This window comes from Scomber scombrus, chromosome 1, assembly GCF_963691925.1.
Source record: "Scomber scombrus chromosome 1, fScoSco1.1, whole genome shotgun sequence".
Lineage (NCBI taxonomy): Eukaryota > Metazoa > Chordata > Actinopteri > Scombriformes > Scombridae > Scomber > Scomber scombrus.
The window spans coordinates 35163458-35228076 of NC_084970.1; the positions used below are offsets into that span (position 1 = coordinate 35163458).

Genomic DNA, 64619 nt, shown 5'->3' on the forward strand with positions numbered 1-64619 from the left:
CATTTACCATTTATTCAGCTTTTATTCAGCAGCTCAGACAAAAAACATAATTTAAGCTTTTTAAAAAAGGCATTTAAACCAAAAAAAGCACTAAATATACTTATTTTAATGTTTTTTTTAAACTTAATCTAATCATATTCGATCTCTATATTGATTTTTATCCTTCTTAATATTACTGTGCCCTCTTATTATTTATCTTGTGGAGCGTATTTGGTGTTTTAAAAAAGTTCTGTACAATAATTTCTTATATTTCGACCTTAAAAATCAGGATTATTTAAATGTGGCATTTCCTTTTTAAGTGTTTCTGATAACGCAGCAGCAGCAGGTTATCCTTTCATTTGATATGAGTTGTGAATTTCTGACTGTATACCCTCACAGATTTTTCATGATGCATATTAAACAGCACAACAAGTGATGATCGCTGGCTTCTCACCCACTTACTGTGTTCTGTTTCTATTCCTGTAGAGCAACTCTGAGTCAAAAAAAAAAAAAGTCCTTCAGGAATCAGAAAACTGAGAAAACACACAGCTTGTACATGCAACACAACAGTCGTGATGATTCAGCTGACAGCACACACACACACACACACACACACACACATATATATATATATACACACACACACAGAGTAGAAACACGAGAGAGGACCTGCAGCAGCTACAGGCCCATTATCCTGCTACACAGAGCATGTTCATCCACTCAGCACCCACATGCAGCTCTTTGGCCTCCTCTGAGCGCACACAAAAAAAAACAGCTTTCAGAAAATATAACTATCCCACCACCGACAAAACTCTCAGCAACTCAAAAATCCATTAAACACACACACGAGCAAAACTCAAAACAGGCAAAGAGTTGAGAGGGAAACTATGAACACTTCATATTCCTCAACAGTCGTCATCTTGCTTATGTAGCAGAAGGAAGGAAAAGGATGACAACTGAAAGAAAGAAAGTAAGAAAGAAAAAGATGAAACTGAAAGAAAGAAAAGGATGAAAGTGAAAGAAAGAAAGAAAGAAAGAAAGAAAAGGATGAAACTGAAAGAAAGAAAGAAAGAAAAGGATGAAACTGAAAGAAAGAAAGAGAAAGAAATGTCAGAAAAGGATGACAACAGAAAGAAAGGTGGAAAATAGAAAGAAACAAACAAAAAAGAAAGAAAGAAAAAAAGAAAAAGAAAGAAAAGGATGACAACTGAAAGAAAGAAAAGGATGACAACTGAAAGAAAGAAAAGGATGACAACTGAAAGAAAGAAAAGGATGACAACTGAAAGAAAAAAAGAAAAGGATGACAACTGAAAGAAAAAAAGAAAAGGATGACAACTGAAAGAAAAAAAGAAAAGGATGACAACTGAAAGAAAAAAAGAAAAGGATGACAACTGAAAGAAACAAACAAACAAACAAAAAAAGAAACAAACAAAAGAAAGAAAAGGATGACAACTGAAAGAAAAAGAAGAAGTGATTTGAGACACAGCACATGATGATGATGATGATGAAGAAGCTTGAAGCCTCCTGCGGACTTCACAGTGAAGCCGGAGCCGCGTCGCATCCAACAGTCAAACAGGAATATTTGCATATTCATACATTTTTCAGCGAAGGAGAATGAGTAGAGGTAATTTTAAAGCCGCCCTCCGGTCAAGAATCCATTTTTCTTCTTCTGCTTCTTTTCACTTTGATGTTTGCAGAATGATTGATGTGCGGATGTTTGACACCAGAGGGCTGAAGGGGGAAAGTTTCTCTGCGCTCACCTTGAATATGACCTCACAATTAAACTTTATTTTCAGAAAGAAAGAAAGAAAGAAAGAAAGGAAGAAAAGGATGTCAACTGAAAGAAAGAAAGAAAGGAAGGAAGGAAGGAAGGAAGAAAGAAAAAGAAAGAAAGAAAGAAAGGCAAATGGAAGGAAGAAAGGGAGGAAGGAAAGAAAGATGGAAAGAAGGAAGGAAGGAAATATTGAAGGGAGGAAGGAAGGATGGAAGGAAGAGAAGACAGGAAGTAACGAAAGAAAGAAAGAAAGAAAGAAAGAAAGAAAGAAAGAAAGAAAGGCAAATGGAAGGAAGGAAGGGAGGAATGAAAGATGGAAGGAATTCCTTCTTAAGAAAGAAAGAAAGAAAAAAGAAAGGAAGAAAGGGTGGATGGAAAGATGGAAAGATGGAAGGAAAAGAAGACAGGAAGGAAAGTGGGCTGGACTGGACTCCTCGGCGGGCCGGTTCTGGCCCGTAGGCCGCATGTTTGCATGGAAGGAAGAAAGAAAGAAAGAAAAAAAAGGATGACAACTGAAAGAAAAGAAAGAATGACAGAAAGAAAGAAAGAGAAAGAAAGAGAGGAAGAAAGAAAGAAAGAAGAAAGAAAGAAAAGGATGACAACAGAAACAAAGAAACAAAAAAGAAACAAACAAACAAAAAGAAAGAGAAAGAAAGAAAAGGATGACAACCAACTGAAAGAAAGAAAGAAAAAAAGAAAGAAAAGGATGACAACTGAAAGAAAAAGAAAAAAGGATGACATCTGAAAGAACGAAAGAAAAAGAAAGAAAGAGAGAAAGAAATAAAAGGATGACAACTGAAAGAAAAGAAAAGGATGACAACAGAAAGAAAGAAAGAAAGAAATAAAGAAAGAAAGAAAAGGATGACAACTGAAAGAAAAATAAAAGGATGACAACTGAAAGAAAGAAAAGGATGAAAGTTATTATTTTATTTATTTATTCAGATCACTTCAGTGATGTGGAGAGTTAAAACCTGCAGAGCTCAAACACTGAGAATAGACTTTACAATGAAAGAGGAGACTCGTGTTCCTGCTATTAAACTTCTAAAATGAATATATTTGCATAACTATTCATAGAAACTGGAGTTTTTAATGAGAAGGAGGAAGAGGAGGAAGAGGAGGAGGAGGAGGAGGAGGAAGAGTAGGAGGAGGAAGAGGAGGAGGAAGAGTAGGAGGAGGAAGAGGAGGAGGAGATGCAATTTTAAGGATTTTTGGGGAAGTAATTGAAAGCAGATACTTTTTATATGTCTTCAAATTAATTAAGCAGATTTTTGTTGTGATAGAAAACATCAAACACCAATTATTATTCAACGCTGAATATTTCTATATATCTTTAAATGTCTGGAGGGGATCTTTGAAGCTGCACTGAAGCATACTTTCATTTAAACAACACGTCAAATTATGATATTATGTTGTCCTCGAGTCAAGGAAGGAAGGAAAGATGGAAGGATGGAAGGAAGGAAGGAAGGGAGGAAGGGAGGAAGAAGGAAGGAAAGGAGGAAGGAAGGATGGAAGGGAGGAAGAAAGAAGGAAAGGAGGAAGGAAGGATGGAAGGGAGGAAGAAAGAAGGAAAGGAGGGAAGGAAAGAAGGACAGAGGAAAGAAGGAAGGCAGGAGGAAAGGACAGAAGGACAGAGGAAAGAAGGAAGGGAGGAGGAAAGGAAGGAAGGACGGTGGAAAGAAGGAAGGTAGGAGGGAAGGAAAGAAGGAACGAAGGTGGAAGGAAAGAAGGAAGGAAGGTAGGAGGGAAGGAAAGAAGGACAGAGGAAAGAAGGAACGAAGGTGGAAGGAAAGAAGGAAGGGAGGAGGAGGAAAGAAAGAGAGAAGGAGGAAGGAAGGAGGGACGGAAAGAAGGAAGTAAGGAGGGAGGGAGAGAGGAAGGAAAGAAAGAAAGAGAGAAGGAGGGGTTAAAGGTTAAATGCTGATTTTGGAATTTCTTTTAATCAATACAGGTCAAAAATATGTAAAAGCTGCACAAAGATCTAAAAAAATGATGAATTTTATTTCCATTGTTGTAAACTGTGCATCACATTTAGGAAAAGTCAGGCTAAAATAAATGTGTATAAGATGTTTTTACAGCTCTCAAATGTAAAAAGGGGTCAAATATGGGTCATAAATATGAATTTGAGGTGTTGTAGCTGCTGCTGTGAGATATTCTTACCAGAGGTGAGATGATGATGCTACTGGGTGTCGATCCTCTTGCTTCGTGGCTGTGATGATGGAGCACGCAGAGTTTACTCACACGCCCTTACAATTATATTCACTGTCAGGTCGTTGTGATTTACCGGATTAACCTTCCTGTTGTCCTTGAGGAAAGGAGGGAAGGAAGGAAGGAAGGAAGGAAGGAAGGAAAGGAGGAAGGAAAGGAGGGAAGGAGGGAATGATGGAAGGGAGGAAGGAAAGGAGGAAGAAGGAAGGAAAGGAAAGGAGGAAGGAGGGAAGGAAGGGAGGAAGAAGGAAGGAAAGAAGGAAGGAAGGAAAGGAGGAAGGAGGGAAGGAAGGAAGGAAGAAGGAAGGAAATGAGGAAGGAGGGAAGGAAGGAAGGAAAGGAGGAAGAAGGAAGGAAAGGAAGGGAGGAAGAAGGAAGAAAAAATGAAGGAGGAAGAAGGAAGGAAAGTAGGGAAGGAAAGAAGAAGGAAGGAAAGGAGGGAAGGAAGGAAGGAGGGAATGATGGAAGGGAGGAATGAAAGGAGGAAGGAAGGAGGGAAGGAAAGGAGGAAGGGAGAAGGAAGGAAAGGAGGAAGGAAGGAAGAAGGAAGGAAAGGAGGGAGGAAGGAAGCAGGGAGGAAAGAAAAGAAGGAAGGAGGGAAGGAAAAAAGGAGGGAGGAAAAAGAAGGAAGGAGCGAGGGAGGGAGAAAGGAAAAGAGGAATGTAGGAAAGAAGGACAGAGGAAAGAAGGAGGGAGGACGGAAGGAATGAGTTAAGGAAAGAAGGAGGGAGGAATGAAGGAATGAGGACAGGAAAGAAGGAACAGTCAAAACAGACGGAGTCAATTTGACCCGGTAGGCCGACACGAAGGTTAATAACCAAAAGGTTGACTTATGGTTTACTTACCTTCATCATTTTTAATAGTGGAGATTGGAAAACATTGAATATTCCTGAGTTCATGGTTGTTTGATCAATAAAGTTTTGGTTCCTCTGTTCTGTTTAAAACATTTCTGACAGGTCTTCTTTGCATTGATGTGTTGTATTATCCCTCAGGCACGGAGCCGCTGCATGAATCACCTCGCTGACCGTGCTGAGCGATGGAGCGGTCGCCCTCTCCTTGAATTATTTTTGCAAGGCCTCTACAGAGCTGCAGATTGATGTTTGCAGTGTTTTATCAACCCTGAACTCTGTGAGGTCAGCGGTCCGCACATTGAGACACAGTGGGATCGTTGGACGGCTGGTTTCCAGAAGCTTCGGCTGCTTTGGTGGATCCATTGTCATCGTAGTGTGTCAGTCTGTATTATCATTCCTAGACATTATTATAACAACAATAACTGTATATTATCATTATTCATTAACCCTGCAACACCAAGTGAATCATATTTAATGCATGAGTTTTAGAGAGCTCTACATCACCAGTATTAAAACCTGATGTATACAATCAGATACATGTAGTACACAGATAAACCACCAGGGGGCCTTTTAGTTGAACAACGTCAATCAGTGAGACACAATTTAGAGGCCTGGATATCTTTTTTTTTTATGATAGTTTGGTCTTAATTTAAGTGTCACTGTGCCTACCTTCTGCTTTCAAATAGAGAAAGCAGCACAGACTCTGAGGCGCTCCTTTACAGGTTCTTCTTCTTTTCTTATAAAATTAAAATGACTATAATATACTGTAACCATTTAACCTTCGTATCGTCCTCCCAGGTCAAATTGACCCCGTCTGTTCCTTCTTTCCTCCCTTCTTTCCTTCCGTATGTCCTTCCTTCCTCCCTCCTTCTCTCCCTCTTTCCTTCCTCCATCCCCCTTTCTTCCTTCCTTCTGTCCTTCCTTCCTCCCTCCCTCCCTCCTTCTTTACGTCCCTCCTTCCTTCCTTCATTCCTTCATTCCTCCCTTCCTTCTTTCCTCCCTCCCTCCTTCTGTCTTTCTTTCCTCCCCATTACCTTCCTTCTTTACTCTGTCCTTCTTTCCTTCCTTCCTCCCTTCCTCTTTTCCTTTCTCCCTCCCTCTCTCCTGCCTTCCTTCCTCCCTCCCTTCCATCCTCCCTTCCTCCCTCCCATCCTTCCTTCCTCCCTCCCTTCCTTCCTCCCTTCTTTCCTTCCTTCTTCCTCCCTTCCTTCCTTGACTCGAGGACAACAGGAGCGTTAAACTTCTACTGTAAATATCGTTACTGATCTACTTTAACTAATTGCTATATTAATGAATTATTATGTTTTATCCCTCGGTAACACACCTAATCACATTATTGTTTACAGCTTATATTACATGATGCATAATACGAAGTGATGACAATTAATACAGTATTACAAAGAAAAGTAAAGTATGAAATAAACAGGAAAGGACCAGAGAGAAGTGTTGCAGCTGGTTTACTGATGGAGGACACACACCTGTCCTGCCGTCTCGCCTCCTTCCTGTTTCGTGTGATTAACGTCAGGGTCAGACAGTGACATTGAACACAGTCGCCTCCTGTGGCTCCTGTGATGTGTGATGTTGTAAAGTGAGACAGAAAAAGGTCACCCGAAGCATTAAAGTGACTATTATTTAAAGGAGAGAGGGAGGAGGGGGAAAAAAGCATGTGCACTTGACCTTTTATCTGCTATTCGAATCATTACGCTCTGTATTCAGAAAGCAATTCATCTTATCACAGAGCTCTCTGAAGTCACACATCACAAAGTTGCTTATACTGAAGTTGTGAGAAAAATTATACTAAAAAGAAGAAGGACGGTGTTGTACGATGTCAGCTTTTATGAAAGAGTTTACTGCTCATGCTCACAGAGGACGGACTTCATGTTTATATAAAGATTAATAAAACATTGGCTGTGTGTCACTGATTTCATATTAAACCAAAAGACTGAAAAGGTAAAGATTGATGACTGAATCAAAAGAGACATGTGTACATTTATTTAGATGGATGGATGGATGGATGGATAGATGGATAGAGAGAGAGAGAGAGAGAGGGGGATGGATGGATGGACGGACGGAAAGACAGACAGACAGACAGATAGATAGATAGATAGATAGATGGATGGATGGATGGATGGATGGATGGATGGATGGATGGATGGATGGATGGATGGATGGATAGATAGATAGATAGATAGATAGATAGATAGATAGATAGATAGATAGATTACAGCAGCTACATCCACACTTAAGACAGTCACACGTAACATCACATAGAAACACATCTCTAACTATCCAATGGAAAAACTAAAGAAAAAAACTACTATTACTAAAAATAACTAAAGGTTGTACTAATAAATCAAATATATGTGTATGTATGTAATACATCATTATAAAATACTCAGTGTGCAAAAAGAAAAGTGCTTCACAGATTAAAACTGGAAAAAAACATGCAAAGATTAAAAAAACAAGGCAATAAAAACAATAAAAGACCATTTAAAAACATGCAAAGATAATTTTAGAAAGGCAATAAAAACATTAGAGACTAAATAAAAAAAAAAAATAAAAGACCATAAAAAAAATGCAAAGATGAAAAAAAAAACAAAGGCAATAAAAACTAAATATAAAAGCAAAACACACACAGGTACAAATAGAGGACCTCAAAAAGGAAATACAGTGAGAGAAAGGTTCATTTAAACAAGTGTCAAACATCTATAGCATCAATTACAGCTGCAGTCATGAAGTCGACGATAATATAATGAATTGTGGGGAGGTGTGGGGCGTGGAGAGGATATTTATTGATTAATATAATATTATAATGATAGATGATTGCAGTAATATCACTTTAAAAGCTGGTTGAAATCGTCCAGAATGATGCCGGTACAACTTTTCATAGATTTATAGATTTAGCATCAGGTTTTAATGCTGTTATACTTTGTGTAATAATGTTAATCTAAAAGTGAATGATGTGCTTTTAACCTTTGTGTCGTCCTCCCGGGTCAAATTGACCCCGTCTGTTTTGACTGTTCCTTCTTTCCTTCCTTCCTTCCTTCCTTCCTTCCGTCTGTCCTTCCTCCCTCCATCCTTCTCTCTTTCTTTCCTTCCTTCCTTCCTCCAACCCCCTTTCTTCATTCCTTCTGTCCTTCATTCCTTCCTCCCTCCTTTCCTTCCTTTTTCCTTCCTCCCTTCCATCCTTCCCTCCTTCCTTCCTTCCCTCCTTCCTCCCTCCTTTCCTTCCTTCTTCCTCCCTTCCATCCTTCCTTCCTCCCTTCCATCCTTCCTTCCTCCCTCCTTTCTTTCCTTCCTTCCTCCTTCCCTCCTTTCCTTCCTTCTTCCTCAATTCCTTCCTTCCTCCTTTCCTTCCTTCCTCATCCCTTCCTTCTTCCTCCCTTCCTTCCTCCTTTCCCTCCTTCCTCCCTCCCTCCTTTCCTTCCTTCTTCCTCCCTTCTTTCCTTCCTTCTTCCTCCCTTCCTTCCTTCTTTCCTTCCTTCTTCCTTTCTTCCATCATTCCTTCCTCCCTCCTTTCCTTCCTCCCTTCCTTCCTTGACTCGAGGACAACACAAGGGTTAATGCTGTTATACTTTGTGTAATAATGTTAATCTAAAAGTGTATGACGTACATTAAAAGTTGCTCCTAAATCAGCAAACTACTAGGAAGCTATTTTTAGTCTCAAGAGTTTTGAGAGTGACGTTTCCAAATAGACGTTTCTTTACACTGACTGAGTGCATGAATGACTTTATTATGTAGATTAATTATACAAAGACTATATATGGCTCATCCCTAATGGCACAGCTGTAACAGATTAATGACGGCCCTTTCATCCATCCATCCATCCATCCGTTTTCTGTTCTCCCTCCTTTATAATGAGGGTCGGGGGGGAACTGTAATCTATCCCGCCTTAAAGTTTAGGCCAATGAAGTTTTTATTACTTTATTTTTAATACTATTGTTTATATTACTTGTATACTTACCTATTATTTATTATTCTTTATTCTTTTTATTGATGCTGTTTTCTATTTTGCTGTCCACTTTGTCTATTGAGGGACTAATAAAGAATAATATTTTCTTACATTAACTTGTAACTCAACGTAAATTACCTTATCTTTACTTATATTATCTTAACTTATCTTAACGTAGTGTAACTTAATATAACTTAACTTATCTTGAATAAACGTAACTTAACTTGACCTAAATTATCTTAACTAATTTTATCTTAACTTAATATAGTGTTACGTAGCACAACTTATCTTTAATTTATCTTAACTTATCTTAACTTAACTTAACAGCGTAACTTAGCATAATATAAGGTAATGTCTTATCTTAACCTATCTTAACTAATCTTACCTTAATTTATCTTAATTTAATAGGCTATAGCATAACGTAGCATAATTTAACGTAATATCTTATCTTAACTAATCTAATCTTAATTTAAAGTAGTGTAATTTAACGCAACATATAATAATCCTAACTTAACTTAACGTAGCGTAAAGTAGTGTAACTTAACATAACTTATCTTATATAAACTTAAAGTAGTGTAACATTTCTTATCTTTATATTATTTTAACTTAACGTAGCGTAACGTAACTTATCTTAACTTATCTTAACTTAACTTAACGTAGCGTAACGTAACTTATCTTAACTTAACGTAGTGTAACTTAATGTAACATATATTATCATTATTATCATCATATCATTTATCATATTATTTATATAATCTTAACTAATCCAATCGTAACATAGCGTAACGTAGCGTAAATTAACCTAATATTTTATTTTAACTAATCTTAACTTAACTTAACGTGTCATTTTGTAACGTAGCGTAACTTAACATAACTTATCTTATCTAAACTTAAAGTAGTGTAACATTTCTTATCTTTATATTATTTTAACTTAACGTAGCGTAACGTAACTTATCTTAACTTAACTTAACATAGCGTAACGTAACTTATCTTAACTTAACTTAACGTAGTGTAACTTAATATAACATATATTATCATTATTATCATCATATCATTTATCATATTATTTATATAATCTTAACTAATCCAATCGTAACATAGCGTAATGTAGCGTAAATTAACCTAATATTTTATTTTAACTAATCTTATCTTAACTTAACGTGTCATTTTGTAACGTAGCGTAACTTAATGTAACTTATCTTAACATAAAAACATAACATACATTTAATTGCTTCAAGTGTGAGTTTGAATACACTAGAAGAATATTTGCATCACTTTATATTCAATAAAATAAGTTTCATGATGAGAGATGTGTACTAATGCTCCTGTAGTCTGACGTTCAGGCATCACAACAACAATTTGACATTTGTGACAAATAATTTGAATATATGCAAATATTGTTTTAGCTTGTGCACGCACCGATGTCTGAATTGATGCACATTTACATAAACGTCTCCACTCCGGTTGTCTCGGCCCGTTCATCCATTACGTGACTGCAGGGAGTCTTTATCTCAGTATTACTATCGGACCAATTGCCATGAAATTAGGTGAGCAGGGTTCATAGTCTCACCATGATGAACTGCGCTCCGCTAAGTCACCTGTCAATTTTTTGGTGATTAAATTATCCTTGTCACGGTCATGGAGGCAAAATGCAGAACGAATGCAGAAACGACAAGCAGGCGGGAAGAAGACAGGAAGTGAAGAAAAAATAATTGTTTGATTATCAGACTCTGGTTTACTGGCAGGCGAAGACAGAACGGGCTGAGTCGACACACGAGGAGAAAAAACAACAGCTGAAAACACAAAGATACACTCGGGACGAGGGACTGACAGAGAAAAAGACAGGAATGAAAAACAACAAGGAAGTAATCACAGAGTAAGACACAGCTGGAATAAAGAGGGAAACTAAAGGATTGGTTAGCAATTAAGACAACGAGGGTGTGACAGGAAACAAACACGGGGGCTAACGAGGCGAAACACTGAACATGTATTTCAAAAAACAGCCGGAGCAGGACTACGGCAGCACATGAGGGACACAACTGTAAGATGGAGATAAAACTGAAGAAAATAAGCAAGGAAATCAATACAAAGTGACTTTCTTAGTGTTATTCCTCCGTCTCACAGCTCATCGTTTCCTTGTTGTCATTTCCTGTGGCATCAATTAACCCTCCTGTTGTCCTCAGGGCAAGGAAGGACAGGAGGAAGGAAGGACAGGAGGAAGGAAGGACAGGAGGAAGGAAAGGAGTAAGGAGGGAGGGAGGGAGGAAAAGAGGAAGGAAGTAAGGAGAGAAGGAAGGGAGGAAGGAAATGAGGAAGGAACGAAGGAGAGAAGGAAGGGAGGAAGGAAATTAGGAAGGAAGGTAGGAAGGAAGGAAGTGAGGAAAGAAGGAAGGGAGGAAGGAAATTGGAAGGAGGGACAGGAGGAAGGAAGGAAGGAAGGAAAGAAAGAAGGGAGGAAAGAAGGAAGGAATGAAGGAGGGAAGGCAGGGAAAGGAGTAAGGAGGGAGGGAGGCAGGAAAAGAGGAAGGAAGTAAGGAAAGAAGGAAGGGAGGAAGGAAGGACGTGAGGAAAGAAGTATGGAAGGAGGAGGGAGCAAAGAAAGAGGGAAGGAGGGGAAGAACGAAGGAAAAGTCAAAAGAGATGGGGTCAATTTGACCCGGGAGGACGACAGCAGGGTTAAGACGTCAGCTGTTCAAATCATCTGTTCACATCTAAATAATAGCACAGTGACACACCTTTATTGTCAGCCTATCATAGTGCAGCTGTCCTTTTTAACCCTCCTGTTGTCCTCAGGTCAAGGAAGGACAGGAGGAAGGAAGGAAGGAAGGAAGGAAGGAAGGAAGAAGGAAGGAAGGAAAGAAGGAAGGAAGGAATGAGGGAGGAAAGGAGTAAGGAGGGAAGGAGGAAGGAAAGGAGGAAGAAGGAAGGAAAGAAGGAAGGAAGGAATGAGGAAGGAAAGAATTAAGGAGGGAGGAAGGAAGGAAGTGAGGAAAGAAGGAAGGGAGGAAGGAAAGGTGGAAGGAGGGACAAGAGGAAGTAAGGAAGGAAAGAAGGAAGGAAGAAGGGAGGGAGGGAGGGAGGGAGGAAAAGAGGAAGTAAGTAAGGAGAGAAGGAAGGGAGGAAGGAAAGGAGGAAGGAAGGAAGGGAGGAAAGAAGGAAGGAAGGAAGGAAAGGAGTAAGGAGGGAGGGAGGGAGGAAGGAAGGAAAGAAGGAAGGAAGGAAAGAAGGAACAGTCAAAAGAGATGGTGTCAATTTGACCCGGGAGGACGACAGGAGGGTTAAATATGTTTTCTCTCTCTCTCTCTCTCTCTCCCTCTCTCTCTCCCTCTCTCTCTCCCTCTCTCTGCTTCAGTGCTTTCTTGGTGCTTTTACCCGTTCCCCATCATCACCACTCAGTCTCTGCAGATTCATCAGTGCATCAGCAGTTTCAGCAGAAGTCATCAGCACCACCATTAGTGTCTGGACACCACAGGGACGGTTTATCCTGCTGCTGCTCAGGACCGAAGTCCCTTGATTCAAAATCTCCCTGCGGAGTCCAAGTGCTTCACGAGGCAGCAGAAAGTTCAACAATACAGGATGAAACTACACCATAGCACAGACTTACAACCGAAGATAGATAAAAGAAAAATAGATAGAGAGATATGTATAGACACCATAGACTGTATATAAGAAATGGACGTAACATCCGTGACGTCACCCATTGGTTTGTGGACTGCTGCTCGGAGGCCAATAGTATCGGATCTGAGCAGCGCCATCTTGAAAATTTCAGGTGCATGCTGGGTAAAATAAAAACACGTATTCTACTTATATGGGCATCAGGAGGAGCATGAGGACGGAGCGGGGGAGGTTGCGAGTTGGAAGGAAGGAAGGAAGGATGGAAGGAAGGAAGAAAAGACAGATGGAAGAGAAGGAAGGAAGGAAATATTTAAGGGAGGAAGGAAGTAAGGATGGAAGGAAGGAAGAGAAGACAGGAAGTAACAAAAGAAAGAAAGGCAAATGGAAGGAAGAAAGGGAGGAAGGAAAGATGGAAGGAAGGACGGAAGGAAGGAAGGAAATATTGAAGGAAGGAAGGGAGGAAGGAAGAGAAGACAGGAAGTAACGAAAGAAAGAAAGAAAGAAAAAGAAAGAAAAAGAAAGAAAGGCAAATGGAAGGAAGAAAGGGAGGAAGGAAAGATGGAAGGAATTCCTTCTTAAGAAAGAAAGAAGGAAAGAAAGAAAGAAAAAGAAAGGAAGAAAGGGTGGATGGAAGGAAAAGAAGACAGGAATGAGTGTGGGCTGGATTGGACTCCTCGGTGGGCCGGTTCTGGCCCACGGGCCGCATGTTTGACACCCTGCAGAGGGTCACAGACTTCTGGTTTAGAGGGTGACCGTGAGCTGGAGCATCAACACCACTGCTATCATCAAGAAGGCAGATTCTATCGTCAGAGAGAGATTTCACTTCCTGATAATACTCAGGAATAACAAACTCTCACAGAAACTGCTTGTGTCCTTTTATCGTTGCTCCATTGAGAACATTTTGACCTGCTGCATCTGTGTGTGGTCAGGATATCGCTCCAGAGGTTCATCACCACAGCCAAGAGGATTATCGGCTGCCTTCTCCCCTCCCTGGAAGATCTGTACAGTTCCCGCTGTTTCAGGAAAGCTCTCCGCGTGTCGTAAGGTGTTGGGTACCACTTTAAATGACCTCCCTCAGCTCTACACGGCGAGAGCTTTAAGCAAGGCTCGGACAATCCTTGCTGAGCTGTCTCACCATCTGGATGTGGACTTTAAGTTGCTCCCGTCTGGCCGCAGATATACAGATTACCTCGGTGCAGGACAAATAGACTTAACCCTTACATACTGTTCATATTCTGACTCATATTTCATAAGTTCCTCATCAGTCATTAATTAATGTTTGATTAATTTAAAGGATTTCATAATCCAGGAGAACATTTTATAGAATATGATGAATAAAACAACATGCCTGAATGCTGATTTTTGATTATTTTTTAATAAACAGCGGTCAAATTCGAACATTTACATATATAAAAAAATGTGTATCAGCTGCACAAAAATAGAAAATGATGCATTTTATTCCCATTTTGTGCATTGTGGGTCACATTAGGAAAAGGCTGGCTAAAGGAAATGTGTTTAAGGTGTTTTTACAGCTCTCAAAATGTAAAGAATGGGTCGAATTTGCCCCTGAACCGTGTGTAAGGGTTAAGAACTCTTTTGTTACTGCTGCCATCAAGATCCTCAATGAGTGACCTGTGTGATTTGTCTATAATATGTGGAAGTCTTCATTGTTTATTGTTTGTTATATGTGATTGCTGCTGGCTGGATAATAAGGTTGACCATGACATATCCTCAGGGAGTCATCTCATCCAGGACACTCTGCCGCCCTCAGGTAAACGCTACAGGACACTAAAAGTACACACTAACAGATTAAAAAACAGCTTTTAAGCTAAAGCTGCAGTAAATAATGGCTTTTTTTTTTAGAAGTAATTATTTATTTATCTAGTTTCTGCACTTTTAATGACGGCATCTCAATTTCTTTGTGCTTTGTACAATGACAATAAAAACTTTATATTCTATTCTATTCTATTCAAAATTAAATAATCTAATTTGGTAACGTAAGAATCAATAAGTCTGATAAATGCATTAATGCACACCACACAGAGTGAACTCAGTTAATTTGGGTGACCTCATGACTTTTCCTCTTACTCCACCCTGTGGCCAAAATATCACATCTGCACATGACTAAATCTGGATAGTGGATTTATGTGATATTTTATAAGTATAATCACAGTTTACATTCAGCGTCACACCTACATCAAAAATGTCCAATTTGATATCTTGAGCTATTATTTGGTGTTTTTTATTTATTGCCATGAAAGGACTTTGGTGACCTCATGACCTTTTCTGTTTCACCACCACTGTTTATCTTCTTATTCAACACCAGTATAACTATTTCACATAATGTTACTGTTTCTTAACTATATTCTTTTACAACTGTTGTCTTTTTATTGCTTGTGTACTTCATTATTTATTGTTATTTATTCTTTTTATTGACACTCTTTCTATTTTTTGCCATCCACTTTGCTGGTGCAATACTGTACTAATAAAGGATTATTATCTTACCCAACATGCTGTCATATCAGTGTTTTGGTGCTGGAAATTATCCCAAAGTGTTTTGTGGGCGATGAATTTTCCATCACTGTTTGGAAGATGAGAAGTGGCCGGACTCTTTCAAACCTCCCACAAAAGTCACGACATACCATTTTATAGTTTTAAAATCCAAAGTTTTAGAAATTACATCAGCAATTTCAACATCATTTAGTTGTTTTTAACCAGTTTTAACAGACGACATCACATCACCCCGATCCTGGCGTCTCTCCACCGGCTCCCTGTTTCACTTTAGAATTGATTTTAAGATTTTGCGGATCACTTTTTAAAGTATGTCTGGGTCTGGCTCCAAGCTAATATAGTAGATATGTTGACCTCGTATGAGCCTGCAACCTTCAAAAGTCGAAGCTGAAATCTTTAAAGGTGACCCCTGCACTTTCGCAATCAGGGTATTTTTTTTTTTTTTGTATAGTATAGTATAGTTTTATTTTATATCATTTTATTTTTATAGTATTATTTTATATAGCATTATTTTATATAGCTTTATTTTATATAGCATTATTTTATATAGCTTTATTTTATATAGTATTATTTTACAGTTTCATTTTCTTTCTTTTTTTCCGATTGTATTATTTTATATAGTTTTATTTTCTATAGTATTATTTGCTATAGTTTTATTGTAAATAGTATTTTTTTAATATAGTTTTGTTTGTACAGTTTTATTTTATATCGTTTTATTTTCTATATTATTATTTTGTATAGATTTATTTTATATCGTTTTATTTTCTATATTATTATTTTGTATAGATTTATTTTATATAGTTTTATTTTGTATAGTTTTATTTTCTATATTATTATTCTGTATAGGTTTATTTTATAAAGATTTATTTTGTATACTTTTATTTTCTATAGTATTATTTTGTATAGTTTTATTTTATATAGTGTTATTTTATACCTTGAATGTATTTTGCTGTGTTCATGTATATCTCTTTTTTTATTACGTCACGAGTGTCCACCTCTCGCGATACTTGCCGCTTATATAAACCCCTCCGCGACACAGCAAGGCCTCTTTTTCTTCCCTTAACGGTGAAGGTGCAACAGTAATCGGTCGTCCCGAGCCCGGGTTCATCCGACACCCTCACCAACCAAGCTGAGCTCAACCTCTACAGCAGCATCATGCCTCCCAAATTCGACCCCACCGAGGTTAAAGTTGGTATGTTTTCACTATCAAGTGGTTAAAAAAACAGAAAGCTTTGAAGGAGCTTTTTGACAGCTTCAGAGCCAAGATGGCGACGGTCTGTGCCGAAGAGAAGACACGGTAACTAAAGACTGGGCACGAACAGAGGGATAAAATGTCTTAAATCATGTTTGAAGGGCTGCAATGTGTTTGCCTCTCGCATGTGAAATTTGATGTTTGTTTTATTTAGTGGTGTAATGAGAAATCTGGTGACTGGAGCGTAAACGGTCGATTCCACGTGGTCTAACTCAGCTAGCTGCAAATGTAGCATCATGAGTGCTAACAGATGCTGAGACATGACTCTGCTTTAATGTGTTTTAAGGCAGTTAGCTGTCCATATGAACAGTGAAAGAGGTTGGCTTTACTGTAGTCAATCCTCTTCATACTGACATTTAAATTATGTTTTAAATGTATTTTAAAGCAAGTGATGGAGGACAATCTCAAGTCATTTAGTACTGAAATGCATTTAAAAGTAGACTCAGCTTCAGCAGTCTGAATTAGTCATCAAGTAAATCTGTCACATTTAGTCTTGTTAGCATCAAATTCCCTCTACGTTGAAACAGACTTGTATCAGCTCTGAATCAACCAATACGTCTTAATATCCTGGTTCCACACTTTAGGTGCAGGTAAATGTTGTGAATTGGTGCATAAATGCAGAATTTGCACCACATGTTGAGTAATTTGACATCACAAGAAAACTGAAATGTAGTTTATGGCTTTCTTCTTTAAAGGACATAATGAAGAAAGTTGAGCTGTATAATAGACAGAACTACAGCACTGACCTTAAGTTTATTTTAAATGTTCATCAGTTATATGAATTGTTATAACTCTAAAAGTACAAACACCTGTAAACTGTGCTCAAGTCCAGGATTGTGTTTTTAAATGGTGAAACATAATCTGCAGAAGATGTGATTCCTACAGCACTGCTAAATTATTAGCATTTATGTTAACGTGTCATTTCTCAGCTCTTAAACAAGCGCACTTAACTTCTCAAACAGCGTCCTTTCTGAAATCCTGGCATTGTGCCAAACACAAACATCCTGCAGTTAATAGTTTGATTAGTATTCATACTCAGCCGCCCTCTGGTTTCAGTATTAAAAGTAGTGATCCTGTCGCCTAAAATTAAGAAATTTAATTTTCTGCAGGCCAAGGTTTCTTTAAAAAGACAAGGGGAAAATGGTAGAAAGGTGCAGACGCTGTTCAGCTGATTTAAGTCCATCTCTGCTCTTGTCTCGCAGTGTACATGAGATGCACAGGAGGAGAAGTCGGTGCCACCTCAGCTCTGGCCCCCAAAATTGGACCTCTGGGTCTGGTGAGTATTACAATGCATATATTTCTCTTTGTAAGTCAGAAAAGCCTCCCCGCCATTATGCCAGTCTGCTTTAGTGACTGAGAAATAGTCCAGTGGAGGCTGAGATGAACCCTGCTATATGGAAGCAGGTTTGCCCGAACTCGTGGGCAACTCTGTGCCGAAAAGCTAGGAACAAATCCTGAAGTAGTTTTACTGTAAAATTTACAATGAGATTTATGGTAATAAATCTGAACAGTAGCTGATTTTAAGCTCATCACTTTGTTTCTTTTTTCCTCATCAGTCTCCCAAGAAAGTTGGTGATGACATTGCCAAGGCCACCGGTGACTGGAAGGGTCTGAGGATCACCGTGAAGCTGACCATCCAGAACAGACAGGCAACGGTACGTACTCACCAAAAACACCTACATGGCTTCATTAACTCCTCACTGCCTGCTGTTGAATATATGAACACCAGGCTTAAAGTCAGGTGAACATTCTGATGGATCAATCTTTTTAAGTCAAGAATGAGAATTAATTTGATGGTCCTAGCTTGTAAAGTTTCCAAATCATGTAGTTGTGGTTTTGTCCTAAGTCATGTAATTCACACGGCATAAACATGAAGCAGAAATGTGTAATTGGAAGCATTTTACCTGTAGTCATTTACAGTGTTAGAGCAACAAAGTGGATAGTAAAAAATAGGAGCATCATCAATTAAAGAGTAAAACAAGCAATATGAATAATGGTAACAGTATTTTGAGAGGAATATTGGTGTAATATGAGTGGTATTGATAGTGCATGCTGAACTGAGAGATTACACCTGAAATAGAGATTTTATAATAGTACTGGCTCATTGCACTAAATACCTGTATAATACAAATTTACTATGAACAGTTGAGCCTCCCCGCCATAATGACAGTCTGTTGAAGTGACTGAATCATATTCCAGTGGTGGCTCAGATTGACCCGGCAATAGGAAGCAGCTTTGTCCGAACTAGTGGACAATTCTGTGCCAAAAACCCGGAACAAACTTCCCTATCTTGATAGATCTAGACGTCAATTAATTATCCAGAATTAGCTTCAAGATGTGTATAACAAAGCTTAATTTTTATTTTGAATGATATAAAAGTGAAGTGTTCTATTTAAATATAAACTAAAAGGTCATCATTGTTCAGTATTTATATCTTCTAGTGTCTGTTATTATTAATAATAGTGAATAAGTTTTGGGAAGGTTAAGAACTGAATGATAAAATAACTGACTACATTTCCCAGAATGCATTGCAAACCCTGTCGATGGAGCATTCTTTTAAAACAAATTGACTAAATACCTGTATAATACAAATTTACAATGTGGCTCTGACAGGTTTTCGGCCTTTTTATCGGTCAAAACAAGCAAACTAAGAACATGACTGGATTATTTAAACATTTTATAGACTGAATGATGGAGGGAAATAATGAGCAGGTTGCACTATAATTAAAATTGGTTGCAGCCTTAATAACGAGTCTTTGTTCCTTGTTCAGGTCGATGTTGTTCCCTCTGCATCTGCTCTGATCATCAAAGCTCTGAAGGAGCCTCCTCGTGACAGGAAGAAGGTCAAGAACAGTAAGTCACTTTGATGTTCTTTAGAAACAATCTTTTTTTCTTTTTTTTTAAAGAAATGAGAGGAACTGGAATGATTGGATTTTGTTTATTTTCCCAGTCAAGCACAGCGGAAGCGTGACATTCGACGAGATTGTTGGCATCGCCCGCCAGATGAGGCATCGCTCCATCGCCAGGGAGCTGTCCGGTAAGAACGACCACCAAGTGTTTAATGAATCTATGAACAGTTGAGCCTCCCCGCCATAATGACAGTCTGTTGAAGTGACTGAATCATATTCCAGTGGTGGCTCAGATTGACCCGGCAATAGGAAGCAGCTTTGTCCGAACTAGTGGACAATTCTGTGCCAAAAACCCGGAACAAACTCACCTTAAATAGTCTCTCATTACCCCAAATTAACTTTCACCTCATCTGACTTTCACAACACTGACTCATCTTTATTTATTTGTTCTTCAGGTACCATCAAGGAGATCCTGGGTACCGCTCAGTCTGTCGGCTGCACCATCGATGGTCGTGGTCCCCACGATGTCATCGATGACATCAACAGCGGCAAAGTCGAGTGCCCAACTGAGTAAATGATGTGAATAAAACATTGATAAAAAATTAGATCATCTTGTGTGTGCCTCCATTATTTTGGTTTATTTAATAGAAACAAACTGAAAAGGACAATCAGCCGAACTGTTAGTTTCATGCTGCTGGTGTTTTAAAAGTAACCTGTGAACATTAAGTGTTTGAAGTTCAGCTTTTTTAAAACAATCGCAATTGAAACTCACAAGCTTATTGCTTTGTTTAGTATTTGACTAATCAGCTGACATGTAAGTATTAATACGGGTGTTAATAACATGAGAATTGGCTTTATGCATGTAAGATACAATACTTTGTGGCATTCACATCCCAGCAGCATATGTGAAAAATGTGTGTATATAAGTGCATTAGACAAAATATAGAAGTTTAGTGAATTACTATCAATGTAAAATCAGAATTCCTCAATGCTGATTCTTTTAAACTTAAACTGCAGTTCTTTTTGCTATAAATTGTTCATTTTACTTGTGTATTCATATTAAAGGTAGCTAATAATTAGTGGAATATGAATATTTACTCAACTGTTGTACTTTGGGTTAACATTTTAAGCATGTCCAATTTGTGTGGAGCTGCAACAATTAAATGGAAAACTCATTATTTTCAACTAAACAGGCCAAATATCCAGTTTTTGCTTCTCAAATCTGTTTTTCTAAGTAACAGTAAATTAAAAAGCTTGAGGTTTTTGACACTGGTGGTGGAATAGAAATTGATTGAAAGATCTCACTGTAAACTGACAGTTTTTCACAATTTTGCAGACAAATCAACCAGTGGAGTAACCGACAATAGTCAAGGATTAGTACAACAGGGTTTGTGTTGACGTTTTATTCAGATTAAGGAGGAAAACTACCCCAAAAAACCTGCAACACAAGGACAGTACTAATTTATTTGCTAAAGAGTCCTACATAGTGTTGCTGTTAGTCATCAGGTAAGTGTTTAATAATTATCACATTAATCATGGCTTATTTGTGACACATACACACTTGAGTTTAATGCAGCCATGATTAATAGATTAATTACACCTGCTAGAAGTAAAAAAAAAAATTCTTAAATTCAAGCTTCACTTCACACATTACCTTCCATTAAGTCTCCTGATCTCATGATGACAGCTGCTTAATCAGATAGTGAATCATCTCAATTACATGTTTGCAATTTGTTGGCTGCTACTGACTTTTAAAAAAATGTGATGTTTACTCTATGAATGGTCAGAAAATAGTGAAAAATGTTATAATTTCCTGCAGCCAAAGATGAATTAATGTCTAGTTTTGTACAGCCAACAGCACCAAAGCTCTAAACTACTATAATGATAGATCTAGACTTCAATTAATTATACAGAATTAGCTTCAAGATGTGTATAACAAAGCTTACATTTTTATCTGGAATTAAATAAAAATGAAGTCTTCTATTTAAATATAATAAACTAAAAAGGTCATCATTGTTCAGTATGTATATCTTCTAGCGTCTGTTATTATTAATAATAGTGAATAAGGTTTGGGAATGTTAAGAACTGAATGATAAAATAACTGACTACATTTCCCAGAATGCATTGCAAACCCTGTCGATGGAGCGTTCAGTGTTTTTTTTGTGTGTAGTCAGCAGTCACGACTCAACAATTTTTGCTTTTTTTGTACAAAATATTTATTGGAAAAATCTCAGCCAGTCATTTACAACTCTACAAAATGTATAAATGGTTCAAAAACTCAGCATAAAGTAACAAAAAGGATCGACTATCTTTATTTTTTTCTTCTTTTAAAACTTTTTTTTTTTTTCACACAGTAGTTAATCATCACAGCTTTTAGAAACATTTATAATTACTTTTTCTGATCTCATTTGATTAAATGCAGTTTTTATTTCAACACATTATTTCTCACATTTTGCTAGTTTTTAAAAGTCAAAACTAGGGCCAAATTTTTTAATCAAATATTTCCCGAGTTAAATCAAAAGTATTGCTAGTTTTAGACAGTACTGCTTTTGTAGAAAAAGACGTTCATATTTCTCAAAGTCCGAGATTGTGTTTTAAAAGGTTGCGATATCGTGATGGTAAATTGTGAATATTTGATTTTAAACAAACTGCTGGTGTTCTCCGAAGAATCGATCTTTAGGAGCTGATTTTACCGACAGCGTGTTTTTTGTTCGTTGAGGACAGATGAGAGCCAGAATGAGTCAATGTACACACACAATATGTTTTTTTTTTACTGTCAATAAAATCCAGTTACCGTGGAAACAAAACAGCATTTGTATCAAAAGCTGACGCAGATCTATAAAATTATGAAAAATACAAAATGGACTACGACAAAAAAAAAAATCGGGACGTATTTTAAAGTTGTGGTTTCGTTGTGCTTTTTGATTGAACTCTCGGGTTTTAGTCGGACGTCTGATTGGAAGACTAGACTCTACTTAACGTCACATCACGCAATGTAACGTAACATAATGTAACGCAACATAACGTAACGCAGCATAACGTAACGCAGCATAACGTAATGTCACATCACGTAATCTAACATCACGTAACGCAACATAACGTACCGTCACATCACGCAAAGTAACGTAACATCACGCAACGTAATGTAACGTCACATCACGTAACTTAATGTAACGTAACATCCTCTCCGATGAACACGTTGGCTCTGTTAACGTTTCTCGTCCAGACAGCGATAACCTCAGAGAGGTGAACATCATCAGTTCTCCACCTCCTCCTCCTCCGCTTCGTTCTCCGCTTCGGGTTCCTCCTCCATGCGCTCCTCCTCCTCCTCTTCCTCCTCCCTGCTCTTGTCGTTCTCGGAGTCGTTCTTCTTCTCTTTGTCTTTGCGCTTCTGCTCCGACACTTCCTTCTTTCCCTTCTGGCCCTTCTTGTACACTGTTGAACACAAAAATGCCCACAAAGCATCGTTAGAAACTTAATAAGAGTCGTTAAATTTCACATTTTTAATCTGTTTTTTAATCATTTGCTCCTTCAGTCGTAGCTCAGCAACCATAACAAGAAGATCATGATATAATGATATTTTTGCCTTACCCACCCCTAGGAGGAATACTAACAAAAAAAGGGGAAATTTGTGCTAAAAAAAGAGTTTAGAAGAAAACTACTTTATTTTACTAAGGAGGATAAATGTTGTCATTTTTGCAGACTGTGGATTTTGTCCTCCATCACTTCTATTGAAAGCACATTTAAAGGAGATATTTTAATAGTCAGTATGAACAGGAGGAATGATTACAGCAGGGAAAAACTCTCACTGCTCATACAGGTGTCTCATTATTGTTTTAGGACTTTAAAAAGAGTCACTGACCCTCCAAAGCTTCTCTCAGAGGCTCCATGAATCGTTCAAACTCCATTTCCTCCATCGCAGCCAAGACGTCTCCGGCGTACAGAGTTTTTCTCTTTGCTTTCATCGCAAAGTTGTTCGCACTGAAACGACACACAAAGAGAAAAAAACATATTATTCTAAAATGGAAAGTCTCACAAATCATATTCAGTGGTCCAGTTTGATAATGACTGATGGAAACGCATTAAACACCATTTTATGTTAATTTTGTGAATCAGTCCTCTAGGTTCAGACTCTCTAAATGTCTTTTTTATTATTATTTTATTATAAATTATTCTTACCAGGACGTTGCATACAGCACAAACACGCTGGCAGCTTGGGAAATGGCCCTTCTTGCTTCTTTTGACACGTTCACCCCATCTGGGAGCTGTTGGAAACAAGCGGTGCGGAGGAGTTAGCTCAAAGCTACGTTCACACATCAGACAACACACAAGCAGGCTGAGAGATATTTATTTATTTTACTCAAGGACGAGAACTAAAACAACAGGGAGCAATAATTAAGTTACAAAAAATGAATAAATAACATCAAGCTGCCTACGTCTGTTTTTCTCTCTATTAAATGTATTTTGTAACTTGTATTTTCAGTAATTTATTTATTTATTAAGTATTTTATAATTCAGTTTCTGTTTAATTCTTGTTTTTGTGTTCTGTTTTATGTATCCTGGGAGGTTTTTAATCTCAATGAGGCTCCTCTGGTTAAAAAAAGTGGGTCTTACCATATATGCAACATTTGCTCTTAAAAGTTTTCCTCTCTGTAATCATTCCTCCTGTTCATACTGACCATTAAAATATCTTCTTCAAATCCACATTCAGTGTAAAAAATGCATTTAAAAGTAGATGATCAGCTTCTATTGAGCTTCATCAGTGTGAGTTAGTCATATCAAGTGATATCTGACACATTTACAGTCTTTTTAGCATCAAATTCCCTCTTAGTGTTTCCCTGTTGAGCTGTGGTGGAAGTATAGTAACTAAAAGACTTTGGCACTAAAAACACTGTAACGTTGAAACATAGAAGATGAAGATTTGACTCATTTGGACGACTGAAGCTTCATATTAGCTTCAGATCAACTTTTAAATACATGTTTACACAAAAGGAGGACTATGGATTTAGTCCTCCATCACTTCCATTGTAAGAGTATTATGAAGGGATTTTCTAATGGTCAGTATGAACAGGAGGAATGATTACAGCAAGAAAAACAGCTTTAAGGTTCATTTGACTTTTGGTTTAAAGGTGCAGTCTGTATAATTTAACGGCTAGTGGAACAAACTATATTATAATATTAATAAATAAGAATTGTTGTGTTTTCGTTACCTTTGATTGAGCCCTTTATATCTACAGAGGGAGTTGGTACTCTTTCATACATGCCTGCCAAGTTGCATCACTATGTTTCTACTAGGGCTGAGTAATAAATCGATATCGTGATATTTTATAGATATTGTCTTAGATTTTTAATATGGTGCTATGGAATAAGTGTCTTTTCCTGCTTGTAAAGGCTGCATTACATTATAAATGTTTTTTTTTTTTAAAGCTTAACAGGCTGTTCTATTATCTCCCTTTATCCACTTAGTCCTTATAACCACATTACTGATGATTACTTATGTAAAAAATCGCATATATCTTATGAAAGCACCGATAGTCAGCCCTACAATATTACAATATAAAAACACACTTGGAAGATGAGGATGACGGGAGGGAGGTGTTCACCGACTCACCACTAGATGCCACTAAATCCTACAAACTGGTCCTTTAAGAAATGGTGAACTCCTTTAACCTCTGGGGAATGTATTTATCCTTAAAATGTCCCCTCACGTTTTATTATAAAAGGATTAAATGATCATTACTGAAAATAATATTGGATTATAGAAGTATTTTATAATTCAGTTTCTGTTTAATTGCTATTTTTGTTATTCTTTCTTATGTGTCCTAAAAAAAAGACTGATGCTGTCCTTACTGTGTAAATACCAGGATGAATGCACACATATGTATATAATATCAGGAACTTCTGCATATTGCACATTTATAAACCGCAGATTGTTTAATGTCCTAAGATGTTTTTTTTTATCGTAATGAGGCTCCTCTGGAAAAGTCGAGGGCAAAACCCACTTTTGCCCTCGATTAGAAAATAAATATGGCACTTGTGAGTAGAGCCAGACCGATGGCTGTTGATACCGATATTAAGGAGTTGAAAATATACCGATATCGATATATTGGCTGATAATCTTATATATACAGAATATGTACATAAACTGCACTTTTGTTTGCAATGATGTTATCCAACACTTGTGACAAAGATATGTAATGGAAGCATGGTATTTTACTGTATTACTACATTTATTGTAGAAAAATGACTTAAGGATAAATATGTATCCCAAAGGTTAAAAGATGAATTCATAAATACAACCAATATATCAGTTAACCCATATTATTGCCTGATATTGGTCTATCACAGATATATTGGTATTGGCATATATGTTGTCTGATATGTATATGTATCCTTCAAATAGCTTTAAAGTTAAAATGTAAATAAAAGTCCCATTCTGTGTGCCATAATAACCTGCTCCTATAATGTTAACTTATTGTTGCAACACTAAAATCAGTGGATTAAATAAAAAATTAACAGAAAAATAACTCAAATATCAAATAAATGCTTGTAGTTGCCAATAGTAGAAAGTAAAGTAGGACATCCAATAGTTTCTGTTACTCCTCTACAGTTATTTTAATCATTTTATATATGTTATATTAGTTAACATATCACTGTATAGATGTTATATTAGTTAACATATCACTGTGTATATGTTATATTAGTTAGCATAGCACTGTTTATATGTTATATTAGTTCATATATCACTGTATATATGTTATATTAGTTAACATATCACTGTATATATAATATATTAGTTAATACATCACTGTATATGTTATATTAGTTAACATATCACTGTATATATGTTATATTAGTTAACATATCACTGTATATATAATATATTAGTTAACATATCACTGTATAAATGTTATATTAGTTAACATATCACTGTATAGATGTTATATTAGTTCATATATCACTGTATATATAATATATTAGTTAACATATCACTGTATAGATGTTATATTAGTTCATATATCACTGTTTATATGTTATATTAGTTAACATATCACTGTTTATATGTTATATTAGTTAACATATCACTGTATACATGTTATATTAGTTAACATATCACTGTATATATATTATATTAGTTAACATATCACTGTATAAATGTTATATTAGTTAACATATCACTGTATAGATGTTATATTAGTTAACATATCACTGTATATATGTTATATTAGTTCATATATCACTGTATATATGTTATATTAGTTAACATATCACTGTTTATATGTTATATTAGTTAACATATCACTGTATATATGTTATATTAGTTAACATATCACTGTATAGATGTTATATTAGTTAACATATCACTGTATAGATGTTATATTAGTTAACATATCACTGTATATATGTTATATTAGTTAACATATCACTGTATATGTTATATTAGTTAACATATCACTGTATAGATGTTATATTAGTTCATATATCACTGTATATATAATATATTAGTTAACATATCACTGTATAGATGTTATATTAGTTCATATATCACTGTTTATATGTTATATTAGTTAACATATCACTGTTTATGTTATATTAGTTAACATATCACTGTATAGATGTTATATTAGTTAACATATCACTGTATAAATGTTATATTAGTTAACATATCACTGTATAGATGTTATATTAGTTCATATATCACTGTATATATAATATATTAGTTAACATATCACTGTATAGATGTTATATTAGTTAACATATCACTGTATAGATGTTATATTAGTTAACATATCACTGTTTATATGTTATATTAGTTAACATATCACTGTTTATATGTTATATTAGTTAACATATCACTGTATAGATGTTATATTAGTTAACATATCAATGTTTATATGTTATATTAGTTCACATATCACTGTATATGTTATATTAGTTAACATATCACTGTATAGATGTTATATTAGTTAACATAGCACTGTATATATGTTATATTAGTTAACATATCACTGTTTATATGTTATATTAGTTAACATATCACTGTTTATATGTTATATTAGTTAGCATATCACTGTGTATATGTTATATTAGTTAGCATATCACTGTTTATATGTTATATTAGTTCACATATCACTGTTTATATGTTATATTAGTTAACATATCACTGTATATATAATATATTAGTTAGCATATCACTGTATATATGTTATATTAGTTAGCATATCACTGTTTATATGTTATATTAGTTAGCATAGCACTGTATATATGTTATATTAGTTAACATATCACTGTTTATATGTTATATTAGTTAACATATCACTGTTTATATGTTATATTAGTTAGCATATCACTGTATATATGTTATATTAGTTAGCATATCACTGTTTATATGTTATATTAGTTAACATATCACTGTGTATATGTTATATTAGTTAACATATCACTGTATATATAATATATTAGTTAGCATATCACTGTATATATGTTATATTAGTTAGCATATCACTGTTTATATGTTATATTAGTTAGCATAGCACTGTATATATGTTATATTAGTTAACATATCACTGTATAGATGTTATATTAGTTAGCATATCACTGTTTATATGTTATATTAGTTAGCATATCACTGTATAGATGTTATATTAGTTAACATATCACTGTATAGATGTTATATTAGTTAGCATATCACTGTTTATATGTTATATTAGTTAACCAGACACAGCTCGGTGCTCTCACCGCCTCCTTGATGATACGCGTGATCACCGCGTTGGGTAGGTTCAGGTCTTCGGGTCTTTCCGCCATTTCACCTTCAACCGGCTGTCCGTTAACGGTGAACGGTTAGCGGTTAGAGCCGTTACCTCCGTTAATAACCCCCCTCGTGTGAAGCCCGACTGAGAGCAAGCTGCTAACTGATCCGTGCTAACCTGCTGTCTCTCTGTTTAAAGCCGCGAGTTAAATAAAACGTTACCGGCTCGTTCAGCTTCACGGTACCGGTTAGTTTGTAAACGGCCGTTACTATGGAGACGTTAACGTTTTATTGAGCCAGTCAGCGCGTGCCCATCAGAACCGGTTTGTTTTGAGCCGTTTCCCGCGAACGTTCCAAGCACGAGCCCTCCTCCTTCGTCAACTCTCAACTCCGACCTCTGACGTATGCCTGACGTACGTCCACCTTTACGTAATTAACAAAATAAAAGTAGGAACATAAATGACTAGATTACTGAATAATAATTAAAATATTTAAGAATGACATTTATGTATCGTGTTCATTTTGCTCTGTAGTAAAATAATGATTATCTGTACTTTAGTAAAGACGGGGCACTGCAATAATTCGGATTAGTCTTTCCTCCTCTTAATATAATTTTCTTGTATGTGTTTAGTTTTATAACTTTTAGGGTTTTTTGTATATATAATTTGTTCTTATTTATTCATGTATTTGTGTCTTGTATTTATATATGAGCTATATATCTATTTAAAATATGGCTGACTAACAATAATAATAATAATGATGATTATTATTATTATTATTTTGATAAAAAATATAAAAATATTTATAATTTTTATGTCCTGTTGTGTTCCCAAGTATGCACCTCATGTTTATTCATGTATTTTATAAAGAGAAAGAGGAACATTAATAAACAAATAAATAAATATTTATGTTGTCTTTTATTGGTTATTATTGTTGACTTATTGGGTGTGGGATATTATTTGATTATGTTGCAGAGATATTATTAGTCTTAAATATTATTGTGTTCATTCTTATATGTTCTTATATTTAATTTACAACAAAATAGAAATAGATCACAGTACAGTATATTCTAACTTCAACTAAAGTACAACAAAATGGGAGTATTATAGTTGTTGTTGTTGTAGTATTAATAATATATGTTTTTTTTTTAAATACATGATTTATTTAAGAAAAAGAAATCTGGTTCTTTACTGTCAAAGTCTGAGCTTCACAGCACAGGTTTGTGGAAGTGTGTCATGGGTTGAACAAAGGAGATTTAAGACAACTATAGAAGAAATGGTTACAAAACCATTTTGAAAGAGTTTGGACTCCACCAGTCGACTATCAGGCAGATTGTGTAGAAGTGGGAGACATCCAACACATATCACACAAAGAGCAGGAGTGTAATAGTCCACGAGGCCACATGGACCGAAGGGTATTGCTAGGAAACTTAAAGGCCTTTCTTACAGTGGCTACAGTCAATGTTTATGAGTCCACCGTCGAGAGAACATTGAAGGTCAAAGGTGTGCATGGCAGAGCTGCAAAGAGAAAGCTACCAATCTCCAAAAAGAACATTGCTGCCATCTACAATTTGCTCAAGACCACGTGGATAAGCCAGAGGTCGACTGGAAAAATGTTCTGTGGACGGACGAAAATCAAACTTTTCAGCTTGCATGAGAAATGTTTTGTTTGATGAGCAAACACTGCATTCAAACCTAATCCCATCTGTGATACATGGTGGTTGTAGTACCATGGTTTGGGTCTGCTTTGTTACATCTGGACAAGGACGGCGTCCAAATCACTAATGAGAGCTTTGAGCTGTTCCAGCAAATTCTACAGGAGAATATCAAGGTATCAACAGTAAGTGGGTCAGCTGTGGCTCAGGTGGTAGAGCGGGTAGTCCACCAATCGGAAGATCGGCAATTCGATTCCCAGTCCACATGGTGATGTGTCCTTTGGCAAGATACTTAACCCCAAATTGCTCTCCATGGCTGCACCAACAGTATATGAATGTGTGTGAATGAGACATGTAGTGTAAAAGGGCTTTAAGTGGTCAAAAAGACTAGAAAAGTGCTATAGAAGTAAAGTCCATCTACCATAAAAAGAGACAACCCACAAGTTGTTCTCCCAAAGGTTAGAGCAAAAGAAAGTTAGTGTTTTGGAATAGCTGAGTCAAAGTCATGACCTTAATTCTTCAGAAATATACTTCGCCAAGAAATCCAACATCTGTTCTGCAACGGGATCAAATTCGTCCAAACTGATGTGCAGGGCTGATAAACAGTTACCAGAAAAGTTTTTGCTGAAGTTATTCCTGTAAAAAATGAACACTCCAGTTATTGAAAGCAAGGGTTCACACTTTTCCTCACAGAGATAGGAAAGATAGAAGATGTAAGAGCTTAATCAGCGGTTCACCAATGTTGTGTGGTTTTTTGACTTGCACATTAAGGGGAAAGCACTCCAAAGATGCAACCGTTGCCTGCTTCTGGTTGGAAAACTGTCCTTAATGTTTTGGGGCCTGTTCGTGACAATGAGCTCTTTGGGTTTACCCACCATCACAAGGTATTTAGTTGTCTGGTGTCGCTTCAGCTTGCAGGGTTTCAAACTTTCATTTGTCAGTTTCTCACTGCAAAAGATGCATTTGGCTTTAATTTTGTCCATTGCTTCTATGAAGACAAACTCAATGTAACTTTCTTGGTACCCCTTCTTTTTGTTTTTGACAGATTCAGCATTATCTTCTCTGAACATTGCTGTTGACTGCTGAGTGTTGTGTATTGTTTGATTGATGTTGATGTGGTGCTTTGCTCTTATCTTGTACTGCCTGAGTCTGTCTGTTTCCTTGCTGTATGTTGGCTGTTTTTGTGAGAAGGTGACATTCAATTTCTCCTCCAAGGGATTAATAAAGTACTTCTTATCTTATCTTATCTTATCCCTGACGCTTCGCCACTATAGTCTTTCTTTTTTTTTAAATAAATGAATACGCTTTTTAATGTAACCCTTAAATTCAGTTGTTTTTGTCACATAAATGAATTAATTGATGCCTCATCTATATTTAACACATTGAAATTATTACACCCCCTAAATTGAAGAGGGCACAGTTACCACTACCGGAAACAGACAAACTGGTGATGAGTGGATGACTGAGCCTGGCTTATATGCAGCAGCAGAGAGGATGGCATGATGACTGTATTGCAGGTAGGTGTGTAATTAGGTGAGGCAGTGATTCACAGACCACTCCCAGCTGCAAACACACAAAGAAGCAGACACAGATGAACCAGAGACAAGAAGGAGGGGCAACACCAGGAAAACATGTGGAAAAGGAGAAAGTCCCTGACACAATTAAGTTTTGTGCATGTGAACCACTGTCGAGTACAACTGGAAAGCACCATGAGCCCCAGATTTAGTCAACTCCTCGATCTGCCCCTGTTTAAATGGTTTTTGGAGTGAGTTTTTCCTTATCCAAACCGAGGGTATGAAGACAGAGGATGTTGTACATGTTGTAAAGCCCCATTAGGGACATTTGTGATGTCTGATATTTGGGCTACATAAGTAAAAATCACACTGAAGTGTTAATGTACCGATGAATGTTAAAAAACCGAGACTGGGCAGACCTCCAGCTCAGCTTACACCTTCCCCACAAACAGAGTGGAGAAGGTCGGGGTGGGTTTTTCGGGTGAAAAGGTATTTAGGTGGTTTCCATGGCAGCTGGCTTCCTCACACATGTAGCAGCAGCAGCAGTAATGCAGCCCACACAGAGAAACAGAGACAATTTATTAAAGCATAAATAATATTTAGCTCAGCGTAAACAATAAACGTACATCTGTCAGATTCTGCACATCATTTAGAGTCAATTACCACAATATCACAGCAAGGTGAGCCTCGGTATCTCATATACTGCATGTAAAAGTTCAGTTAAAACAGCACACACACATTCACATTAACATATTCATGAGGTATTTTTAAAAGATTTACGTCTTCAGTCCAGTGGGCTCGGAGCTGAGAGCCACAGACAGGGTGTGGAAGTCAGAAATTGACTCGCTGTTAGTTTTGGGATAATGGTATTTTTTGCAGAATCCAGGTTTTTTTTTAAAGTAGGGATGTGATTTACATGCATGCATCTTCATCCTGAATTTTAAAAAATGGCTTATTGCATTTTATATAAATCTTTAGAATAGTCCTCTTTATACCGGAGGATAAAAATATACATGTTGCTATTTACTGTGACGCCGTTGTTAGGTAAACTACTTCCTCACATCTCCAGCATCTTATCCTGCAACTATAGTACCAGATCTACTAATCAGATTCCTTTAAAAGTGTTCCCGGGGTGCACTCAGCGCTTGGTAACACTGCTTTCTCCTTTTCATGCACCCTGGGCATGCAATGGGCTGCAAAATACCATTACCATAGAAGCACTGCCTGCCCTCTTTAAAAGGTCATTTACAAACTGCCCTAAAGGAAATATGTCGCTGTTTTATATAACTTTGACTTGAGATGAACTGTGTTATAGATATATGTGTTATGGCCTGTATGCTTCTCTTATTTCTACTCTTTCCCTTGAGTAGCTTTTATATGTTTTATCATGTGAAATTGTTTTTTATGTGACATTGCTTCTGCTGCCGTCTTGACCAGGACTCCCCTGAAAGAAGAGATCTTGTATCTCAATGGGACCCTTCCCTGCTAAATAAAGGATTTTTTAAAAACAAACATTGCAGAGGAGGCTATGAGGTGAATTTCTACGCCCACCCAGGTTCCAGCTTCTGTAGCTGTTTTCTGGGCAGCGCTCCAGGATGCTCGAGTTTCGTTCTGCGCTGTGGGAACAATCACTGCTGCTGTTAAACTCTTTCATTGTGTTCAACCTGACATGTCATCAGGTCGCTGCAGATAATGAAACGCCCCCCCCAAAAAACAAATCAAAAATATCAATGGGCCACGATTTTTATTTTTTTATATAATATGATCGAGGAGTAAATATTGTGTTACAGTCAATACAAATGCATTATATTTATTACACACTGCAAATACAGAATGTTACCACTAATTTCTTATCATATATCATATACAGTCTACAGTACATGTCTTAAGTTTAGACACACTTTCTCATTGAAGGGAAAAGGAAAGTGTGACTGTAAACACCCAAAAATATATTAGAAGATGCAAACTACAGAAAGATAGAAGGTAACAAAAATAACATTTTCCATCCGCCTTCGAAGCTCTCACAGAGAAGTACACGAAAAGTTCCAGGAGTTGAGAGAGGAGACAGCTAATGTTAGCTCACAGTCAGACAGCTGCACTGCATCAAGACCTCCACAAACACAGCAAACTTTATCTCAGAGTTTAGCAAAAGACAGTACATGGTGTGCTACCACACAGGAACATCATAAGCATGAGCAGGCAATGGTTCAAATGTTCATTGACACTGGGCTTTCCACAAGTTCTGTCTATTGTTGGACCACAGGTTAAGAACTAGGAGATTGAATTTGTGTCGATGGGTGCGAGTGTTACGTGTGCCTCTGTGTGTGTATTTGTGTTTGTTAGTAATTTCAACCATGGAGACTCACAAATGACACCCTCCCTTTTGCTCTCCCACCACTTCACCCTAAGGTCCCAGAAAATTGTATTTCTGGAAGTTTAATTTTGAATTTACAAGGAGTAGATCTTTGACATGCTGCTCATTAAGTTGAAGAATTCGTGTCACATGTTTGTTTTTTAAGGTCAAAGATCCCTATGGACAGTTGTCTGAGATTTTCTGTGTTTGGGCGGGTGAACATTACTACTCAGTTGGATGAGAGTTACAGGCTAGCAGTTCAGCACAGACACATCCAAGCCCGCCTGATTGACTGTGTGAAGTTTTGTGGAGTGTTTGAGTTAGCCTTAAGAGGCAGAGACTAAAGTGAGGGCTCCAACAACCCTGGCGTTTTTCGTGGCCTGGTCAACTTGGTGGCATTGTTAGATGAGATATTTGAGGAGAACGGAAAAACTGCAGGTGTTTTCAAGGGCACGTCAAAGATTGTGCAGATTGAGCTTCTGGAGTGCATGCTAGCGGTCGTCTGGGGACATATAACAGAGGAGGTTAAGTCTGCTAAATTTGTAGCCATTCAAGCAGATGAGACGCAGCTGGTGCTTGTGGTGCGATACATCGACATTAACCATGCAGTGCAGGAGAGTTTCTTTGAATTTCTCCATGTTATGGATGCAACGTCTGATTCAATTACCGGTGTGCTTCTGGACAGACTGAACAGTCTATTGTCCAACAGTGACAGAAAGTAACTCATCACGCAAGCATATACACCAACAGCACACCAACTGAATTTGATCATGCAGAAAGCCTCTTCTCAGATCATAGCAGTGAGAGGTTCCTTTTCCGATCTGGGCGGTATTGCCCGTTTTTTTACCCGGTCATCCAAATGCACCAGCATAGTTGACCATATTGTTGCACGAAGGCTGCAAAGAGCTTCATCCACAAGATAGACCTTCAACATCAGAATCATAAACACAGTGTATGAGAACCTATATGACCTGATGTAGAGTTTTGAATCCATCAGGACATCGGGTTCATTTGACAGCATCATGTTGAGGGAGGCATTTGGCTTCCTGAGGATGCTGCAGGATGATGACTTCCAGTTTTTTCTGCAGCTATTTCATCAAATCATGCCTCAAGAAGGACATTGATGCAATCTTCATCAAACGTGCCCTCCAGAGCTTCACAAGCAGTGTGCAGGCCATAAGTTAAGATAAAGATAATGTTGTTCAATCCTTCTCAATACAGAACCTTGTCATAATGAAGTGTATGCATGAAGTAAAGCTATATTAGTGTTTTGAAATTAGCATTTTCTTCACTTTTCTAAATTCTACCAAGCACTCATTTTAATGGAATAACAAACACTGTTGTTCTGCTTGCCCTCAAGGACTCATCTCAACAGCAGCAGAGGTCTGCAACACAATCCTGGCTCACCAGGTTTACCTGCCATACCATTGTAACTTTTCATAGGTGACAGTTATATGAATGTTCACACCATGCCAGTTACCAAAACTAAATAGTACATGTTTTCTATCTGATAACTTAGTTATTGTGCCAGTACAATAAGCTATTTGTAAAGAAAAAACAATACCTTCAAGAACTGCACATAAATACTTTAAATGTGTTTTACCTACAGTATATGTAGTCCCCTTCTTAATTAATGGTAAAGTAGACATCTCTCTCCATGTTTAAAGGTATTTGAAGGTAAACTGATTGACAATTTATCTTTTGATGACCATAGTGGATTGATCATTATTTGTAGAGCAGAAAGAATTTTATTTAAGACTCCTGTATGTCACTTTCCACTGTAGCCTAGTATGTGGCTTACTGTATGTAGCTAAAGGGAAATCTTTGTCTTGCCATCTAGTGGCTACAGGTGGTATTGTAATAAGAGTCAACCAGAAAAAAACAGTTGTGATGATTGTCTAGCTACGTATTAATTTACCCATTGAACAGGTCACCTTAGTCTGATTCATAAGTGATCTGATTTCCAAAAAGTGTTTCAATGTGGAAAGGCAATTGGCAAAATAGTGCAGCATGTAGGGACCAATATTTACAGTTTTGCTAGAAGTGTGTTATAACCAGGCGGGGAGTTCTGGTCCTCTGAAATGATGCCAACACGGAAGTAACTTAAAACGGCATTCTATCAAAAGGCCACCAGGGGGCGACCGTTTTGGTGTTAAAAAGGACTTCCGTCTCTATACAAGTCAATGGAGCATTCACCAACTTCTCACTTGATTTCTAACCTCAGTAAACGTTTTCAAAATGTGTTTATGGTCTCAATCGCTAGTTTAAAGCCTTCTTCAATGCAGTATGATGTTCATTTGGGACATGTTGGCCTCCCTGATTTTATATGTGACGATAAAGCAGGGTATGCATTAGGGCGTGGCTACGTCGTGATTGACAGGTTGATTGATTCACAGGTTCAGGAGGGCGCCTCATGCTCCACCTGATGCCCATATAAGCAGAATCCGTGTTTTTTTTTTTACCTGGCATGCACCGGAAATTTTCAAGATGGCGCTGCTCAGATCTGAAACTATTCGCTTCCAACCAGCAGTCCACAAACCAATGGGTGACGTCACGGATGTTACGTCCATTTCTTATATACAGTCTATGGTTATAACATTACAAACTGAGTGTAAAGCAGAAAACGTCGATCTGTTTGGCACACTAAGTAAATGCATTGACTACAAGTGTTGGTGGTTTAAAAGATGAAGCTTCAGGAATCACTGTTAGTGTTTAAACATTGACAAAAAACTGTAAGACTAATTATGTTGGTACACGCTGGTGACTTATGCTGACTATGAACTACAATGTCTTGAGTTTGAATCCAGCCAGGGAACTTTTACTGCTCATCTCTCTCCATCTTTCCTTTCATCTGTCTCGACCATTGTGTCTGATAAATGCCCAAAAAATATCTCAGCGACAAAGAAATAAAAGAAAGGCTGCTCACAGTGTGTCAAACCAAAGTTCACAGATTGTGAAGGATAAATCTATTGTTGCTTTCAGGTCTTTTGTGCAACAGCCAAACTAAATCTGTCTGGAGTTTGTTCACAGTATTTTACTTTGAAAGGCGAAAAACTGAAAAGCGTGCAGACAGACTTTTAAAAGAAAATTAGTTGTCAGCTTTTGTTTGGTTGAGGTTAAAAGTTCATTCTTGGTTTTGGAGTTTTGCCATTTTTCTATGTTTTTAACTAAGAAGATATTTTTTTAAATTATGCATATGAATAATGAATAATGCTCTATAAATATCAATTATTTCATATGTAAAGACAGCAGGTAGTGTTTTTCTCATCCCATGTTATCTATTATGTTAAAATGTAATGTTTAATCAGACTATTTAACTACTTAACTACTTAACCTACTGTAATCTGTAATTTTCCACCAATCATTCACCAAAACTAATTGCTATAACTAACCTGAGAAAAATCATGTTTATCACAAAATGCCATCTTGTTAATATGTCGTAAAAGACAGAAAAAGACACAAAGACACAATTAATTAAAACACCAATATGGACAAAGATCAGTTTTACCAAGGAAATGTTATCAGGACAAATGGAAGAAACCTTTGGTGAGGAAAAAACAATGTCAGTTTTATTTTGTCTATATGGACCAATATCACAAATTTGCCTTGTGTGGTTTTACAATCCTTACACGATCCAAAGTTCAAGGACAAGGTCAGGTGCACAGCAGAAAGTTATTAGCTTCCTCATTATCTCTTGTTAGTGCAATGCTCAGCACACACGCACATTCAATTCAAAAAATTAGATTAGGTTAAAGTTTAATCATGTTAACTTATAATGAAACTATCTTGTAATGAGGTTACTGCACATGTTTATTACATGATGATGTCATGAGCCTCGTAAATGTTGCGCAATAAGCAGGAGATAAATACAAAGTCTACCAGTAACATCTTCTAATTTATTGTGGTGTTCATAAAGTAAACATACTGGTGTTTTGATAAAGGGCGGGGTCACATTTTTTCAAGTGTCTCAAACCAGCAGTCAGGTGTCCATAGGAGCAGTGAAAGATGTTTTCCTCTCTGTAATCATTCCTCCTGTTCATACTGACTATTAAAAGATCTCCTTCAAATGTGTTTTCAATGTAGAGTGATGGAGGATAAAATCCACAGTGTGTCCACACAGTCATTTAACCTCCTGTTGTCCTCGAGTCAAGGAAGGAAGGGAGGAAGAAGGAAGGAAAATAGGGAGGAAGGGAGGAAGAAGGAAGGAAAGGAGGGAGTGAGGGAGGAAGGAAGGAAAGGAAGAAGGAGAAAGGAAGGAAGGAAGGAAGAAAGGAGGGAAGAAAGGAAGAAAGGGAGGAAAGGAGGGAGTGAGGGAGGAAGGGAGGAAGAAGGAAGGAAAGGAGGGAGTGAGGGAGGAAGGAAGGAAAGGAGGAAGGAAGAAGGAGAAAGGAAGGAAGGAAGGAAGAAAGGAGGGAGGAAAGGATCAAGGAAAAGAGGAAGAAGGAAGGAAAGGAGGGAGGAAGGAAAGGAGGGAGGGAGGAAGGAAGGAAGCTAGGGGAGAGGAAAGAAAGAGAAGGGAGGAAAGAAGGAAGAGAGGAAGGAAAAGGAGGAAAGAAGGAGGGAGGGAGGAAGGAAGGACAGAAGGAAGGGAGGAAAGAAAGAGAGAAGGAGGGAGGGAAGAAGGACAGATGGAAGGAAGGGAGGAAGGAAGGAACAGTCAAAACAGACGGGTAGGACAACACGAAGGTTAAAAGTAGATGATCAGCTTCTATTGAGCTTCATCAGTCTGAGTTAGTCATATCAAGTGATATCTGACACATTTACAGTCTTTTTAGCATCAAATTCCTTCTTTGTGTTTCCTCAGACAGTGTTTTCCTGTTGAGCTGTGGTGGAAGTATAGTAACAAAAAGAGGGACCTTGGCACTAAAAACACTGTAAAAATGAAAGATATCTACTTGATTTGACACATTTGGACGGTTAAAGCTTCACATTAACTTCAGATCAACTTTTAAATACATTTTTTTAGCATAGAAGGAGGACTGTGGATTTGGTCCTCCATCACTTCCATTGTAAACATTATGAAGGGATCTTCTAATGGTCAGTATGAACAGGAGGAATCATTACAGCAAGAAAAACTGGTTTAATGTTCATTTGGGCTCCTGACTGTTGTTTAACTCTCCTGTTGTCCTCGAGTCAGGGAAGGAAGGGAGGAAGAAGGAAGGAAAGGACGGAAGGGAGGAAGAAGGAAGGAAAGGAGGGAGGAAGGAAGGAACGGAGGAAGAAGGAAGGAAAGGAGGGAGGAAGGAAGGAAGGGAGGAAGGAAGGAAGGAAAGAAGGGAGGAAGGAAGGAAAGGAAGGATGGAGGAAAGAATGAAGGAAGGAAGGTAAGAGGGAGGGAGGAAAGAAGGAAGGAGGAAGGGAGGGAGAAAGGAAAAGAGGAAGGGAGGAAGGAAGGAAAGAAGGACAGTGGAAAGAAGGAAGGTAGGGGGAGGAAAGAGGGAGAGAAGGAGGGAAGAAAAGAAGGAGGGAGGGAGGAAAGAAGGAAGGGAGAAAAGAGAGAGAGAAGGAGGGAGGAAAGAAGGAACAGTCAAAACAGACAGGGTCAATTCGACCCGGGAGGACGACACAAAGGTTAAATACAGACCTGAAAAACTGTGAGTCTGTCATTTAATTAAATTCCGCTCGTTGAATTAATGTCAGAGGATAAATTAGTGTTGTGGAACAATTAATGATGGCAAATGGTGCTAGAGAAATACAAATGGAAACACTCAAGTAAAAGCAGAAAGTACTTCAAAATCATACTTAACCTCAATCCTACCAATACCTGCAGACCCCAGCGGTATAGTCTCACAGGTACTTTATTGTATCATTTAAATTTATCATGACTTTGTCAATCATTGTATTGGGGTTGTACGGTACCCCAGTCAAAAGCACCCAATTCCCCAAAGGCAGTTTTAATAGATATAATTATTTACATTTGGGTCTCAGTGGTGGAAAGTAACAATAACAATAATAATAATACATTTTATTTGTAGTATACTTTACATTTGAAGCATATTTCAACACACTACATGGTAAAAGCATCAATATAAAAGACAGAAAAAACACAACATAACACATCATTAAAATAAGAGCATAAAAGCAGCAACCAGCAAGGTTAATTAATCTATTTAATATAAAATATCACAGTATCAGGGTGGAGTTGAGGCACTTTGTCAATCATTTTGTACGCTTTATGGAAAGATTGTACTTGGGATAAAAGCTCCAACATGTATTAAAGAAAAGTAGTAATATAGGCCTTTTTTGTTTTACATATGTGCACCTATCTAATAATAATGTTTTTTTTTTTTTTTACAAATTAAATTAATTACATAGCCAATAATGTATTGAAAAGAAATAAATTAAGATTTTGCTAGAATGGTTGTTTGTGTCTTACAGTATATTTTATTCTCAGGGTCCAAAGTCATCCTTTTATGTTGGTATAATGAGTTTATGTGCTTATTGTCCACCACTGAGACATTGGTGGGCATTGAATAGTCGTGTAATAAAATAAATAAAACTCATACATTAATATACTTGTAGTTAAAAGGTAAAACTTGTTCTCAGTGGTTCTTACTTATTGGTTTTCCGTTAAACCGACAGCACCGACTGTCAGTCATTATGAAGGCTTTATAGAAACTTCACAAGTAATAAACGTAAAGTAGAATTTGCACCTTTTTGACAATGTTAACAACAATGGAAAATGTATAAAATGTTTTTAAAAAGTATCCCTAACCCTACAATATTTCCATAAAGCCTTAAAAATAATTAACAGAGTGCCCCGATCCCCCCTGATATTCTGTGATATTTTATATTAAGACCCATGACAAGTATTAACTCAATAAATAACTCTTATATATGTTAAATATATTGGTAGGATGAGGGTTTAAGTTGATATGCTTATTACTTTACACCACTGAGACATTGGTGGGCATTAAAATAGTCATGTAGTAAAATAAATAAAAGTCATTAAAATAAATATACTTATTGTTTAAAAGTTAAAACTTTGTTCTCAGTGGTTCTTTGGTTTTCCATGAAACCGACAGCACTGAGTAATAAAATAAACATAAAGTAGAATTTGCACCTTTTTGACAATGTTGACAAAAAATGGAAAATGTATAAACTCTTTTTTTTAAGAAAAAAAAGTGAAGTATATACTTGAATACAAATTGCATATTTTATCCCAAGTACAATCTTTCCATAAAGCCTTCAAAATGACTGAGAGAGTGCCCCAATCCCCCCTGATATTGTGTGATATTTTAAATAAGGACACAATTAACTCAATAAATAACTTATATATGTTAAATATATTGGTAGGATGGGGGTTTAAGTTGATATGCTTATTACTTTCCACCACTGAGACATTGATAGGCATTAAAACAGTCGTGTAGTAAAGTAATAAAAGTCATAAAATAAAAATATGTATAGTTTAAAAGTTAAAACGTGTTCTCTGTTGTTCTTATCTCAGCACGTCAGAAACGACCGTTGGATTCTTTAGGAAGCGTGAAGAGGTTTGTTTACGCAGCACTACTTTTTTTGTGTGTGCATCCGACTATTATTACAACCTTGCCAACTATTTATCGAACAAGTTGTGATTTTAGGGAGGGGGGGTGGGGGCGGTAACGAAAAATCGACTTTGACGTCCAATTATCCTCAAGTTGTTGCTACTCGTTTTTGAAATGCACCAATAGTCGTTAACGGCTGCGTATGTACCAGGATCTACTTTCTCTTGGATGGGGCCGCCGTGCCGTCGTGCTGCGGCTTTCTCCTCCCCATCTCTCTCCCCTGTGCTTGGCCGCCATCTTGAATTTTCATGTTAATTTCTGACTGAGAAAAAAAAAAGAAGAAAAAAAGAAAAGTGTTTCCTGTGATATATTTTTCGTTTAAGAGGTTGTCGTGCCAAAAAAAAAAAAAAAAAAAAAAAATTGGATTACTTTTCAAAGGGAGTGGCTGTTTTTGCTTGAACCACCCAGTGAGTATTTTATATATTTTTTTTATTATATTTACTGTTGTCGACATTTTTAAACGAATCCAACGCGTTTAAAAGCCCAATGCTATTTAAACCTGCTAGCTGTGTTAGCAACATGCTACATAACAAGAAGCTTAGCAGCCGATACACACCGACCACTATCCGCTCTGCCTACAACGATCTACACACTTTACTTTCTTTAATGTGCTTATTAAACGACATATTTAGACATATATAAACCTCCACCGAGCTTAAATGCTTAGCTACGGTTTCTACAGGTAACGCTAGCTCCTTCTTTTTAAAAATGCTTAGCTACGGTTGCTACAGGTAACGCTAGCTTCTGGTTAGCTACGGTTGCTACAGGTAACGCTAGAATTCCTTGCCTCGGAGGGGACATGTGTGTAGCTATAATCGTCGATTGTGTACCTTATATATAACCTTAACATTATATATATTTAAAGTGAAGATAGGTGGCTGCTATGAGTTTATTTTATGTGTATTTTCTATACCGACTGGGTTGATGTGCTTCCCAATATCCCGCTAGCTTGACGTTAGCAGCCAGTTTTTGTTAAGTTAAGTTTGCTTTTTAGGCACTGCATTGGTTTAAATCCACTAATACTAATATTGACATGTGCTATTATAACAAAGAGATATGTGTTGACTAACATCTGCTATCTGCTATTGTGGAAGAGGGGTTTTTGTTGCACAGTAGCTTTTCTTGCCTTGTCTTTACTAGTAGTGGAGAGGACATGTGTGCAGCTATCATCGTCGATTATTTACCTTTTATATAAAACTTAACATTATATATATTTAAAGTGAAGATAGGTAGCTGTTATGTGTGTTTTATATGTTTTTTCTCTCCCGCTAGCTTTACGCTAGCAGCCAGTTTTTGTTGAAGTTAAGTTTTCTTTTCCTGCACACACACAAACAAGAGAAATAACATTGGTTTAAATCCACTAATACTAATATAATATCGACTTGTGCTATTATACCAAAGAGATATCTGCTATTGTGGATAGGGTTTTTTTTGTTGCATGCTTTTAATGTTAATGGAGGAGAAGAAAAAAAAGGAAAGGGGTCGAGGGAGTTTATCTATATTTTTTTGATGTATTATTGTAGTTAATTATCGTTATTCACATGTTTCACCGTGCTGCTGATGATAATAATGTGTTTTATGTGTATGTTATGTTTAAATGCTGATTGTTATTTTTTAGGAGGGGGGTGCTTTGTGCAACTTAGCCGACCGACATTAACTAACTTGCTCGCTGCAGCTTGGTGCCGGTGTTACGGTATAAGTGGTGACCGTGTTAATTGTTGACTTTCTCCTAAAAAGCATGTAATTGTAGTTTAATCTTTATAAAATACACATCTGTGTGTTTAATATCGAATCATTCATTTAAGTTAAATTATGTTCAGAAGACTCATTCAACTGTCTTTAATGTGAGAGAGTCACCAGATAACACGGTCACCATTTAAAGCGTAACGCCGGCGTTTTGCTGCAAGCTACTAGCCGCTGCCGAGCATCTGTGTGTCGGCTGTGGTTGGAGGAGGAGGACGGCTGGTTTAACTGGGACTCTGAGAGAGAATGAGGGAGGGAGGGAGGAGTAGGAAACAATAGAACCAACAAAAAAGCTAAATTGATAACTATGAGACATATTTCGGCCTCGGCTGTGTGTGTGGCCTTCCGGGTTCCCTCAGTGCCTCTCTACTGATCTCTGTGTTGTGTTTTAGTGAAGCTAGTGTTAGCCTCCTTTTTTATGCATCGATTACAAAATCCGATGATGCTCCCTTTTTTTCTGCACAAGCACTCACATGCACATAATATACAAGCACTTAAACATTGTGTGTGTGTGTGGTGTTGTGCACTCATGATGCGGTTATATGGAGCTTAAATTCACAAAGCAGTGTGTTTTATATGTATCGGTGATAGCGCACTTGACAGAAAGCCAGTGTATTATTAGGGGTTACCACTAAACTCACGTGCACATAGCATACACGCATTTAAACATTGTGTGTGTGGTGTTGTGCATTCTTAAGTGTGATAGTGATGCGGTTATATGGAGTTTAAATTAACAAAGCAGTGTTTTATATGTATGGGCGATAGCGCACTTGACAGTAAGCCAGTGTATTATTAGGGGTTACCACTAAACGGCGCTACAGGAGCATTTCAAACTTGTTTCCCCAAACACTGCTGTGATGTGTTTCTTCACACGATCATGGTGTGAACTAGTGGCTCCCAACTTTCTTTGGCTTGTGACCCTTTACAACAAAGTTAAGTGTAACTGGGACCCCCCTGTCACATGCTGTCTACCATGGAAACGAAAGAGGTTTTAAAGCAGGGGTGTCAAACTAATTTTAGTTCAAAAAACTACTGAAGCGGCACAAAAACTGGAATTACTTTTCTGCCAAGTTATCTGAGTGGATCTGATTGGACCCCTCTGTGGGTCGTATGTTTGACATCCCTGTTTAAGAGGCTTGAGGAGATAAAGTAATTAGTGGAAAGTTTGAGAAAGCAAACATTTTGTTTGTCAGAAATGTTTTTTTTTTTTTTTCCTGTTGTCCTGTCAAATCATCCTCAGTCTCCTTAGATTAACCTAAAGCGACACTTTAGCTTAGGTGGTCTTATTTCCAGCATCACTTAAAGTCACTCTGACTTTCTGTTTGTAAAATTGAAATATTCACCCTTTTTTAAAATGAGACCAGAGTTATTACTGTAATCAACATTAACTTCTGAGCTGATAACGCAAAGCTTTTAAAATACGATGACACATTTGGAAACTCTTATACTTGCATGTTACACATTAATCATCGTGTATGGTGTTGTGCACTCATGAGTGTGATCGTGATGCTGTTATATGGAGTTTAAATTCACAAAGCAGTGTTTTTATATGTATGATAGCGCACTTGACAGTAAGCCAGTGTATTATTTGGAGCTACCACTAAATGGCGCTATAGGGGCATTTTAAACTTGTTTCCCCAAACACTGCTGTGATGTGTATCTTTAGACTACCATGGTGTAAACTAGTGGTTCCCAACAGTTTTAGCTTGTGACCTTTTAAAACGGGTGTCAAACATATGGTCCACGGGCCAGAACCGTCCCTCCAGTGGGTCCAATCCGGCCCACTGGATGACTTTACAGTGTGAAGGCTTCTGATTTTTTTTTATAACTTAAGATAACCGACTTTCAACGTGATTCAGATTTCAAGGACACATTTTTCCTCAGTGGGCTTGGACACATTTTATCAGTAGAGTTATAATATGTTATTTATTATTTATAGGTTGGTTGTTTTGTTTTTTTAAGATTTATTTTTGTGCATTTTTTGCCTTTAGTTGACGGTTGATGGCAGAGAGGCCGACAAGAAACAGACAGAGGGATGCAGTAAAGGTCCCTTGCTGAAATCGAACCATGGACGCTGCCTTTATGTGGCATGCGTGGTAACCACTCGGTTACCAAAGCACTTCCATTTGTAGGTTTGTTATATAATGGTTTTACTGGTCCAGCACACTTGAGGTCATGGGTTGTATCATGCCCTTAAACTAAAATGAGTTTGACACCCCTGCTTTAAAATAAAACAGTCTACCTGTGATCCTCCTGTCACACGTCGTCTACCAGTTTAACAAAAGAGGACTCATAACTTTTTTCATACATACTTAATTGGCTCCTTTCTGACAAAAGGTTCTCCCTGATGCATGGCTCTTCTTCTATTAGCTGTTTGATTGTTTCAATTTGTATAATTATTATTTAATGCAGGATGAGGCTGTTTAGCAGGTTGAAGGCTGTGTGAATATAGCTTGTTCATATGCCCTGTTTTTTTTTTTTTTTTGACAGATTGAATTAATGAAATGCTGAGATGCAATTTATATTAATAAAAAAGAAAAAAGTTACCCCAATTAAAACCAAGAAAGTCTCATGACCCCCGTGAGAAGCTTTGGTGACCCCTAGTGGGGGGAACCAGTGGTGTTAACAACAACAACAGCAGCAGCAGCAGTCATTAGTGGGTTAAGTGACTTGAAGCTGGTCACATTGTGAACGTCACTAGTTGCCTGTAATTGGCTTTGATGGTTTTCCATCTGCAGAGTACTTACTGGATGAGCTGTGATTGGTCAGTACCTCAGTTTCGGTAGACTTTAAAACCTGGGCCGAGTCGTTTGGCAGAGATGAATCACCTGTGGTGGTCAGAGTTCACTTTAGTACACGTGTGAAAGGGTGACAGATGCATTTAAGTGTTAAAGTGTAAACTATGTGAAGAATTGGGAAAGTTCTTTATAGTGAGAATAGTTGAATTTTGTGTTCTCTGGAAAGTCATGTCTTATTTTCTTCATGGTTTTTAAGCAGCTGACATCTCCACCTGCTTGTTTCTAATGTGTTTGTTTCTGCTCTGCCTACAGATTTCAAACACTAGACCCCAGTCTTCCCCACTCAAGAGTGTTTCTTCATCTCGGAGACTAAATGCAACTGGACCAGGGGGATTGTGGGAATGAAGTGGCTGGGCGAATCCAAGAACATGGTATTAAATGGCAGGCGACACGGAAACAAGTTGACCAGCGAGCATCCTGTGAGCCAGAGCCAGACTCGCTCCCAGCATTCACAGCGGACGTCACTACGGCACAGCAAAGCCCACCCCAGAAATCGAAGATGTAGCCGCAGTGAGTTAAATATGTTGACGTTCATACATAGTTAGTAATAGATGGATAAATAGATAAAATAATGTATACAAAAACAACCCTAAAAGTTAAAAAACAAAGCAAAATATGCAACAAAAGTTATGTTAAGAGGAGGAAAGGACCTCCTGAACCGCTCTGTCTTACAGCTCAGTGAGATGAGCCTCCTGCTGCCAGAATTGCAAAGTATTAGTAGTTGCATACACTAACATGTGTATGTGTATGTGTTTGTTTTACAGGGTTTAGTGCAGCCAGCCTGGAGGCAGAGAGGCGCTACGTGCCCTCCTCAGGAATGACCGCCAAGGAGCTGTGTGAGAACGATGATCTGACCACGAGCCTCATCCTGGATCCATACCTGGGCTTTCAAACTCACAAAATGAACACCAGGTCAGCAGAAAGTATTATTACTGACGTGCACAGGGTCTTCTCCCTTTTTTAAATTTCAGATCTTCACATTTGTTGTCTGTTTTTTGTGTGTTTATTAATGTGCCTCCGCAGATTTCGACCAATCAAGGGAAGGCAGGAGGAGCTGAAGGAGATCATCGAGCGCTTCAAGAAACACGACAACTTGGAAAAAGCTTTCAGAGCTCTAACGTCGGGGGACTCTTCCCGAAATCTCTTCCTCCACAAGACGAAATCTCAAGAAAAGCTCTTCAAGCAGCATGTAAAAAAAATAATCTAAGATCTGCTCTGTTTTTTTTCCAGCAGTGAATTTATTTATCAGATGACTAACTTTATGTTTTGCGCAGGTATTCGTGTATCTGCGAATGTTTGCCACTGACAGCGGCTTTGAGATTCTTCCTTGTAATCGTTATTCATCGGAGCAAAACGGAGCTAAAATTGTGGCAACGAAGGAATGGTGAGGACAGACTGCCATCAGTTAATACAGATAAGACCTGCAGTCAATAGTGTATATATATATATAGTTATATATATGTATGTAACTGTGTTTTTACTTCTCTGTTATGTCCTCTATGACCGTTGAGATTAGCTGCCAACTAATAATTAATCAGCAACTATTTTGATAATCGATGAATCATTGTAGTGGCCCTTTTTACCAGGTTCCAGGTTCCTATTCCGCTTAATCTGCAAAGTTTCTTAGTTTTGACTCAAGTTCCTCTGAGTTCAATCCACTTTTCTCACTGGAGACGGTGAAAATATTGAAAGAAGATGTATGTGGTTAACAACATGATGCTGTATTCACACACATTATTACCCCTTATCTCAATGTACACATTAAACACAGTCTGTTCACGTTAAGTTGTACATGAACACACACGGTTAAAAACTTGTTTAGCACAATCCATTAAGGCAAACTAAACTTATATGTTCTTACATTCTTGCACCCAAAAATACGAAACTAGCAAATATTTATTAGAGCCCGACCAATACTGGATTTTTGGGGACAATGCCAATACTCATATTTAAGAGTAACAAAGTTCCGATATCAATATATCCCTGGATAATTTTATATTTAAAGAATATATACATAAACATACATTTTTTGCAGTGATCCCTTAAATGTAGTTATCAAACACTGACAAAGATATGTAATGAAGGCTGTGATATTTTACAGTTTGACAATAAACTTATGTATAAAATGAAACAGTAAACTTCACTGGGAATTTAATAATTATAACTAACGAACTAAATAACAAAAACATGTACATATATATTTAACTTCAAATAAAAAGGATCAAATATACATTAAATGCTGCTTATATACATTATTTTTTTAAATTAGCACCTATCGGACAATATTTACATCGATACCAATATATATATATATATGGGTCAATGACGTATAAGGATTTTCAACAACTCAATTTTAGAATAATAAAAACAAGCATATCTAATGCAGTAGTTAAACATTCAGACTGTTGTGTACCTGGAAATTCATATTACAATTTGAAAGTGATTTTAGTGGGTTTATCAAGATGAATTGGCACTGGCCTGAAAAAAAGTCATGTGGTGCGACCATGATTCATCTTGAAATCGCTTATATAAATAAAAGATCATCATTTACAAAAAAAAAAAAAAAAAGCAAATACTTTGTTTCCAAACACTTTATATTACTGAAAACTTGTAAAAAAAGATGTGAAGCGTGTTAAGTAAATTAATTTATTTCAAGATGAATCATGGTCGCACCACATGACTGTTTTTAAGGCCAGTGCAAATTAATCTTGAACTACTGCATTAGATATGCTTGTTTTTATTATTCTAAAATTGAGTTGTTGTAAATCCTTATACGTCATTGACCCATATATATATATATATGTGTGTGTGATAGGCCAATATCAGCTGACCAATACATCAGTCGGGCTCTAGTATTTATAATTGTAATCCTCTTCACATTATACTAGAACTGTACATATAGTGTTGATTAACTGTTAATAATGTTAGAGCATAAATCACGTGACTACAACAGATTTTCGGTTTCTTGAAGTCTGATGTTAGTAAACTGAACATTTTTGGGGTTGTTGGCTGTTTGGAAAACGGTGATCAGCATTTTCCACCAATTGTGGAGATTTTCATGGATCAAACATCGAATTGATTGAGAAAATAATCATTAGTTGTAAAGCACGTCCCAAAGCACTTCAACACGAGGTGAAGTTGTATGTTTTAACTATAACAAACTTTTGTGCTTTGTGTTTTACAGGAAAAGGAACGACAAGATCGAGTACTTAGTCGGGTGCATCGCTGAGCTTTCGGAGAGCGAGGAGAACATGTTGCTTCGACACGGGGAGAACGACTTCAGCGTCATGTATTCAACCCGCAAGAACTGTGCGCAGCTGTGGCTGGGGCCGGCTGCTTTCATCAATCATGGTATTAGTCCTGATCAATAGTGATCGGGTTTCATTAGCACTGTAATAACATATTCAAACAGTACTTAATTCTTGTTTTCATCTTCACTCGTCCAATAACTACGTAATTTAATATTTCATCCCCTCTTTTTTTCAGATTGTCGACCAAACTGCAAGGTAATTTTATTTTTTTAGGTTTTTATTTAGAAAGCAAGAATTAATGATCAATTATTACTGAATGTTGAAACTCAGAACATTAACACATTTTTATTTCTTTTATTTTTTGTTCAGTTTGTGTCGACGGGGCGGGACACGGCCTGTGTGAAGGTTTTGAGGGACATTGAACCGGGAGAGGAAATCTCATGTTACTATGGAGATGGCTTTTTTGGGGAAAACAATGAATTTTGTGAATGCTATACATGCGAGCGGTAGGTAATGTTTTAATTATCCAAACAGTATCTCTTTGGTATCATAATTTAAAATAGTAGAAATTTGTGTTCTTTTAATCAGAATATCGTCAAGGTTTAAATTGTTTCGTTGTGTTTTTCTGCAGACGAGGTACTGGTGCTTTCAAATCCAAAGCTGGACTACCAGTGGAAGTGCCGGTGATCAACAGCAAGTACGGGTTGCGGGAGACGGACAAGCGACTGAACAGGCTGAAGAAGTTAGGGGAAGGAAACAGGAGCTCAGATAGTCACTCTGTAGGCTCCCACACCGACGTAGACTCTCAGGAAATGCCAAAAACACATCAATGTAAGAGTCCCCTAAAACTCCCATCTGTGTCTTCACCCTGTTGCTATAGCGACGGTATCGGTGTAGACACTAAGCTCAAAAAACAGGAACAGAGAAGAAAATTCCCATGTGTCAGTAAAGGCAGCGATCCACATCTGTATTGCTTAATTATTGATTTTGTAAATAACACTTTGTACATGAGTTCAGTTTTTCTGAAATTGTGATAAATAAATTGTAATATAAATAATAATATGCAATATTTGATCTTTTTCCCCTTCAGCTGCCAGAAAAAGAACATCATCATCATCTGGCCTGAAGTATAAAAACAGGACTCAAACCAGACAGACTTTGTCAAGAGCCCTTACTACCTCATGTTCAAAACAAGGTCGTGTAAACAATAACAGGGTACCAAAGAGACTAAAATCCCAATCCAAGCCTTCACTAAGTAAAGTCCAGTTGCGGAGTCGCAGGCGGGGTGGGGAGCCAAAGGCGTTGGCCAAAGGTGAGACTTGCCAGCTGGGTCTCAGGGACTCAAAGGTGTCGCTGTGTAAAGGTGTCACCGTCAAGAAGGAGAAAGATGGACAGGAGCTGGTGCAGCAGACACTAGGCCAGCGGGGCTGCCTGACTCGTCACGCTGCCAAGGAAAACGGAAATCTACCAGCTGTGCAGAGCAGCGAGGGCGGTCAGGCTTCAACGTACAGAACTCGCAGGTCCACAAGGACCCTGGTAAAAGCCCAGGAAACGGCAGCTGGTGTTAAGCTGGAGCCCAGTGCTATGGACGGCTTGAGCCCGGTCCCTGGCGGAGTGGTCATTAAAACAGAGCCTGCAGACATGGAGGAGTATCTCCGCCATGGGATGGGCCTGGAGCAGCCGGCATTAGACGCCGGCTACTCCAGAAGAAGCTCGTGTACCAGTAGACGGAAACGGCTGACACGGCTCAGGACTGAGCGGACAATTAAGTGCGAGGACTCATACGGTGAGCCGTTCATGCCGGTGGCTGCTGGCCACACAACTAACTTCTCAGACTGTGGTAACATGCTGTTGAGCTTCTCCGACCGGCACAGGGACTATAACGGGGTTGCAAACGGCAGCAAGTCCCTCCGCAGGGACAAGGGTAAGAGTAGCTGCCGGTCACAGGACAAGGGGAAGAAGAAGCGCCGAATCACGCGCTACGACGCTCAGCTGATCCTGGAGAACAACACGGGCATCCCCAAACTGACGCTCCGCCGGCGGAGGGACAGCAGCAGTAGCAAGACCAATGACCCCAGCGACGCCATTGGCTCCTCCAACCTTTCTGCCTCTACGGTCAACTCGGCCTCTTCCAGCAAGATTAGCATCAAGTTCAGCAAGGACCACGATAAGGACAAAGGCAGCTCGTACATAGCCAAACTGAATAACGGCTTTCCGCCCGTGGTCCACAGTAACTCCACCAAGCTGAAGATCCAGCTGAAGAGGGAGGACGATGCAAGGAGAATATCCCAGACTAAAGCGGACCAGATGTCCTATAATGGGGACATGGGCCAGAGTCTGGAGGCCAGGAACGGTGGACATCGGACCCAAAAGGTTATGGCGGAACCTTCGTCTGAAGAGGACAATGACGAGGAAGAGGAGGATGACGACGATGACGACGACGATGACGATGACTACTTCGACAATGAGTTTGAAGACGATTTCATTCCACTTCCTCCAGCTAAGCGCCTCAGACTCATTGTGGGTAAAGACTCCATAGACATCGACATCTCCTCCAGCTCCCGCAGGCGAGAGGATCAGTCTCTGAGGCTCAATGCATAAGCTGTGGAGCTCATCACTCCCACTTTTCCTTGTAAATAAAGATGACTCGCTAATCAACTGTTGTGTTGATGTAAAAGAAGTACAGTAATTTAAAAACATAAAAAAATTGCTGAAAAATTTAAGAATCTGGCCGGATCCTAAGTGAAAAATGAGAATTTGTTTTAAGTTCAACTATTCCTTTAAGTGAATGCACTTGTTATATTCATAATGGACATGGATATTGTAGAAAGTGTACAGTATGGTGTCTATCCCCTCTGTCTTATAGGCAGGTTTTTATTGAAATTTTTTTTTTTTTTGTCTCATGGTTTGTAATTTTTTGTGTGGCAAAACATACTGAATGTACAGTATGGTGCAGATGGTCCAGAGGCATTATAATAAGATCAGTCAGTCAGTTCATTTGGTTTCAAGTGCCATGTTGTCATTATCCAAGTTAGTTTCCTGAACCACTTGAACTATAGTAATTAATCTGTTATCCATATTATTTACTATGTAAGTTAATCATGTGTCTCTGACAGAGCATCATTATATATATATATATAGAAAGAGTTGCACAATTTATTTTTGTCCCCCACCCCCTCCCCCCTTCCCCATAGGTGAATCAGCTCCCTGCAGGTCATTCAGAGTGCTGTAAATAAAAATGTGTTCATGAATCTGCAGAAATCCCTTGAAATAAAAGCACACGATAGTTTTCTAGTCAATTGAGTACTGTCAAAATAAAATGGACCAGTGTTTCATTCGGGAGCTGCTGTATAATGATAACATGGCTTTTAAACAAATACCATGAGGTAAATCCAACAAAATCCATAAGTAAAATCTACCTAATATGCTATTTAACCTGTAATTCTAAAAAAGTAATGTACAGAAAGACTGGCTCACACCCCACCCTCCCCCCCCCCCTCCTTCAGCAGAACTAGACATGACATTTTATTTTTTGCTCCTGTCCAGCCTCAATTCTTAATTTAAGTAATCGGATATTTTTTAAGTTAACTGTTCATCAACACGAGAGTTTGGGGAGGGGGGAAAAAAAATCACACATTGTCTGAAATGTACTTACTAGCTTAGAATCATGTATTCTTTTCTCTGTGGTGCTACTTTTATTTCCTGACCATCTGTCTGAATTTCTGTCCTGTGTAAAACTCTTTAATTGTTATTGATTGGTGGCAGCATTAACTTCAACAGGCCCAAAATCTGTAGAAACACACACACAGACACACACATATATATCTCACTTGTTATCTGTAGCCTACATATGTTTTCTTTTTCAGTTTATATTTTCTTAAAGGACAAGTCTGTAGAATTTAGTGGCATTTATCGGTGTAGTAGTATTCATAATAAGTGTATAATCACCAGTTTTTTGTTTTTTTTTTCTGTTAAAATCGAGCGTTTATATCTACGTTAGGGAGCGGGTCCACGTCCACAGAGGCCACCATGTTGCACCACAGTGTTTCTACAGGAGCCCAGAAAGGACAAACCATTTATTTTTTTTAATGTATTTAGATGTTTAAAAAGCTGCAACCTCACCTGGTAGAAGCCACTAAATCCTACATACTGCTCCTTTAAAAAAACAACAACAACAACACAACAACAAAAACTGGAGTGCGGGACTTTTGTCTCCCCCTTCTGGCCGAGAGAGTAATTACAACAACAACAAAAACACTCAACGTACAGGTGCTTAAATCATTTTTCTCAGCTGTAGCCTACTCGGTCGCCACGGTTACGGCGGTAAAATGGTGGATAAATTGTTTTTTGAGTGTCATGCAAACCCCCCTCCGATAATATTTGGAGAGGTTAGACGCGCTGATTCAATTATTTTATCTCAATACAAGTTGAGTGAGAGACTTCCTTTCTTCTGTATATGCATTCATTCAAACCAGACACAGGATTTATAAACTCTGTATGTTGGTAATTTACAGAGTTTTATCTGGCTTAAATAATCATAGCTTGTTTGTCAAAAGGTTTGAATGTAACAGAAGTTTCATTAAACGTGTAAAAAGTTCCCGCACTGCAGCTTTATTAACCAGGAGCAGATACGCTTTCAGGCATTTTTAGTTTTTAAGCGAAAAAAGAAGAAAAAAAAAATCATAAAAACTACTGTATCAAACAGCATTAGGTGCCTTATCAAAGAGCTTTTTTTGACACATTTTAGACCAAATTTGTGACTCGACTAATCAACGAAGAGTGAAAATGCTAAGATATCTGCTCCCCTACCTCTCCTCCTCTTCCTCCTCCTCTTCATCCTCCTCATCCTTCCTTTAAAATGACAGAAAACACTTCTCAAAAAGTCCACCGTCAGTCTTTTCTGTATATTATTTTTGTTGTGTGGGAGTAAATGAACTGCCCCAAAATCAGTTTTAAGGGATCAACTGAGATGAATGTTAACCCACTTTTTCTTTTCTCTTCTTTTTTTTCTTCCTTTCTTGTGTTTTAATACGTACTGTTCATATCACCAGCAGCTAATCACCGTTCTGAACCTGGCTCAGTCTGTCCCCCTCCTTCTCTCTCCTCTCTTCTTTCCTTCTCTCCTTCCTTCCTTCCTTCCTTTCCTCCCTTCCTTTCCTCCTTTTCGTCGGACGTCTCCATCCTACACTGTAAACTGTTCCAGGTGTACCGTCTGTGTGGTCTTTGTCCAATAGACAGCTGTCAAGATTTCCAATTGATTCAGAAAACAACTTTCAAAAAAAGAAAAAAAAAAAAAAAAAAACGAGGAATAAAAAAAAAAGGAGTTAAAAAAAAAAGAGCAAAACAAATGTGAATAGTTTGCGGACATTTTAGCGTGTTTTGCGTGGGTAGTGGGAAACATGTAAAGAGAATTAAAAATGGGCAGTGCATATATTGTCCGATATGTAAATCATGTGAACACATCTTGTACTTATTTAACAGTTTTGAATACTTGAAAACTATATAAAGTTTCTTTGTGACTCTTGTTTCTCTGAGACTGATTTGACGTCAAAGTGGAGATTTTTTTAATGTTTGGATTTTTATATCTTATAAATAATTATAATATGTGCTTTACATTTGAAGCAAATCTCAGAGTGCCTCAAGGTAAAAGCATCAATATAAAAGACATAAAACATAAAAAATAAAAGCAGTAAACTTAATTAAAAGTCAAAGGTTCTGCTAAAAATAAATGTTTTAATTCACGTTTACCAACATGTGTGTGAAGGAGGAATCATTTGACTTAATAAATTATTCTTATTTTCAACAAATCATCATTTAAAAAATTTAAATTGACAATGCGTTGGCCCTCCGTTAATACATCTCAGACTACTCTGTCTCTCAACCCAAAAGCAATTACTTCTTAATGATTAAACTCACAATTATATAGTTTTATTTATTTATTTATTTATTTTAAGGCTCAATGATTTCCTTAAACAGCTGGGCTTTGTAGTTTATAGCAAACAGGAAGAAATAAGTGGATTAATCAGGGACTATTTTCACCGACGGATGAATCCACTACTGATAAACCTTCAAAAACTCCTCACAAATATGTAGTTTAATTTCTTTTATCTATTTATTTTTAAAAACTCAGTAATTTCCTTAAACAGCTGGAAGAAATAAGTGGATTCATCAGGGACTATTTTCACCGGCGGATGAATCCACTACTGATAAACCTTTAAAAACTCACAAATATGTAGTTTAATTTATTTTATCTATTTATTTTTAAAAGCTCAGTAATTTCCTTAAACAGCTGGAAGAAATAAGTGGATTCATCAGGGACTATTTTCACCGGCGGATGAATCCACTTTAGTTTGATATAGTGAGTATTTCACACAGCTGTGTTTGATCGAGCCAGAATAAACTATAATGTGTGTGTTTGTAATAATTAATGAACGTGTGACTCATTCACATGTTTTTAATAGGTTTAGGAAAACAATGGAGGTCTACTGCACAGAGGAATAAGATATATATATCAGGCTTCGGATATTTTGATGTTATTTACAATAAGACATTTATGGAATATCTTCAAAAGTATCTTCAAATTTCAGTTTGTAAAAAAAGGCAGAAAATACTGAAATGCAGATGTTTAGTTGGTATAATGTTCACCATGATGAATCATAGAAGATATGATGAATTAGTCCATTTATCAATCATTTAAACCTTATAAAGCAGCTTTCATAAAGGTTAATGTAGTTCAAAGTGCTTCACAGTTGATGGACAAGCTGATTATAAGACAGAAAAAGTGTAAAACATACAGAAAAGGGAATAAAAACGATGACAATAAAAGCAAAGAACAAATTAAAAGACAAAAAAACTGTCTTAAGTTAAGTGTCTTAAAAGTTAGAGTAAAAAACTAGGCTGAAATATATTCAAAAGACAAAAGTAAAATGAAATAAAACATAACATTTAATAAAAGCTAGACTAAAATTAGGTTTAAAATAGAGATTTTAAAAAAGCAAAACAAACATGGATAAAATAAATAAGAAGATAAAAAATTATGGAATGTTAATTAAAAAAATATGAAGTACAACAACATTTAAAAGCATCAAAACAAATTAAATAAAAATATACTAAAACGACTATAAACAAGATTACAATGAATTAGTCCATATATTGAAATATCACTGTGCTAATATTTGAGCCAATACATTATATGTAATTATTCTCTCGGGTTACATCATTGCATCATCAATTGCTTTTCCTTTTTTTCCCCGTACAAAATGTATTTATTTTAATATATTTATTTTTTTTCATTTAAAATCCAGAAGTGCTGATCACATATTATTTTTAGGGCATTTAGAGAAAAATAAAATAAATATATTTATATATATATAGAGAGAGAGAAATATATATAATTTTTCAAATAAATAAACATTTTTTTATTTAGAAATTAAATGGAAATATTTCTTTAAAATGTAGATAACAAGAAAAGATAAAAGAAGGCAGAAATTAATTTGTTTTCAGGGTTTTTAAAAATAAATAAATATATATTTCTATAATTAAAAAAAAAAATTAAGAAAAGATATGATGTGTCTTTATTGATCCTATAAAATAAAATACTATATACAATAAACAATTTCTGTGTAAATATATCTGTAATATATAAATGTGCAACATGCAGAAGATTATATACATGTGTGCAATTAACAATTAAAAATAATAATGATAAAATAACAACATATTTGAAAGTGTGCAACTCAATAAAAAAAAAGAAAATAGTTTATTTTTAAATAAAATAACAATAAGATGTAAATTATCTGTACTTTTGACCTCATTGCTGTCAGCCAATCAGGAGCGTCCTCTGAGAGCTTCGTCCAATCAGATCGCACGGAGCGGTATTTGAATGCTGCTCGTCTCTCCGGTGTTTACCTGTTGGACTCTCAGCGTGCACGGATCTGCTCGGTAAATCTGCTGTTTGCTGCTCAAATAAGTCGGTTTTTTTAAAGTCACAGTTTGTCCTTAAACATGTCGTCTCTTGAAGCTCGTGCTGTGGTGAGTAAATGTATTTATTTATCAGTTTTTATGTGTTTATTTCTGAAGCTTTACACCATATGTCCACTGCTTTAGCTCGGAGCTAACATTGTCTTTGTGTCGTTTTATGCAGCTTTTAAAGGCCAGACGGCTTTTCCTTTTAACCTAACTTCTTTAATTTAATGTCTTTTGTCTTTCCAGCGGCTCCCAGTCGGAAACAACCCGTCTAAGATGGGTAAAACCACGGCTGCAGGTCCGAGGAGAGCTGCTCTTGGAGAGATTACCAACTTTCCTGGAGCAGCCGTCAACGTTACAAAGGTGACATCATTGAAAATAGATTGTTTAAATCACTATTAAGCCAATGCACCAATGAAACAATGCGTAAATACTCCAAAGTGGGTTCAATGCATGGCTTAAAACAACAGTCAGGAGCCCAAATCAACACTGAAACCTGTTTTTCTTGCTGTAATCATTCCTCCTGTTAATACTGACCATTAGAAGATCCCTTCATAATGTTTACAATGGAAGTGATGGAGGAATACATCCACAGTCCTGTGCTAAAATGTATTTAAAAGTTGATGCTAATATGAAGCTTCAGTCGTCCAAATGAGTCAAATCAAGTAGATATGTGTCAACGTTAGTGTTTTTAGTACCAAAGTCTTTTTGTTACTATACTTCCACCACAGGGAAACACTAAGAGGGAATTTGATGCTAAAAAGACTGTAAAAGTGTCAGATATCGCTTGATATGACTAACTCAGACTGCTGAAGCTCAATAGAAGCTGATCATCTACTTTACATTGAAAGCACATCTGAAGGAGATCTTTTAATAGTCAGTATGAACAGGAGGAATGATTACAGTATGTTTTAAATGAAAGTACTAGTCAACTTAATTCTGGCTTACGAGCTACAGATAAAACTACAACTGTCCTCTGGTGGGACACTCTGAGTTTTGAATGCTGACTTCACAATCTCATAACTTCATCGTTCCTCAGAGGAAAGGACCAACCAAAGAATCAGCCAAACCATCTGCTGGCCTAAAAGTGAAACAGACCCAGCCGGCGCCTCCTGTGGTTCGGGTCGAAGCCCCTGCAGACCCCATCCCTCCGGTTCCAGAGGAGTCGGCTGACGTGTCGATGAAAGAGGACGAACTGTGCCAGGCGTTCTCCGAGGCGCTGCTCACCGTGCAGGACGTGGACGAGGAGGACGGAGACATGCCGCAGCTCTGCTCAGAATACGTCAAAGACATCTACAAATATCTCCACCTCCTGGAGGTAATGTGTCCTCCGCTCGGCCAAACTCTCCGCACTCCGCTCTGTCTGGTAGTTGTGTTACAGCCTCGTCTTTTCTCTGCAGGTGGAGCAGGCGGTGCGAGCCAACTACATGCAGGGTTACGAAATCAACGAGCGCATGCGGGCTCTTCTGATCGACTGGATGGTCCAGGTTCACTCCAGGTTCCAGCTGCTGCAGGAGACTCTGTACCTCACTGTTGCCATCCTGGATCGTTTCCTCCAGGTTAAAAAACGCCTCAGTTGTTGTGTTTTGTGTGTTCTCCTGTTTTTTATGAGCTGTGTAAGAACCTTCCTGTCGCCCTGCAGGTCCAGCCGGTCTCTCGCAGAAAGCTGCAGCTCGTCGGCGTGACCGCCATGCTGGTGGCCTGCAAGTACGAGGAGATGTACGCGCCGGAGGTCGGAGACTTCGCCTACATCACCGACAACGCCTTCACAAAGGCTCAGATTCTGGAGATGGAGCAGCTGGTTCTGAGGAGCCTCAACTTCGAGCTGGGACGTCCTTTGCCGTTACACTTCCTCAGGAGGGCCTCCAAGGTGGCCAGTGTGAGTGTTTGCATTAATGAAGATGGAGTAGTTGCACTTTCCCGATGCTCCAATCCTCCTAACCTGTTTAACTTCTATCGTTTCTAATAGTTCTGCTGAGGTACTTTTAACTCACCACAAATACTCAAGTCTAACAGACGGCATCCCTGCTGAAATATGTCTAATAGAGCAAAGGGAAAGGAAGACTCAATGACTAACAACACAGTAACATTGTGAACTATATTTTTAGTTCAACCCCAAATTGCAATCAGCATTTAAAATGCACTAAAATCTTCATAATTAGTCTTTTTAATGAAGAGTTTACACAAGACTCATTTGACCACACAAACAATGCTCCTAATAAAATCAGATCTTGACAGTCAGATCTGCAGTCAACACATGTTGGCCCCAATTTGTCTAACAGCAGTTGAGCTTTTAAAATTTCAGTTTTAAAGCTGCAAAGTTGTGGATCTTTGCAATTTTCAGGGGTTTTCCCATTTTGTACTTGTAGAAATTGTATCTGATTTCTTTACCGCACATGAACTATATCAGACATGCGTTTAATGCTTTGAATGAAATCATTTATTAAAGTGTCAGAGTCCTGAGTGTCTGTCTGTTTGTGTCTCAGTCCGACGTAGAGAGACACACGCTGGCCAAGTACCTGATGGAGTTGACGCTCATCGACTACGACATGGTTCACTATCGTCCCTCGGAGATCGCCGCCGCTTCGCTCTGCCTGGCTCAGCATCTGCTGGAAGAGCTGCCGTGGGTGAGTTGGGATTTCAACCGATCTGTTTTTAAAAATCTGAAGCTTCCTTAGTTTGTTATTTTTATTAAACTATCCTCTCCTCCTTTCTCGTCAGTCTCCTACGCAGCAGCACTACTCGACGTACGACAAGGCTCACCTGAAGCCGATCATGCAACACATCGCCAAAAATGTCGTGACGGTGAACGACGGGAAGACGAAGTTCCAGGTGAGTCTTCAGACTAAAAGCCCAAATAGATATATAAAGAATAAAAACACGAAGCAGAAGTTTTAATACATCGTCTCTCTGCAGGCCATCAAGAACAAATACTCGAGCAGCAAGTTGATGAAAATCAGCCTCCTCCCTCAACTGAAGTCTGACATCATCCAGAAGCTGGCGGCTCCGCTACTCAACAATCCCTGAGACCAACTTGTTTTTTGTTTTTTTTCATCAGTGGACATTTCAAACCTTTGCACTTTATTTTATTAGATTCATGAACTGTGGAGAAACTTCACTAGTTTTTTAAATAAATGTTCTTTTTTTATAATGTTTGATTCAAGCTTGTTTGTTCAGAAACTTGGGGCACTAATGTAGTTTTTTGCTTTTAAATGATGGTGACGCTATTGCCAAAAATTGTGGTACGCATAGTTTTATTCTACTGCACCTTTTTTGATTGTTTTGCAGCCTTTCAATCAGTGTCCTGCAGGTTATTGATGTTTAATGACAATTTACAGTTTTATAATCAAGTGGCTTCCAGCAGCAGCGTAGCCAGACTTTAATGGACGTTTTTATGGCTTCGACCTGCTGGATGTAAAGTCTGTGCAGCTTTCTACCTCAGTGGGTGCCTTATTTTGGGATTTTTGTATTTGTAATTAAATGCATCTATGATTACATGTATACACACTTAAACACAACTGTTACCATGTGATAGATGTAGATAAGGCTGCATCTTGTACTTGTGTATTTCTGATGTTTGGAAGTATTGTGCGTTACTGCACATAAAGGTTGTTGGATACATGTGGTTGTTTTTTCACTGTCTGTTAATTTAAAAGCTGAATAAATCGCTTTAACTTGATTTTTGTAAACTTTGATGGTTCTTGTGGACAAGTGACTGCTTCTTTTACTGAATCCTGAACGTATTTAATAAAACCAATCTGTTTAAGTACTGTAAGATTTCTACATTTACTTGTCTGTCTGCACTGCATTTTAACAAATGACATGTACTTTGGTACGATTGAGGACATTACAGTTACAAGACAGAGGGAATCAAAGTCATTACATTAAGGTGAAATATACCTTTTAGGACAGCAGAAATACAGTGTCCACAGTATGAATAAAGTGGTGCAGTCATGATTGCAGCAGATAAACGGATCATTACCTGCGACTATATTTACACCCAATAACTGAGAGCCTCGAGGGAAGTGACATCAGCTGTGAAAGAGAAATGGATTCAGAGGGAAAGCTGTGATTTACAGGCTCTATGAACACAATCTGGCCCTGAATGCACCAATTATTCTGACCTGAGAAAACAACACAACACCAGCATGTATTTTAGTTTGAGAGAAATTGGTAAAAATGTGTATCTGTTAAAATTGGAGCCTGATCCAGAAAGATTAGTGGGTTAGTTGGCTGTTGGGGTTTAAAGGAGAAGTTCAAAGTGTCTTAAATCAGCAGTCAGTGTCCATATGAACAGTGAAAGATGTTTTGCTCCTGTTCATTCTGACTTAAAAGATCTCCTTCAAATATGCTTTCAATGTAAAGTAATGGAGGATAAAATCCACAGTGTGTCCACACAGTCATTTAAAAGTAGATGATCAGCTTCTATTGAGCTTCATCAGTCTGAGTTAGTCATATCAAGTGATATCTGACACATTTACAGTCTTTTTAGCATCAAATTCCCTCTTAGTGTTTCCCTGTTGAGCTGTGGTGGAAGTATAGTAACAAAAAGACTTTGGTACTAAAAACACTGTAACGTTGAAACATAGAAGATGAAGATTTGACTCATTTGGACGACTGAAGCTTCATATTAGCTTCAGATTTTAAATACATGTTTACACAGAAGGAGGACTGTGGATTTAGTCCTCCATCATTTCCATTGTAAGAGCATAATGAAGGGATCTTCTAATGGTCAGTATGAACAGGAGGAATGATTACAACAAGAAAAGCAGCTTTAATGTTCATTTAGGCTCCTGAATGTTATTTTACGACAGTTGAAACATTATTTTATTGGTGCTTTTTTCCTAAATAAAGGATCTAAACACCATCTAACCCTGATAATAACCACTGGTGACGTTGCTGTTTGTGGGTTTGGAGAAGAAGAATCAGGCCACCGGGATACGACGTAAACCCCAGTGAGAGACGAGAAAATGTGTTGCTGAGGTCGATGAGGTCAGGCTGCAGCTCACCAGCTCGTTAATCTGGAGCGTCACTCATCATGTTATGAAACCATCTGAAAGCGCGGGGATCCTTCAGTCACTCGCACACTCAAACAATCAGACAATTTAGCTCCGTCTGTACGTCCACGGACGACGTCGGAGGCTCGCAGAATAAAAAAAGCCATTTAAGAGCCGTGAACGTCGCTCATGATGTTCCCTCCATGCTGAACTGACTGACTGCATGTGCTGTGCTGTGCTGTGTGGAGGAGCCATTGTCCTCTTCAGACTGACCCTGACCTCACCACCACCAACACCACCCGCCTCCACCCGCCTCCACCCGCCTGCACCCGCCTCCACCGCAGACAGGTCAGTCAATACTGAATGGTGTGAGCTGATGAAAACACTTTAACACAAGGACAGGACACAAGCAGTAACACTGTTTATGTGAGACCTGCACACACAAACACACACTCACACACACACACACACACACACACACACACACACACACACACACACACACACACACACACACACACACACACACACACACACACACACACAGACAGAGGGCTGCATGAACAACACAAAGGTCAAGTCCATTATTCAGTGTAAATACTTGAATTTTTTAACAATGTCTTTAGCCACGCCCTAATGCATACCCTGCTTTATCGTCAAATATAAAATCAGGGAGGCCAAAATGTCCCAAATGAACATCATACTGCATTGAAGAAGGCTTTAAACTAGCGATTGAGACCATAAACACATTTTGAAAACGTTTACTGAGGTTAGAAATCAAGTGAGAAGTTGGTGAATTCTCCATTGACTTGTATAGAGACGGAAGTCCTTTTGACACCAAAACGGTCGCCCCCTGGTGGCCTTTTGATATAATGCAGTTTTAAGTTACTTCTGCGTTGGCGTCATTTCAGAGGACCGGAACTCCCCGCCTGGTAGTGACAACACAACTTTGTCTCTCCAACCCAGTCGCAGTGGTTGTTGAATGGATGTTAGTCGTTTCTGGTCCAGAGTAATAAATTCATCAATTTCTGATTCAGGGGGGCGGTTGGGAAAATATGGAAACTGTTTTTGAATGAAGTGTCTTATTTGAATGAAACAGAACATATGATTGTTGGGCAGATTATATTTTGCTGACAGAGATGAAAAAGATGAAAACAACCCCTTTCTCATACAGGTCTGGTCAGTTATGAGGCCATTGGTCCCCCATTGGTGGAAGGCCGGGTCTGAGTCAGAGGGGAGAAATAGGTGATTATCCAGAATCGGAGCACAGGTCGAAGCCCTGTGTAGTCCATACTGTTTCCTAAATTGAAGCCAAATGTTGATGGTATTAGTAACAACTGGGTTCTGTGAGATCCTGGAAGTTGTAATGGGCAGTTGCCAGCAAATAGCTGAATGTAACGAGCATAGCGAGGATGACATTTCTATATGAGCCCAGGGTGGACCGGATTCATCTGGTTCACTTTTGACCCAGTAAAGGAGTTTATTAATATTGCAGGCCCAAAAGTAATGGATGAAAATTTGGGGAGTGCTAACCCTCCTTGTGATTTAGGAAGTTGGAGGATGGATTTCCTGAGGCGGGCGGGTTTGTTACCCCAAATGAAAGCGTTCAGATGTTGATCGAGTTTGGTGAAAAAGGATTTATTAAAACAGAACGGGATGTGTTGAAAGAGATATAGAAATGTTGGCAGGATAACCATTTTAATAAGATTAACACGGCCTACACATAGACCTTTATTTGATATGATGTAGTCTCTCAAGGATCTTCATCTGAAATCACAGCTCGCTCCTCTGATACAGGCTGCTATAAAAATGATCAGAGTTAAAAAAAAAACACCCATCGCTCCAAATAATCAATAATCAATTGATTTCACAGGAATGTCTGATCCAGCTCACATCCTCCTTCCTCTTCCAGGATTTCAGGCTCCTTCTTTCCTTCTTTCATCCGTCCTTCCTTCCTCCCTTCCTTCTTTCCTTTCCTCCCTACCTTCTTTCCTCCCTCCTGTCCTTCCTTCCTTCCTTCCTCCCTAATTTCCTTCCTCCTTCCCTCCTTTTTCTTCCTTCTTCCTTCCTCCCCCTGCCTCTTTTCCTTCCTCCTTCCTTCATCCCTCCCTCCTTTCCTTCCTTCTTCCTTCCTCCCTCCTTTCCTTCCTCCTTTCCTTCCTTTCTCCCTCCTTTCCGCCCTCCTTCCTTTCCTTCCTCCTTCCTTCCTCCCTCCCTCCCTCCTTTCCTTCATTCTTCCTTCCTCCCTCCCTCCCTCCCTCCTTCCTTTCCTTCCTTCCTCCCTCCTTTCCTTCCTCCCTTCCTTCCTTGACTCGAGGACAAATAATCAATAATCAATGGATTTCACAGGAATGTCTGATCCAGCTCACATCCTCCTTCCTCTTCCAGGATTTCAGGCTCCTTGTTTCCTTCTTTCTGGTAAAAGATGAAAAGTTTATAAACATTTATTCGTGTTTATGTCGCTGAAGCATCTCAACACTAACATGTAATGTAGATGTTTGACCGTCAGCGTTGTGCAACATGTCGCCACTGGCAGCAGGTGTGTGTGTGTGTGTGTGTGTGTGCGTACGTGTGTGCAAACCTTTGTATATGTTTATGTGTGCAGACTGTGTATGTGTCTGGACGTTATGTGCTGTTCAGATGTTGACGTCTTTTATTTTGAAGTATGTACAAATTCATGTTCTGTGGACCTGCGGGAAAAACTTCCCTACAAGGACTTTAACCTTCTTGTCGTCCTCCCGGGTCAAATTGACCCTGTCTGTTTTGACTGTTCCTTCTTTCCTTCCTTCCTTCCTTCTTTCCTTCCTTCCTTCCTTCCTTCCTTCCATCCTTCCTTCCTTCCTTCCTTCCTTCCTTCCTTCCTTCTTTCCTCCCTCCTTCTCTCTTTCTTTCCTCCCTCCCTCCTACCTTCCTCCCTTCCTTCTTTCCTTCCTTCCTCCCTTCCTCTTTTCCTTTCTCCCTCCCTCCTACATTCCTTCCTTCTTTCCTCCATCCTTCCTTCCTTTCCTTCTTCTCTCCTTTCCTTCCTTCCTTCCTTCCTTCCTTCCTTCTTTCCTCCCTCCT

The 64619-nt window shown here is 37.9% G+C and overlaps 4 protein-coding genes and 1 non-coding gene across 5 annotated transcripts; 4 read left to right on the plus strand and 1 right to left on the minus strand.

Moving 5' to 3' along the window:
• The first annotated feature begins 15933 nt into the window (after positions 1 to 15933).
• On the plus strand, positions 15934 to 19591 carry rpl12 (ribosomal protein L12). Its single transcript, XM_062424746.1, has 6 exons — positions 15934 to 16079; positions 17342 to 17415; positions 17696 to 17794; positions 18911 to 18992; positions 19090 to 19176; positions 19444 to 19591. The coding sequence occupies exons 1-6, from the start codon at positions 16043 to 16045 to the stop codon at positions 19560 to 19562; spliced, it is 498 nt and encodes a 165-aa protein (XP_062280730.1). The 5' UTR covers positions 15934 to 16042; the 3' UTR covers positions 19563 to 19591.
• Positions 17464 to 17592, plus strand: LOC133985529 (small nucleolar RNA SNORA65). The gene has a single exon (XR_009925477.1). It is a non-coding gene; the product is annotated as a small nucleolar RNA SNORA65 (small nucleolar RNA).
• A 1617-nt stretch (positions 19592 to 21208) lies between the features above and the next one.
• Positions 21209 to 28104, minus strand: pole3 (polymerase (DNA directed), epsilon 3 (p17 subunit)). The gene is made up of 4 exons (XM_062425249.1): positions 27728 to 28104; positions 23168 to 23253; positions 22851 to 22969; positions 21209 to 22423 (listed from the first exon to the last, which is right to left on the minus strand). The coding sequence occupies exons 1-4, from the start codon at positions 27791 to 27793 to the stop codon at positions 22245 to 22247; spliced, it is 450 nt and encodes a 149-aa protein (XP_062281233.1). The 5' UTR covers positions 27794 to 28104; the 3' UTR covers positions 21209 to 22244.
• A 12993-nt stretch (positions 28105 to 41097) lies between these two features.
• On the plus strand, positions 41098 to 52162 carry kmt5b (lysine methyltransferase 5B). Its single transcript, XM_062418727.1, has 10 exons — positions 41098 to 41209; positions 45596 to 45853; positions 46108 to 46255; positions 46367 to 46532; positions 46618 to 46727; positions 48528 to 48694; positions 48830 to 48849; positions 48964 to 49100; positions 49226 to 49425; positions 49685 to 52162. The coding sequence occupies exons 2-10, from the start codon at positions 45685 to 45687 to the stop codon at positions 51193 to 51195; spliced, it is 2628 nt and encodes an 875-aa protein (XP_062274711.1). The 5' UTR covers positions 41098 to 41209; positions 45596 to 45684; the 3' UTR covers positions 51196 to 52162.
• Positions 52163 to 56513: 4351 nt separating this feature from the next.
• Positions 56514 to 60014, plus strand: ccnb2 (cyclin B2). The gene is made up of 8 exons (XM_062417052.1): positions 56514 to 56625; positions 56806 to 56922; positions 57599 to 57877; positions 57960 to 58118; positions 58202 to 58438; positions 59046 to 59186; positions 59281 to 59391; positions 59476 to 60014. The coding sequence occupies exons 1-8, from the start codon at positions 56599 to 56601 to the stop codon at positions 59584 to 59586; spliced, it is 1182 nt and encodes a 393-aa protein (XP_062273036.1). The 5' UTR covers positions 56514 to 56598; the 3' UTR covers positions 59587 to 60014.
• Positions 60015 to 64619: the final 4605 nt, after the last annotated feature.

What these genes read in the sequence shown, in the direction of transcription:
- rpl12 (XM_062424746.1), top strand. Translation starts at nt 16,043, where the DNA reads ATGCCTCCCAAATTCGACCCCACCGAGGTTAAAGTTG. An exon ending in CCCCACCGAGGTTAAAGTTG is followed by an intron (nt 16,080 to 17,341) that starts GTATGTTTTCAC and finishes CTTGTCTCGCAG; the next exon opens with TGTACATGAGATGCACAGGA. An exon ending in CATCGCCAGGGAGCTGTCCG is followed by an intron (nt 19,177 to 19,443) that starts GTAAGAACGACC and finishes TTTGTTCTTCAG; the next exon opens with GTACCATCAAGGAGATCCTG.
- pole3 (XM_062425249.1), bottom strand. Translation starts at nt 27,793, where the DNA reads ATGGCGGAAAGACCCGAAGACCTGAACCTACCCAACGCGGTGATCACG. An exon ending in CGCGTATCATCAAGGAGGCG is followed by an intron (nt 23,254 to 27,727) that starts GTGAGAGCACCG and finishes TGTTTCCAACAG; the next exon opens with CTCCCAGATGGGGTGAACGT. An exon ending in TCTGAGAGAAGCTTTGGAGG is followed by an intron (nt 22,424 to 22,850) that starts GTCAGTGACTCT and finishes TGTGTTCAACAG; the next exon opens with TGTACAAGAAGGGCCAGAAG.
- kmt5b (XM_062418727.1), top strand. Translation starts at nt 45,685, where the DNA reads ATGAAGTGGCTGGGCGAATCCAAGAACATGGTATTAAATGGCAGGCGA. An exon ending in ATTGTCGACCAAACTGCAAG is followed by an intron (nt 48,850 to 48,963) that starts GTAATTTTATTT and finishes TTTTTTGTTCAG; the next exon opens with TTTGTGTCGACGGGGCGGGA. An exon ending in GAATGCTATACATGCGAGCG is followed by an intron (nt 49,101 to 49,225) that starts GTAGGTAATGTT and finishes GTTTTTCTGCAG; the next exon opens with ACGAGGTACTGGTGCTTTCA.
- ccnb2 (XM_062417052.1), top strand. Translation starts at nt 56,599, where the DNA reads ATGTCGTCTCTTGAAGCTCGTGCTGTG. An exon ending in TCCTGGATCGTTTCCTCCAG is followed by an intron (nt 58,119 to 58,201) that starts GTTAAAAAACGC and finishes GTCGCCCTGCAG; the next exon opens with GTCCAGCCGGTCTCTCGCAG. An exon ending in ACGGGAAGACGAAGTTCCAG is followed by an intron (nt 59,392 to 59,475) that starts GTGAGTCTTCAG and finishes GTCTCTCTGCAG; the next exon opens with GCCATCAAGAACAAATACTC.